The sequence below is a fragment of the Lycium barbarum genome, chromosome 7, assembly GCF_019175385.1.
Source record: "Lycium barbarum isolate Lr01 chromosome 7, ASM1917538v2, whole genome shotgun sequence".
In the NCBI taxonomy this organism is placed as follows: Eukaryota; Viridiplantae; Streptophyta; class Magnoliopsida; order Solanales; family Solanaceae; genus Lycium; species Lycium barbarum.
In genome coordinates, this window is record NC_083343.1 from 102389969 (window position 1) to 102462057 (window position 72089).

Below are 72089 nucleotides of genomic sequence, written 5' to 3' on the forward strand. Positions count from 1 at the left end.
AGAAGGGACGTCAGTATGAATAATGTACTGAGTATGTAAGACATGAATAACAACATAATATAGATATGAAAGGTAACATGGAGTAAGAGAGATAACCTGTACATCTGAATGCCTCATAAGGCAGATGTCATGCATGCTTATCCTTTTTAAAAAAAAATGTTTCTATACATATACATAATACCATGCCCGGCCATTAAGGCTCGGTGTCATATATATAGTATCATGCCCGGCCATTAAGGCTCGGTGTTATCATCATTAGCCCGCGTCCGGGCCTCCCACGTCTGGGACAATATCATAACATGCCCACTGCAGTGGTGTGCACATCTACGTGCCATGCCCGGCCGACTATAGCGTGGCACGGTGTGAGAAACTACATACATATATATATATATATATATATATATATATATATATATATATATATATATATATATATATATATATATATATATATATATATATATATATATATATATATATATATATATATATATATAAAGCATGCATGAGAGCCAAATAAGAGCTATAAATACATCGGACTGACGTAAGGTCGGTAACCTCCGATTATATTATGGAATAATCATCGTCGCTTTGTCTCACCTTGAAGGAACAATTATTATAAGGTGAGACCAACAACAATGAATAAAATTAAGAAAGGTCAAAAGATAGCTCAATATTCTCATATCGTCGTTGAAATCATAAACTTGGGACCTTTGAACATAAAATCGTTCTCATCATAGTCATCATAATAATATAAAGCTCATGTACATGGAAATCTCTATGAATAAAAATTATCTCATAATAACATGAAATATGTATGCCTTGGAGCTTGGATAAATAAATCCCTCATAATCATCATCATGGTTATCATAAAAGAAATTATTCATCTTTACCATCATAAAAACTTTAAGGGTCATGAATCTCTAACATTCTTGGAAATGAAAATTTCCATGGAATTCATGCACGGTTTGGTAGGAAAAGAATCATGCCTTTAGAGGCTCAATAACATCATAAGGATCACGAAATTCGTGGACTTCTAGCATTTGTGAAACCAATGATATTATGGGTACGAGCGAACTCTACCTCAACATTCGAGGACGAATGTTTTGAAGGGGGGGGGGGGGGGGGAATGTTACACCCCGTACCTCGGAGAAGCACTGGATAAATTTGAATGTAAGTATGTCGAGTTACGGCTAGGTAAAAAAACTTTGGAGTATGAGGAACGAGGCATTATTAAGTATATTGTTTAAGTAAAGGATGATTACGATCTCGTAAGTCGTAATCGGGAAAGTCTATTTTGAAACACAAGAACATGGCCATTATCATGTATAATAAATGATAAATATCATGTATGGAGAGTTTCGGAAGATTTCGAGATCAAGCAAATTGAAGAAAATAAGTTTGACGAAAATTTGAGAAATGTTGGGCAGATTTTTTAGTCACCTTTGGAGGGGCATATCTCCTAGTATATTAGGAGTATTAAGGTAAAACAAAAGCCTAAAATGAAGTTCGTCGAGCCTAGTTTATAATGCAACAAACCGCTCGTCGATAGGACATCAGAGTAGATAATTATGGGCGTTACAAACTGAGCTGACAAAGTAGAAACAGGGCCGCTACAGCACTGCCGACCCAACCCACTATAAAAGGGATAAAAACCCCCTTTTTCGTCATCATAATTCTCCAAATTGTTCCATAAATTTCAGCATACAAAAAGGATCTCTTACATCACAAAAGTGAGAATTTTGAGCAAAATTCAAGCTACGGAATACTAATCGAAGTCCGGGCAACGTGTAGACGAGATTATGATTTCATTTTTGTGTTGGAGTATCTTGGGAACAAGTAAATATTGAAGATCTTGTTACTTTAGTAAATACAAGGTATGAATCATTGAATTTCTTTCTTTATCAACTTTGATTAAGGAATATTTGCAAGAATAAAGGTTATAGTTTGTTGTGTTGATGTTGTTAATTTATGGATTGAGGTTTGAAGAGAATTTTTGATGCAAATACATATATTTATCTTGTATAATGTTGAGTATGTTTTTGTTGAATAGTTATTGATATTATGATTTCGGGCTAGTCATATAAACAGGGGAGATACTGCCCGAATTTCGACAGAATCTAAAAGGATTTTAATTAAGGGCTTAAGACGAGCGTATGATGATGATTCTAAAAATATCATGAATGGTTGTATATGTAGATTACGAGGCTACGAATCATCTTAAGTGAATTGCAAGACAGGAAGTAAGTTGGGAGTCGAGAAATTATCTTCCAGGTATGTTAAGGCTAGTCCCCTTCTTTCTAAAGGTATGATCCTTTCGTTACAAACCAGTTCGCTCGTACCCATAATATCATTGGTTTCACAAATGCTAGAATTCCACGAATTTCGCGATCCTTATGATATTATTGAGCCTCTAAAGGCATGATTCTTTTCCTACCAAACCGTGCATGAATTCCATGGAAATTTTCATTTCCAAGAATGTTAGAGATTCATGACCCTTAAAGTTTTTATGATGGTAAAGATGAATAATTTCTTTTATGATAACCATGATGATGATTATGAGGGATTTATTTATCCAAGCTCCAAGGCATACGGATTTCATGTTATTATGAGATAATTTTTATTCATAGAGATTTCCATGTACATGAGCTTTATATTATTATGATGACTATGATGAGAACGATTTTATGTTCAAAGGTTCCAAGTTTATGATTTCAACGACGATATGAGAATATTGAGCTATCTTTTGACCTTTCTTAATTTTATTCATTGTTGTTGGTCTCACCTTATAATAATTGTTCCTTCAAGGTGAGACAAAGCGACGATGATTATTCCATAATATAATCGGAGGTTACCGACCTTACGTCACTCCGATGTATTTATAGCTCTGATTTGGCTCGCATGCATGCTTTATATATATATATATATATATGTATGTAGTTTCTCACACCGCGCCGCACTATAGTCGGCCGGGCATGGCACGTAGATGTGCACACCACTGCAGTGGGCATATTATGATATTGCCCCAGACGCGGGAGGCCCGGACGCGAGCTAATGATGATAACACCGAGCCTTAATGGCCGGGCATGATACTATATATATATATATGACACCGAGCCTTAATGGCCGGGCATGATACTATATATATATATGACACCGAGCCTTAATGGCGGGGCATGGTACTATGTATATGTATAGAAACACTTTTTTTTAAAAGGCTAAGCATGCATGACATCCGCCTTATGAGGCATTCAAATGTACATGTTATCTTCCTTACTCCATGTTACCTGTCATATCTATATTATGTTGTTATTCATGCTTTACAAATCAAAGGAAATAAGTTTTGTCAATGCAATACGTGGTGTCCCGGGCTATGATTCGAATAGCTCGTACCAGAGAAATATTTTTTTACAACTAAATATGCAGCAAACGTACCCCAAAAAGGTAACGGAGGAAGTGAGAAGGCCTATAAGTGATCAAGGATAAGTATTAGGGACAAACGGGATTACTAAAGAAAAATCGCGGCGTTGGAAGAGATGAGAGTTTTAAAAGAGGAATATTTATAGGAATCTCAATGATCGTCAAAAGAAAGAAAGACAGTATGCCTATGGATAGCACGACAGCAGTACTACCTGAGATTTGAAAATACCTCATGCGTCGTGAAATCATAAGTCACCGTTTATATTAAATCGTGAAAGGCATATGTCATAGTACCATATAAATAATCGTCCTGGTGAAACGGCTAGTAAGATGGTGTGGGGACGACAACAAATATTTGAAGAAAAAGAAAGCTAGTTAAGTCTCAATTAGCCGCTGGTATAAGAGAGCCAAGTATTTAAAGAGGGAAACACACTCGTACTGAAAGGAAGTTGTGATTAAGTAAGATTTTATTTTAGTCTCCGGCTTATGAGTTATTTTGTAATGATGTTAAGAATTGAGGAGAGGAAATTGGAGGAAAGATTCGACCATGGAATTGAAGATATTTTGAATAGTAGATTAGCTGGAGATATGATCATTAGTATGTTGTAAGTATAATCTTGTTATGAGGGTCAACAATGATGACGAGAAAATGTTGTATACGAGTGTATAAAGGATGGTGCTGAGGTTGTTGTATGGGTTGAATTGAGTCCCATTTGAATATAAATTCCTTGGCTATGGTATTTTGACGCATTGAATGAATAATCTAAAGTAAAGTAAATAATGAGAATAATAAGCCCTTAGCAAGGAAATGCTATTGCAAACCATCTGGGAACTACCATAGGTGGAACTATGATGACAATACAAGGAATTAAGCAGTCAGATTAAGGAATTAAAAAGGAGATGAGATGGTGTGTATGTAAAATTGATTAGTACTAAGAGGAATAATCTAAAGTAGCACTAGAGAAACAAACAAGAAAAAGTGCCACAGCTAAATAAGAAAGTCGTCCACTAGTAGAGAAATAGAGGGCTGCGAAACAAGAGGGACTAAGTCAACGGAAGGTGAAGTCATAGAAGTAGACGAAGATAAGATCGCAGGAAAGGAATTCAAGGATATAAATAAAGGAGATGGACATTTAAGGAATTAAGAGATCTGCTTGATTGGTAAATCGAAATGACAAATAATTACGTCAAACTATGAGAAAGACTTATTAAGTGATAATCGGGCAAAGGTTAAAAGTAAAAGGAGAAACCCAAAGGAAGTGATCAAAGGATATTGCGTTTGATTAGATCAATTGGGTGACAATGAAACCTCGTAGAACAAGAAACATGATGAATCTTATTGGAAAAGGAACAAATGAAGGTTACAGACAAAATAAAGAATGAAAGTATTTGAATTCGCTGCATGACTAGAATTTTGGTTATTTTTCGGCAAACTTCTAAATTCACCCCTAATTTATTAGCTGAACTAAGAATCAGGAACTTTAAGAGTAAATTGAAGGAAATGAATCATTAAAGAAGAGGTTTGAGATGCTTTTGATATAAGTACAAGAATTATCGTTAGTTAGCCAACTGCCAGAAGTCCAATTGAAGGAAAGAGAAATTGAGCGAGACATTTTGGTGTTAAACTAGTTGAAAGATAAAGTACTACAAAGATAAATTCGACTGCTATAGAAAGCAAAGGATGTTAAAATGTGATCAGTCTTGAGGTTATCTTTAAGGAAGGAAGAATAAGAATAAGTAAACAAGAAGACAAATGCCTGGAACATCTGTGAAACGTAAGAAAAATACGGGGGATCAAAGAGAACAAGACTTTCTAAATAAAAAGAAGATGGCATCAAAATTGGATAAAAGTATGTGGTAAGTACTGGATGATAGGGCATAGAAGAATGTAAACAACGAAGGCTGAAGAGACAATGAGAATGATAAAGCATAAAGAGTTAGTAGACAGACAGATAATAAGAAAAGAAACGACCTTGAGTACGGGCGTAAATTTTGGCCACAAAAGAAGAATAATAGACTGCGTAATTTGGATAAATTCAGTTTCAAACGAGAAAGTAAGTAAAGTAATTACTGACAAATACAGGTAAGAACATTGATATCTACCTCGGAGCGAACTCTACCTCAACATTCAAGGACGAATGTTTTTGAAGGGGGGGGGGGGGGAGAATGTTACACCCCGCGCTTTCATAGCATGAGCATGACACGTACATCACCGTAGTAATGGAGTATCGGAGACGTCCCATGATACTTTGGAAGGTACAAGCCATGGGAAGTACGTAACAATGAAGTAAAGGATGAATTACGATCTCGTAAGTCGTAATCGGGAAAGACTATTTTGAAACACAAGAACATGGCCATTATCAAGTATAATAAATGATAAATATCATGTATGGAGAGTTTCGGAAGATTTCGAGATCAAGCAAATCGAAGAAAATAAGTTTGAAAAATAAAATTGGCAGGATTTTGGGCAGATTTTTAGTCACCTTTGGAGGGGCATATCTCCTAGTATATTAGGAGTTTTAAGGTGTTTCAAAAGCCTAAAATGAAGTTCGCCGAGTCTAGTTTCTAACTCAAAAAACCACTCATCAATAGGACATCGGAGTAGAGAGTTATAGACGTTACAAGTTTGGCTGACAAAGCAGAAACGACTGCTACAGTGATGCCGACTTTGTCCACCTATAAAAGGGTCAAGACCCCATTTTTCAGCTCCAAAACAGATCCTAAATCCCAGCACACATATAGGAGCAAATATGTCATAACAAGTGAGGGTTTGAAGTGATTTTTGGCTAATCAAGGCTCGGGTAACGCATAGTTACGGTTATAGCATCGTTTTGCGGTGGATTTCAGCTTGGATGCAAGGTGGATATTGGAGATATTATTGTTCTAGTAAGGAAAAGGTATGAATCTCTCCTTATTGGTATTAATTTCGGCTTCTGTACGGAAATAAAGTTATTAAATAGTCGTATCACAAGTTGGTTAGTTGAGAAATTTAGAAAACATCGTGTGGGATGTTTCAGGAAATATATTGGTATGGATAATGGTGTTGATGATGTTGGTGTTGTTGTTGTTGATTGGTTGTTGATATTATGATCTCGGGCTAGGCATATAAACATGGGAGATGCTGCCCGAATTTCGACAGAATCTAAAAGGATTTTAATTAAGTTTTGAGACAAGTGCATGATGACGAGCCTAACAATAGTATGAATGGTTGTATATGTAGATTACGAGGCTACGAATGATCTTAAGTGAATTGCAAGGCAGGAAGTAAGTTGGAAGTCGAGAAATTATCTTCCAGGTATGTTAAGGCTAGTCCCTTTCTTTCTAAAGGCATGATCCTTTCGTTATAAACCTTTGTGTCATACCCATAATATCATTGGTTCCACAAATGCTAGAAGTCCACGAATTTCGCGATCCTTATGATGTTATTGAGCTTCTAAAGGCATGATTCTTTTCCTACTAAACTATAGATTCATGACTCTTAAAGTTTTTATGATGGTAAAGATGAATAATTTTTTTTTTATGCTAACCATGATGATGATTATGAGGGATTTATTTATCCAAGCTCCAAGGCATACGGATTTCATGTTATTATGAGATGATTTTTATTCATAGAGATTTCCATATACATGAGCTTTATATTATTATGAGGTGATTGAGCTTACTTTGCAATTTCTTAATTTCCTTCATTTTTGGTAATCTCACCTCATGGCCCTTGTTCCTTCAAGGTGGGATAAACGAAGATAATTGATCCATAATATAATCGGAGGCTACCGACCTTACGTCACTCCGATATAGTTGTGGCTTTTGATTGGGCTCTTATGCATGCTTTATATATATACATGTATGTATTTTCTCACACCGCGCCGCGCTATAGTCGGTCGGGCATGGCACATAGATGTGCACACCACTGCAGTGGGCATGTTATGATATTACCCCGGACGCGGGAGGCCCGGACGTGAGCTAATGATGATAACACCGAGCCTTAATGGCCGGGCATGGTACTATGTATATATATAGAAATATTTTTTTTAAAAGGCTAAGCATGCATGACATCCGCCTTATGAGGCATTCAGATATACAGGTTATCTCTCTTATTCCACGTTACCTTTCATATCTATATTATGTTGTTATTCATGCCTTACATACTCAGTACGTTATTCGTACTGACGTCCCTTCTTGTGGACGCTGCGCTCATGCCCGCAGGTAGGCAGGGAGACGGATCAGACCCGCAGGTCTTCTATCAGCGGATTCTCAGGAGCACTCCACTTTCTTCGGAGCTGCAGTCTACTTGGTATTATCCTTATGATCATTTGTATTCCATGTAGAGGCTCGTAGACGTGTGTGTACAGTTAGATGTTTCATAGATCTACCGGTTCATAATGCTGTATAATATACATATATTAGTAGCCTTGTCGGCCTTATCGTGAGCTCTTGGTACTTTACTGTTAGCCTAGCCGGCTTTATGATATATGTTATGTTGTGGCGACCTTATCGGTCCGTATATGCGCATATGTGCTGAATGAGCAGATATTTCTATTTTGGGCCTTTTCTGCGTGCAGGTGCTATTGAGTTATGGGTTATAATATTCAAAGTAACGGATAAGTCAGGTGGTTCCCGGTCTACGGGTCGGAGCCCGTCATACTCCTGGTAGGGGTGTGACAATCATCATCATCATATCGTCCTCAACCTGCATCCGAGGAGCATCATCATCTTAACATGCCCACTACAGTGGTGTGGACATCTACGTGCCTTCATGGCTGATGATAGCACGGCGCCGTGTAGTAAAATAATGAATACATATATATACAATGCATGAGGAACTAGTATAAATGACATCCGGGCCTTTCGGAGTGATGTAAGGTCGATAACCTCTGAATAACGTTATGGAAACTCATATCAACATCAAGAAACCATTTAGTGAAGGTAATTTATCATAACCAGAATCAATCAGATAATTAAGGCATTAAAATTTGAAGTACAAAGCATAGGAATGGAGTGAATTGTTATGGAACGCTCGTGTTCATGTTCTAGTTGGATTCGTACCAAAGAAAAGGAAAGAAGAAAACCTTACATACCTTGTTTGTGTTCTATTCAATCCCATCAACGTAGCTCGTCTCGCACGTTATCCTATAATAACGATAACGGTTCTCGTTAGGCCAAGGAAGTACTTGGTATATCAAGTATATCGGGGTGGTATACTTTTCTTATAATGACTCGGACAGCATTTCCCCTATTTATCTCATATTCTCCATATTCAACACAACCAACACAACCATAATCATATCAAATTCCCACAACACAACTTATAAAATTATGCATGATACTAATATTAGTCGGACTGCCTGCCTATTTCATTTTTTTTACTATGTATGCATGATACTAATCTTAGTCGGCCTATGATGCCTACCAGTACGTGTTGTTCTACTGACCTACACTTGCTACACTTTTTTTTAGTGCAGAGTTTGTGCCAGAGATGTTTTCCAGACCTCGCATCTAGTTGAGGTTATTCATTGCCAAGATCAGAGGGTAAGCTCCTATCCGTGCCATGCCGCCTGATGACCTTTCTTTATTTCAGATGTCTATTTTCATCCCAGGCATTATGTTTATTTTAGACAGTTATCTTTTCTCTTTAGACATTGTTGATTAGAGTCCTTGTACGATGACTTTCAGATTTTGGGGATGTAATAGCTAGATTTCCGCACTTGTTATTTATTTATATTACAGTTAGATTTTTATCATTTACTCATGAGTAATGTTTTATAATTGATTTAAGTAATTGAAATTGGCTTGATAATGGGTTAAGGGATTGGTTCGCCCACTATAGGACTAGTGTGGGTGCCACTCACGTCTATTGGGACGTGACAGTTGACGTCTTCCAAACTCATATCCTAGTGCCCTAACATTCACTCCACTTTTGTTCTAGTTACAAATGTATTTTTCCAATAAGATTTATCTACAAACTCCCCTGACACGTTACTAATAAAGATGGCCATAGGATTGTCATATACGATGTGTCGTCTTATATTCTTGCGCGCGTGCCTGGTGCTAGTTTCAGACTATGGGTCGAGAAATCCTATCGTACTTCCTTAACTATTCTCATGCAATTCAATTCCTTTTTGTGCGTGTTTGATACTTACAATACGGGTGCATTAATTTACCTTTGGTCCTCACATGACTTGGAACTTGCTAAGTACAATATCCCGAACACCACTCTTAGTCCGAATTCATCAATCAGTAGTATTGCGGGATAACCTGCTTATAGGAATCGAAATTAAGTCATCGAGCTTAGAACGGACTTATGCTCCTTCACCACCTGGCTAACACTTTACCTAAATTCCCCTACTAATCATCTAAGTCTCAATTGCCCAATTGTGTTTACCATTGGTTGGTACCTCCCGTCAAGTGTTGATTATCATCTTCCTTCTGACCTCCAATTCTAATTAGATAATATTTATTAATAATAGAATTTGAAATACTTAGTATATATAGATCTAAGTATCTATATCGTACACACATATGGTCATACAGTCGCGACATCCTTGTAGGGTTTGCACTACTATTGTCCTATTTACTTTTAGCCCCTAACTGCAATCCTTCCTGCTATTCCATATTAAGCTATCGTAAAATCTGTCTCGATGTTCCCGTAGGAGAATGACTAATATCTCACCCGAAAACTCTGTTCCCAGGGAGTCACATTACTACTTAATTGATTTACCCATTCTTCATGTGTCCACTACTCATTCCTTACCCTATCATAGCATGCATTTACTCATGAGAAACTGTTACATCATTTCATGCATTAGGTGCCACTCGTTTGCGACTAGCAATTCAACTTCAATGAACTGAACTTTATTTCAAAACACATGCCTAAGACGGCGGCCTTTAATATTTTTCAAGGGTTGCAGCCCTTGACATACGCTCCTTTCGCCGCCTAATTACTTTCTATCGAATGTTACAATTCCCATTAGTGCCGAAGTTTCTCGAGATCCTAATGTTACACCTTGGAAATTTCATGTCGTCGTGTAGTTAATACGCGAACTTAAGGATGACAGGAAGTTCTTGAGACTATATGCCCCGACTATGGTGGCCGCTATGGGGGATAGGGTACACAGGTTTGTGAGTGGCTTAGGGCCACATTTATTTAAGGATTGTTTGACGGCTTCGTGGCAAGAGGGGATGGATATCTCCCGCATTCAAGCCCATGCCCAGAATTTAGAAGGATAACAACATCCACAAAGGGGTGATCGTGATATTGATAGAGGGCAAAGCAAGAGGGCCAGATCTATGGGGGCAGGTAGTGATTATAGAGGGGGATCAAGGCAGACATATCCCAGACATTTAGGCCAGTCAGCGACTAGTGCGCCTCCTTGATTTGCAGGTAGGAGATTTGATCGCTCCTTTCGTTCAAGACAGGGTCAGAGTTCGAGAGCCTCATATTCTCAGTTTGGGGGAGATTATAGCCAGAGGAGACCCCCTGTACCGCGATGCAGCTAGTGCGGTAGACTACATTCCGGACAGTGTCGCCAAGGTTCAGATGCTTACTATGCCTGTGGCCAGGTTGGGCACATGATACGAGATTGACCATCGATGAGTGGTAGAGTTGGGGTTCAGCCCACAGGATCAGCGGCTGGTTCATCTTCAGTGCACCCGGTAGGGCAGACTCCCCAGATTCCAGCAGGCCGAGGTAGAGGCAGAGGGGGAGCATCTACTTCAGGTGCCACTCAGCCTCACATGTATGTTTTAGCTGGATGATAGGATCTTGAGTCCTCCCCGGATGTGGTTACAGGTACATTATCCGTATTTTCCCATGATGTGTATGTATTGATAGATCCAGGTTCTACCCTATCTTATATTACACCGTATGTTGCTGGTCATATTGGGGTGAAATCCGAACCAATTAAAACTTTTGAGGTATCTACTCCGGTTGGTGATCCTATGATAGCTAGACAAGTGTATAAAAATTGTGTAATTGTGATATGCGACCGCCAGACTAAAGCTGATTTAGTTGAATTGGAGGTGTTAGATTTCGATGTGATTATGGGTATGGATTGGTTGGCCTCATGTTATGCTAATGTTGATTTCCGAATGAAGGTAGTTCGATTTCAATTTCCGGGAGAGCCCGTGCTTGAATGGAAGGGTAATACAGCATCTCCAAAAGGTAGGTTTATTTCCTACCTTAAGGCAAGAAAAATGATAGCTAAGGGCTATATTTATCACTTAGTCCGAGTTCAGGATACTGAAGCAAAGTCACCAACTTTCCAATCCGTTCCGGTAGTGAATGAATTTCCGGATGTATTTCCAGATGAACTTCCAGGCTTTCCTCCGGAAAGAGAGATTGATTTCGCTATTGATGTGTTGCCGGACACCAAGCCTATCTCTATTCCTCCGTACCGAATGGCTCTGGCAGAATTGAAAGAATTAAAGGCACAGTTGAAAGATTTGATGGAGAAGGGATTTAATAGACCCAGTTCATCACCGTGGGGAGCGCTAGTCCTATTCGTGAGAAAGAAAGATGGTTCCCTACGAATGTGTATCGATTATAGGTAGTTGAATAAGGTGACGATAAAGAACAAATATCCTCTCCCAAGGATTGATGATTTGTTTGATCGACTACAGGGTGCCAAGTGGTTCTCCAAAATAGAATTGAGGTCAGGTTATCACCAAGTGAGAGTTAAAGAAGAAGATATTCCCAAAACAGCTTTAAAACGAGATATGGCCATTATGAATTCCGGGTGATGTCGTTTGGATTAACCAATGCTCCAGCAGTATTCATGAATTTGATGAATAATGTATTCAGGCCTCTCTTGGATCTATTCGTAATAGTGTTCATTGACGACATTCTGGTATACTCTCGAACAGAACCAGAACATGCAGATCATTTACGAATTGTTCTTGGCATTCTTCGAACCCGAGAATTGTATGCAAAATTTTCAAAATGCGAGTTTTGGCTGAATTCTGTGACATTTTTGGGTCATGTTATTTCAGATGATGGCATTCGAGTGGACACTCAGAAAATCAAAGCTGTGAAGACATGGCCAAGGCCTACGACGCCTACAGAAGTCCGTAGTTTTCTGGGATTGACAGGTTACTATAGAAGGTTCGTAGAAGGATTTTCCTCTATTTCAGCCCCATTGACGAAGCTAACCCAGAAGTCAGCTAAGTTTCAGTGGAATGATGCTTGTGAACGCAGTTTCCAAGAATTGAAGGACAAATTAACCTCAGCCCCAGTCTTGACACTCCCGAAGGGCCAGATGGCTATGTTGTATATTGTCATGCTTCCGGTGTTGGGTTAGGATGTGTGTTAATGCAGCACGGTAAAGTCATTGCTAATGCTTCGAGGCAGCTGCGGAAACATGAAAAGAACTACCCAACTCATGATCTCGAATTGGCTGCAGTTATCCATGCATTAAAGATGTGGAGACACTACTTGTATGGGGTACATGTTGATATTTATATGGATCACAAGAGTCTTCAAAACATATTTAAACAGAAGGAGTTGAATCTGCGACAGAGGCGGTAGTTAAAATTATTAAACGATTATGATGTGAGCATTTTATACCACCCCGGAAAGGCAAATGTAGTAGCTGATGCGCTCAGCCGCCGATCGATGGGTAGCCTATGTAAAGTTCCTCCGGAGAAGAAAGAAATAATTCATGAGCTCCACCAACTAGCTAATCTTGGAGTACGTCTAATTGATTCAGGTGGTGCAAGAATTGGCATTAATAATTCCACAGTTTCGTCCCTGGATATGGAAGTAAAAGAGCGTCAATATGAAGATCCTCAATTGAGCCATTACAGAGACACATTTCATGAAAAAGAGACGTCTCCATTTGAAACTTTTATGGATGGAATTCTTAGATACCGAGGCAGGCTATGTGTTCCGAATGTTGAAGAATTACGCCGTAGAATTCTAGAAGAAGCTCATTATTCTCGGTATTCTATTCACCCAGGTGCAACGAAGATGTATCATGATCTCAAGTTGATATATTGGTGGGATGGCATGAAGAGAGACATAGCAGAAATTGTAGCCCGATGTCCAAATTGCCAGCAAGTGAAAATCGAACATCAAAAGCCAAGAGGGTTATTGCAAGTAATGGAAATCCCTACTTGGAAATGGAAAGTGATCAACATGGATTTTATTGTGGGGTTACCTCATTCCCGAGGCAAGTATGATTCCATATGGGTGATTATGGAAAAACTCACGAAAGCAATTTATTTTCTTCTAGTCAGAACCACATACTCGGCAGAAGATTATGCAAGGTTATATCTCAAAGAAATTGTGCGACTCCATGGTATTCTGATATCCATTATCACAGATAGAGGAGCGCAATTTACAGCCAAGTTCTGCAAATCCTTCCAAGAAGGTCTAGGTACTCAAGTAAAGCTCAGCACGGCATTCCATCCGCAAACTGATGTGTAAGCCGAACGTACTATTCAGACCTTGGAAGATATGCTACGAGCATGTGTACTAGATTTCGATGGTAGTTGGGATGACCACTTACCTCTAATCGAGTTTGCATACAACAATAGCTACCATTCCAGTATCCAAATGGCTCCGTACGAAGATCTATATGGAAGGAAGTGCATATCCCCAATTGGATGGTTTGAAATAGGAGAAGTACAGCTAGTAGGCCCCGAGTTGATTCAGCAAGCGGTAGAAAAATTCAAGGTGATCCGAGATCGATTATTGACAGCCCAAAGTCGCCAAAAATCTTATGCGGACAACCGTCGACGAGACCTAGAATTTCAAGTTGATGATTGGGTATTCTTAAAGGTCTCACCAATGAAAGGTGTGATGAGATTTGGTAAGAAAGGGAAGCTAATTCCTCGATACATTGGACCCTATAAGATTATCTGCAAGGTGGGTCAAGTAGCTTATGAATTGGACTTGCCTCTAGAACTTGAATCAGTCCATCCAGTTTTCCATGTCTCAATGCTCCGCAAGTGTGTTGGTGATCCTACGAGAATTGTTCTAATAAATGACGTTCAAGTGACAGAAAAGCTAGTCTATGAAGAAGTGCCCATTGCCATATTAGACAGGCAAGTACGAAGACTTCGAAATAAGGAAGTAGCCTCAGTTAAAGTCTTCTGGTGGAACGACAACCGAGAGAAAATGACTTGGGAAGCAGAAGAGAGTATGAAGTCCAAGTACCCGCAATTATTCCAACCCCCAGAAGAGGTCCCAGATGAAACGTTTACATTATGAGGTATCTATTTCCTTTTTATGCATATGGGCCGTGTATGGCTAACTTATATTGCTATTGTGTTGTGGCCCTGTGAGGCAATACTACTGTGGGCTGTTGTGACAGGATGGTAGTGTCATATTACAGGGGAAACTCTGGCAAAAATTTTGTAGGATTCCCGAACATTCGAGGACGAATGTTCCAAAAAGGGGGGAAGAGTGTTACACCTTGGAAATTTCATGTCGTCATGTAGTGAATGAACCAACGCGAACTTAAGGATGACAGGAAGTTCTTGAGACTATAAGACGGATATTTAGTAGTCCTAGAATGCATACGTTAAGATTTTGAAGCCATATGAATTGATGAAATAAGGAATGATAAGGACAAGTGGAGTGTAAGTGGGAGTTAGGAAAGGTTTCGTAAATTATAGCGTTAAGAATTGTTTGGTAAGGCCTTGAGGGCGAGATATAGGGATGTTTAGATCATTGATGAAGTACTAAACAAGTGTTAAGAAGGTTGCGTAAGGATTGGAGATCAAATGAAACGACGAGGACAACTTCGGAAAAACTGTGAGTTACACGACCACTTTATACGGACCGTGAAACTTTATACGGACCATATAAGGGTCCGTATAACCCAACAGCAAGAATTTTTTCCATAGTGGTGAACCACGGACACTTATACGGGTCGTACAATATTATACGGACCGTATAAGTGGTCTGTATAATGCCCGACGGACTGGTTAAGTTGCAACTATAAATACATGTTCCCACCTTTATTTTCTCATTCTTTCCACTTCTCTCTAAACTTCTAGACTATTCCATACACTTCTTCAACATAAAATCAAGGAAAACCAAAGATCAAACACTAATATTCAAGGGGAATCAAGCATATGGAAACTTGCTAGGGTTATGGAAGTTAGAAATTTCCTTTGGAATTGAAGCAAGGGTTTTCTCCAAGTGAAGCAACCCCAACCAAAACCCGTTCCTACACATTCAAAGGTGTGTTTTATGATTATTCCATGTTGTTTAAGGTATTGAAAAATTGAAATACTTGGATTATGGAAGAAGATGGAAAATGGGTTACAAAATATGAGATTAATGGCAATTGTGAGTAGTAGATTAATATGAATCATGATTCTTGATACGTTGTGATTGTAATTACGTTATGAATGATGTTAGGAGCATGAGAGAAACATTATATGAGAATGAATGTAACGTTGTATTATGATTATGATTATGGATGACCTTGAGAGGAAATTGTGGGGATTGGATAATGATGAATTTGACTAAAGTCATTGATGATGATATTATGAATGTTATTATTGACGTTTGGGAGCTGATATATGATATGGAGAAAGTAGTAGAAACAAAGGAGATACTGCTCAATTTTCTATAGCTTTAGTTCAAACATGCTTATGTTATCGATTATCTAATATGAGTATAAACTCTCTTGAAGGTGGAAACGTGAATATTGGAGAGGAACGTTCAAGCGATAGAGTAGCTAAATGAAAAGGTATGTAAGGCTAATCCTTTCTTTCTAAGGCATGATTCATGTGACATGATATTCCCTATCTCCTCATGACTTTCCTACATCCCGAAAATTATGAGTCAATCTTAGTAAAGAGCTTCCTATGAGATAGGATAAGAGATATGTTACGAGCATGATAATGATGAGTATAAGTCTAAAGAGTCTAAGGCCCATGATACTATGTTTCTACAAAGCTAATGATTCTTATTATGATCCATTGATGTTGTTCATTGTATACACTCACCTTATATTCTAATTCCTTCAAGGTGAGGCAGAATACTTATGTATGCTCCATAACGGAATCGGGAGTTCACGACCTTATGTCACCTCGATAGTTGTACAGTTTGTCTCGAGTCTTATGCATGATTCATGATAAGTATGTGATGACGATATTACACCGTGCCTACATGGCTGGGCAGACACCGCTAAGGCGGGCAGCGTATACACCATGTCTAGATGGCATGGGCAGACACCACTAGTGGACGGCTTGAGATGGTACCCCGGACGCGGGAGGCCTAGACGCGGGCTAATGATTATCACACCGTACCTATATGGTCGGGCAGCTTTATATATATATATATATATATGCATTCATGATATGATGATGATTATGAAGTAAGTTAGCATGCATTACTTCAGTTTTAAGTGACAGTCAGTTACAAATCGCTTTTCACTCGATGTCTCCGTATTTCATTGATATATCATTATTGTTCATGCCTTACATACTCAGTACAATATTCGTACTGACGTCCGTTTTCTTTGGACGTTGTGTTCATGCCCATAGGTAGAGAGGGAGACGGTGCAGATCCATAGGAGCCATCAGCAGATTTACAGGAGCATTTCATTATTCCGGAGGTGCTATTTGGTTTATTCTTTTGTGTACATATACGTATTTTGGGCACGACGGGGTCCTGTCCCGTCCATATGTATAGTACTCTAGTAGAGGCTCGTAGATACGTATGTGTGGGCAGTATGGTCTCACGATGTTATTATTATATATATAGTATTTTGATAGCCGAAGGGCTTATGTATATAAAAGTTATTATGTTTCCAAATGAAAAATAGTTTTCCTATGGTTTGAGTATGAAATTAATGAATGAACGCTTAATGAGTATGATGAGTGATAGAATGAGTGGTGCTCGGTGGTTAGCCTCGAGTACCCGTCATGGCCCTTGGTCGGGTCGTGACACCTAACTCGCAGTCGACCTGACTCTACTCAACACTGATACCTTCTAAATGAAGAAATTAAGTCGGTCTGTCACCAACTCTTACTTGGAATAGTCAGTTCGCTTCTCATCATGAAGTTACAACCTTGTGATTTATATCCTTCCTACTCGACTTATAATTCTACCTTTATCTTTTCTTGGAGGATCCCTAGCGGACGTTCTTCACTTCCTTAATCGGGCTTGTCTGTTAGTTATTCGATATCCCCCCTTTATCGGAATACGAGTTATATCGAGAAAAGTATTTATTCCATAAGCAAGGATTCAAATACTTAGCTCTCTGTACCTTTTAAGCATCCCAATGACCGCTTCTGACTATCTTACCCCTTAATACACTAGATCTATATACTACCTAAGGTGAGCCTACCAACATGCTCATAACATTCCTTCACAATGCTGTCCATTCAAACAATTTCTCAACAATGATGGTTACTACCCTCGTTACTAAGTCCTAAATTTTTCCCCTTTTCGGGAGCCACGTTTAGTTAAAGCCTATAAGTCATAGTTAGAAGGGACACTGCTAGCTATGCTCCTACTACTGCCAAGAGCAGAATCGTAACGCTTGTGTTGCCTTTTTTATGTTCCAGCAACTCCATGATCTCCTTACTCAGGTACCTCGCTCGCTTTCCATATTTCCTCTTTACATTATCGTATTCCTAATTTTCTTCCTAAGTGGGGCATGACCTCTGTTCCTTACCGATAAGATGAATGCTCATGTTGTAGCATCCTGACATCATACTTATCCGTCTAATGTACGCCTGATCTGATGGGGCGTTACTTACATCTTTATACATGAAGCAAGATTGAGCCCTTATGGTTCCCATCATTTTACAGCGCCCCTTAACTAGTCATCTACTTCTAGTCGCGGATATCGCTATATTCGAATAAAGTTTAGGAAGGAACTTTTATGACTAAGCGCTATCGCACGGTCTAGATCAAGAAAGAAAAGAAACAATCTTAAATTCCCTGTACCCTCTTGCTTATAAGTGTAGCGCGCTACTGTAATACTCCGTAAATTTGAGTTAGGTGTGAATGTATTAAATGAGAAGTAATGTGGCAGTTTAGCCATTTGAAGTCCTATCAATATGTGTTTGGCTGGAAATAGTTGATTTAAGATCGATACCAAATAGTGAAGTTCGTAAGAGTTTCAAGCTTTATCAGCAGGTCTAACTTCTAAGCCAGTTTTGTGAAACTAGGTTGAGAAATTGGGAAAACTTCCTCAATCAAAGTTGTAGATATTTGAAATACCTTTCCAACGGTAGGTTACCCAGCTCCAACAGAACTCTGTGCTAGGCGTTACACCCATTTTACTGAGCATCGTCTATGCAGTGCGAAAATTAGGCGTGTGCGGCGACTTGGGCGGCGCCCCAGGCTGCGCCCCAGGCCAAATCTTTAGGAAACTCAAAATTTTGACACCGTCGAAATGGATACACTGTGTGCATCGCCCTGGGCGACGCCCCGGGCGGCGCACCAGGATATTTTACGCCTGAAGCAATTTTTCTCGAATTTTATAAAGGCCTAACTTTGTTATATTCATTCCCACTTCGTTTTGGCCGACTTCCTAAGAGGAAACAACCCTAAAACATCCCCAAAACACATAAGGTATGTTCTTGATAAATTCCCATCATTTCAACATCAATCTAACATCAAATTAACACTAGTTCATCTTAAAAAAAAAAACCTTAGATTCTTGAAACCCAAGAAAGAGAAGAAGAAAGGGATGTTTGGAGAAGTTAATATTCCTTCAATAAGGTAAGATCCTTGACTTTTGTTATGTTATTGAAAGGGTTTAGACTAGTGTAGGTTGTCCTATGAGAATAGAATCCATTATTGATTCATGAAGTGTTCAAGAACACGTTCTAGTAATGAAAACTCTAGCTTTTGTTTGTAAGAAGGGTTTATAGGTGGAAATAGGTTAGAGTTCTAACCTCTCCTATCTAAAAATATTGTAGAATAATTGTTGGATTGTGGGAAGTACGCTTGAGCGGGAATTAAGGTATGTCTCTTTTGAAAACCTTCTTCGAACGTATGTCTCTTTTTGGAAACTTGTTTTGGAAGTATATCTCTTTTTTAAAGGTTCTTTATTGAATAAAAAGGGTGAAATTTTCAGGCTTTTGAACTCTATTCCTTGCCTTGATTATGGTTGGTGTGCGTGAGAGGGAAAACCCACATTAAACCTTGATTATATTATCCTCTATATACGTATATGAAATCATAATCGTTTTTCCTCTATAAGAGATAATCAGTAATGATGGCTAAGGATTGGTATTAATGTTCTCATGATGAATTATGACATTGAAATCTTAGTTTAAGAAGTGTAAACGTTTTCAAGACATTCATTGAAATGATTTATCTTTACGATATGAAATAATGAACATTAATGCTAATTGATGGTGTGACATACTTTGAGACAAATTATGAATCGACTTCTATGCTATGAACTTTGTTGTTGTGTTTGGGCTACCTACTCGGGAGGAAGGGTAGCCACTATGGATCCTAGTGTGATAATGCCTAGCCATTCAGGATGAAGAGTGGCCACTTCCGGGTTCGCTACCTGGGGTGTGATTATGCCTAGCTTTTCGGGAGGAAGGATAACCGCCGTTGAATTTCATATTCCGGTGTGGTGCGCTGTGATAAGGGAACCTCTACGGTCACCCCTTCGATGTGCTTAATTCTTGGGCCTGTATTGGCATGTGTGATATTCTTATTCTTTCATGGCACTGTTGTTGACAATCTTTATCAATTTAAAAGGCATATTTGAAAGTTGTAATTGACAAGAGGCTTCCTAATCGGTTTTGATAATGCTTATTGAGATACACCAGTTGAATAATTGTTTTTACACTGATTTCATACGGTTTTCAGAACTGATTTCTTTACGTATTATTGTAATTTATTTTCGTATTACTAGTGTTCCCCGAGGCACTCACTGAGTACGAAGTACTCAGGCATACCATTGTTGTTTTTTATGGTATGTTAGGTAACGTAGAAGAGCAGGTTCTTGATACTTCAGGCGCTTATGAAGGATTTGCTATTGCTGCTGATTTGGTGAGCTCACACGTTCATTCGTAGGACACCCTATTTATTTTTTTATTCATTATTATTTTTTGGGTTGCGTCCCGACGAGTCAAACTATTATTCCTTTATCTTAGAAGCTCCATAGTATACATTCTTTTGGGTAGTTGTTGAGTTATTGATTAACTCTCGGGCACGTTATTACGTTTGTCTAAGTATTTGATGAATAAAGACTTCCACTGATTTAATTCATATATTCATGATTTCTTACATTTATTTTATAAACTGTTGGAGGCGAATATTGAACCTGGCGGGTTCAAATATTGTTATTGCATCTTTTAGGTTCTTCCGATGTTGTTCATGACGTCGGATGTCGGTCACGTCTAGGGTGGGTTTTGGGGCGTGACAGCTACACCCATAAACAAGACTCTACTAGACACGACTTATAGATATCTCTAGGACAGAACTGCTCTGATACTAAGTTTGTCACACCCCGGCGATGGGCATGACAGGCACCCGACCTTTAGGCCGGATACCACCTGGCATAACCCTTATCATAAATTTCATATAAACGTTACTCAATACAATATGGCTCGAATGTAATTCAGAAGACATCTGCACGCAGAAAAGGCCCAATCATAGAAAAAATGCAAGTGATCCAATATATATATATATATATATATATATATATAGGCGAGCCGACAAGGTTATTAGGAGAACATCAAAACCAAACAAGGCCGACGAGGCCGTACATAACATCTACATATATCCAAAATGTCTATGAGCCTCTAAGAATGAGCATACAAAAGCATAATAGTCGGGATAGGGCCCCGACGTACCCATAGCATGTGAACATATATCATGATATCATAAGTGTACCAAAAGATAGCAAGTGCGGAGTAGTGGCACTTGCTGACACCCGCTGAAGCTGGAAGTCCTACTGTGGTTGCCCTCTGGTAAAACTATCAGGACCTCTAGCACGAAATGCAGTGTCCCGCAGGATGGGACATCAGTACGGATAAAAGTACTGGGTGTGTAAGGCAGGAAACAATAACATAAGTAAGACATAGATATAAAAGAATAGAAGTAACTCGAGCCATCTGAGGACGTGCCATATGCAATGCATGAGTTAAAAAATCATATGCAAGTATATACATATAGTACATCATCATCATCATATCGTCCTCAACCCGCGTCCGAGAAACATCATCATCGTAACATGCCTACTGCAGTGGTGTGGACATCTACGTGCCTGCATGGCCGATGATAACGCGGCGCGGTGTAGTAAAATAATGAATACATATATAGACAATTCATGAGGAACTAGTAGAAATGACATACGGGCCTTTCGGAGTGATATAAGGTCAATAACCTCTGAATAACATTATGGAAACTCATATCAACATCAAGAAACCATTTAGTGAAGGTAATTTATCATAACCAGAATCAATCAGATAATTAAGGCATTAAAATTTGAAGTACAAAGCATAGGAATGGAGTGAATTGTTATGGAACGCTCGTATTCATGTTCTAGTTGGATTTGTGCCAAAGAAAAGGAAAGAAGAACACCTTACATACCTTGTTTGCCTTCTAGTCAATCCCGTCAACGTAGCTCGTCTCGCACCTTATCCTATAATAACGATAATGGTTCTCGTTAGGCCAAGGAAGTACTTGGTATATTATGTATATCGGGGCGGTATACTTGTCTTATAATTTTCTCGGGACAGTATTTCCCTTATTTATCTCATATTCTCCATATTCAACACAACTATTTATCTCATATTCTCCATATTCAACACAACAACCACAACACAACTTATAAAATTACCAAACTGTCCATACAACATCAAAATACGATTTTCCGCTATTAATTCCGTAGTTCTCATCCCACAATTTAGCTATGACCTGAACGAACTTAAGTATGTCTAGTAGAGGAGAATTCTTACCTTATATGCCAAGAACTACTCTTCTTCCACCTTACTTATCTTCAAGAAAGCCCGGATTCAACAACGCGACAAAAAACGAAACAACGAGATCAAAGTAGTGAGCAAAACTCGTATGTTGCTGCTCAAGCTTATTGTTTTCCTCAAATTAGAAATTAGGTTGCTGCTCAACTTCCTTAAGAAGCAAAATAATTATTTCAAGTGAGATTAATGGGTCTTCAATGTTGCTGCAACGTTTTTGAATCCTCAAAGTGGAATCCTCCCAAAATGAAGTGAAATGGTTGCGCCCAAGAGTTGGCTTCTTTAAGTGAACTGCTTTCAAAGTGCAAAAATAATTTATTGTTGCCTAGTTTTGGTCTTCCAGATGTATCAAAGGATATCTATATGTATATACAGCCCCTACACATTAACATTAGTTATCTACAAGGATTAAATACACTTTTAAAAGTGTACAAATATTGTACACGCAGCCACCTTATTTTCCAAACACCTATGCTTGTCCATTACAATTAATGCTCATATTTATCCACTACTAATAAGGTTAATTATTTTTATCAAATAATAATAATAATAATAATAATAATAATAATAATAATAACAATAACAATAATAATAGTGGTCATTCCCTTGGTGGGACCCACATGGTCATGTTCTCCCATCAACATTAGCTAAAAATTCCCATTTAATTTATTTCTTGATCCCAATTTACTTAAATATTAGTCACTTTATAATATACTTGATAGGTCCTAGCCTCTTTATGCAAACCCCAAAAGATTATTTACAACCGTCATCGTCCCACTTCTAAGTCTGTAATCATTTCGGGACTTCACATTCTTATTCAACGAGCTCTCTATTTGCATATATGAATATGACCAAAATTCTCCATGGCTCGGATAAATTTGCTCATGTTGGACGGTTCAATTTCCCAGTAAAAAAAAATACAAAATACTATAGCTTGGACCATATTTCATTCAAATAAATGTCGAATCTCGATGAAACTTATTTTCTTTGATTTGTTTAACTTATAATCCTTACGATATACTTACCAAACATGATCTTAACCCCTTATATCTACTGTTAACAGGTCGTACTACTTGTTGCTTCAAGAATATCCTCGTTTTACGGACTTACATCGACTAACTTACGACGAACTTATCATATGGAAGGGTGAGGTGTAACAAATTTGGATGTATTCAATTAAGTTGTATTCATTCCTAACTAATTTTATGCTATATTCAACTTATTATATTTTAAATTCGGTTGTATTCAAACATTATAAGTGCAAAAATATATAGGGATATTCAGCTGTATTCAAATTCATTGTATTTATTTGTATACAAAAAAATCTCCTTCGAAATACAGATAAAAAATACATAAAGAAACACTGTATTTTACACTAAAAATATGACGAATACAGTGAAATACACTCAGATCTGAGATACAAGAAAAAAATACACTCAAATTTGAGATACAATAAATAAAATACACCACCGGAGTTTTTTCCACCGTCAGCAACGGGGCCATCACCGGTAAGGATACACCGGTAGAGTATATCAGTAGGAGTAGCAAATTTTGTAAACTTCTTCAAGTCTGTCCACCGGAATATACATAGAAATCCAATCTCATACCACGAATTAGTCAAGTTCCTTTTTTTCTTTTAGAAGAAAACCTCGATGACAACGAAAGCAGAGCTTGTTTTCATTCCTTCACCTAGAGCTTAAATACATCAGAATGATGCCAGATCGACGATGTCCCTAACGTCGGCATTTGTTTTTTCGGCAAGGCAAACTCAGCCACGACACTAGATCTGAGAAGAACTGTGGAAGCAGTTTCTTCACCGTTAAATGTCGTTATTGGCAGCATCGATTATCGCACCGCCGTTAGGTTCTACTGATGTCGATGGCGGTTTCTTCACCATTAAAACGCAAAAAAAAAGAAGCAATTATAAAGAAGGTTTGATCTGAGAAGACGTAGCAGTGGTTTCGCCCGTGCTCCGACGGCGATGTCAATGGTGAGGAGACGGCGCCAGATCTGAGAGCAGTGGGTTACGCCGGAGCTCCGGCGACGGCGGAGGGAGAAGAACATCTCAAAGCTAGCCCTAAAATTATTAGTCAAGATAAAAATAATAAAAATAGAGTATTGTACTTTAAATATATAGTGTAGCTATGATAGGTAATTCAAATACAACTTTGAGCTATGAGAAGTAATTAATGTAAACTATAGCTACTAAATATAATTACCTACTACAGTTTGCCACACCATGTAGATTTCTCATGTAAATAAGTGCTCTATGGAGCCCACTTGGTAAATGTGGACAAGTTAAAAACGGCAAATGAAACGTGGAGAGTGAAGATTACTGATGGGCCAACAAACTTTCGGAGTAGTAGAAATCAAAGTAATATAAAGAGATAAGGCTCAAAAACACATCCCAACTATCACTTTTTTTTTAGTTTCATACCTAAACTATCAAAAGGTTAAGAAAACTACCTAAACTATCACTATCTAATGTACAAAACACACCTGAACTAAATATGTGAACTCACTCTCCAAAAGGCAAGTGAAACAAAAAGATTCTCAAAAAAGTTATCCACATGACATAAGTAATGCTATGCTGGCATCTACATGGAAATTAAAATAAAAAAACTGTATATTTTTTTAAAAAAAATCTGTATTTTAAAAACAAATATGAAAAAAATAATAATTTTTGTAAAAAAATATCAAAAATTTTAGAAAATCAGAAAAAAAAAATGGAAAAGCTGATTTTAAAAAATAAATGTGAAAACTAAATAATTAGTTTTCTTTTTTTTTTTTAAATAACTTTTCCATTTTTTAAACTATTTTTTTAATATTATTTTTGATATTGTTTTACAAAAATTATTATTTTTCAGTTTGTTTTCTAAAACAAATAGTTTTTTTTTAATTTCCATGTAGGTGTCATTATGACATTGTGTATCCACGTGGACAACACTTGGCAACATTTTTATATAAAATGGAGAGTGTAGATCACATGTCATTCAAGAATAATTTGAGGTGTGTTTTGCAAACTAGATAGTGATAGTTTAGGTAGTTTTCTCAATCTTCTGATAGTTTAGGTATGAAATTACAAAAAAAAAAAAAAAAATGATAGTTGGGGTGTGTTTTTGACCCTTATCTCAAATATAAAAGCACATATATCAAGATAGATAGATATATACAAACTTGTTTTTCACTTTTTTTTTCTACTTTTTTTACTTTTAATATATTCAAATAATCAAATATTCTTTGCAAAAGCTATAACCAAACACAACTCCATCTTCAACTCCAATTTCAACTCCAACTCCAAAATAGCAAATAAAGTGAAAAATATTTGGTTTTGATGACCAAACGCCTACTGAATATACATCCTGCGTGACTTGGGGCAATTAATTAAGGGTGACTAAAAAGTCTCAAATTTGAGTGTAGGTAACTTAAGTTTTTTTTATTGAGTGTAGGTGATAAATTTATGATTAGTGATTAAGGAGTTTTTGACTTGCCCTAAAGTTTTATTTTTAACACTTTGACCCTAAACTTTATTTTTAACACTTTGTCTTCAAGTTTTATTTTTAACACTTTGACCCAACCAATATAAACCATAAAATACACCTTGCCCCCAACCCCCTTCCTGCCCCCACCCCCACGCCCACACCCACCCCCACCAAAAAAATATTTTTAAAAAAAAAAAAATGTTTTTGGTTTTTTGCACCACCCCCACCCCCACCTCCCACCAAAAAAATGTTTATTTAAAAAAGTTTTTTTTTGCACCACGCCCCCACCCTCCCAAAAAAATTAATTTTTTTTTTAAAAAAGTATTGCAAAGTTTTTGTTTTTTGGTTTTTTGCACCACCCTCACCCCATCCACCCCGCACCCCCCCCCCCCCTCCGCAAAAAAAAATCTTGAAAAGAAATATTTTTTTTTTGTTTCTTACTCCATCCATCCACCCAAAAAAAAATGTTTTAAAAAAAAGTTTTTATTTTTTGTTTTTTTGCACCACCCACCCCCCAAAAAAAATCTTGATAAGAAGTTTTGAATTAGAGATAGAGATACCTCCTCCATATGTTGATCCTAGCAAACCCGGAAGAAGGCGGACAAAGAGGAGGCGTGGAATCGGGGAATCAGTGCGAACGGGGAAAAACAAATGTTCCTTATGCAAAACAGCTGGCACAAAAAACAACATGTCCAAGCCGAAATGCTCCATAGTTCTTAATTGCACTGTGTTGCAATAATAGTTATTTGTTGGAACTTTATGACATTTTAATGTTGTTGTTTTTTAGAATGGCAATTTATGTTCTTGGTGTTTGTGAACTTGGTTTATATGATATGTTGATCGTGTTCAAATCACAAATATGTGTATTCTTGTTAATAAATTGCTGAACAGTTTCCAACAAGCACTACAAAAAAATTTCTAATTTGCGGAGGTTGAAAGTTGCAATTTGCGGGGGTTTTATCTTCCGATCGCAAATAGTGGAGGCTAAAACCTCCGCAAATTACAACTTTCAACCTCCGCAAATTACCAAGTTTTTTTGTAGTGAAGTGATAAATCTGTTAAAACAGCTTTGTAACTTGTTGGGTTTTATCCAGTAAGTAACAAGACTTGTTGCAGCAACTAGTATCTTGTTGGGTTTTATCCAACTGCTAAAAGATTTCTAACAAGTAAGCAATCTGTTGCAACAACTGACAGGCCTTGTTGCAGCAACTAAGTTACATGTTGGGGTTTTTCCAACAAGTAGAGGGACTTGTTGCCGAAACTGGATAACTTGTTGTGTTTATCCAACAAGAGTAAGGACCTGTTCAACAACTATGTCACTTGCTGCAATAGATATACAGTTATTGCAACAGATACTACACTTGTTGCAACAGATACTACAGTTGTTACAACAAATACTACTTGATTCACCCATATTTAGTGATCAACAAAGGGGATCAATGATATTTAGTGATAAACAAAGAAAATCAACGATATGTAGTGATCAATATATAATACTTAATTAATTTGATGGTATTTTGAGTCAGGAAAGATGATCTACTAAGTCAGTATGCACTAAATCCAATGATCATTAGAGTGAATTGATGTAAACTACTTGATTCACCCATATTTAGTGATAAACAAATGAAATCAACGATATTTAGTAATCAATATATAATACTTACTCAATTTGATGGTATTTTGAGTCAGGAAAGATGATCTACTAAGTCAGGATACACTAAATTAAGTGATCATTAGAGTGAATTGATGTGAACTACTTGATTCACTCATATTTAGTGATAAACAAAGGAAATCAACGATATTTAGTGATCAATATATAATATTTAATCAATTTGATGTATTTTGAGTCAAGAAAGATGATCTACTAAGTCAGTATGCACTAAATCGAGTGATCATTAGAGTGATTTGACGTGAACTAGTTTATTCACCCATATTTAGTATTAAACAAAGGAAACAAATGGTATTTAGTGATGAATATATATATCTACTAACATCCTTAATGTATTAGATAGTAATTTCATGTAATTTCACGGATTAATTAGGCAATTCTAAGTCTATTCTTCCTAAATCGAGTGATCATTAGAGTGATTTGATGTGAAGTACGTAATTCAACCATATTTAGTGATAAACAAATGAATTCAATATTATTCAGTATAAACAAAGGATTTCAATGTGATCAATATCGTGAATATGTTGCAACAATGGAGGAGTTGTTACAACATATGTGACACCTGCTGCAACATATGAGTAAGTTGTTGCAGTAATTCAAACAAGGTGATTAATTTGTTGCAACAACTAAGCAACTTGCTTAAACATCCGATCCATCTGTTGAAACAGATTAGTAACTTGTTGCAACTTCTTCAACAAGTTTATGATCTGTTGCAACAATTAACTCATCTGCTGTGACATATGTTTTTAGTTTTTGCAATAATTTAAGCAATTGTTTGATTTTTTTCCAACAAGGTGAGTAATTTGTTGCAACAACTAAGCAACTTATTTAAAAATATTAGTAACTTGTTGAAACAGATTAGTAACTTGTTGAAATAAATTAGTAACTTGTTGCAACTTTTTCAACAACTGTATGCATCTGTTGCAATAATTAGTAAGCAAAATAAATAAGTTCATAAACAGAAATTGTTCAACAACCACCTTGGCTCCAAATACCACAACTAATCAAAATAAATAAGTTCATAAACATCATTCACAAATAACATAAATGACAAAAAAAACACATTAATTGTTAAACAACCACCTTGGCTCCAAATACCACAACTTCAGTAATAATTTGTTCAGCAACTGCCTTCTGGGGTGTAGCATATTTACTTGATCTACTCCATCTCCTTCATTTCTATCATTAGTTTCTTCATTTTATAGTTCTTCTTCAATTTCTTCATTTGTATCTACTGCTTCTTGGCTCTGTTCTTCATATTTTTCTCAGGATTAATTGTCAGTTTAGCTGTCAATTTGACTATATCTTTCCTTAACATTTGTTGATTCATAAATAGATTGTCTACTTGTTGCAACAAGTGTAGAACTTGTTGCAACAACTACAAATCTGTTGGATATATTCTACAAACAGAACCAAATAATTGAAGCTATGTCCAACAGATTTGTAGTTGCCAACAGATTGTCTACTTGTTGCAACAAGTGTAGAACTTGTTGCAACAACTACAAATCTGTAGGATATCTTCTACAAACAGAACCAAATAACTGAAGTTATGTCCAACAGATTTGCAGTTGTTGCAACAGATTATCTACTTGTTACAACAAGTGTAGAACTTGTTGCAATAACTACAAATCTATTGGATATCTTCTACAAACAGAAGCAAATAACTGAAGTTATGTCCAACAGATTAGTGAGTTGTTGCAACAGAATGTCTACTTGTTGCAAAAAGTGTAGAACTTGTTGCAACAACTACAAATCTGTTGGTTATCTTCTACAAACAGAACCAGGTAAATACCAGGATAAGAACAAAAAAATAATCTGTTGGGTATATTTTCCTAAACCATACCAGGACAACAATAGAAAAACCATCTATTTCACTACAAACACACAACAACAACAACCTGGATTTTATCCAAACTTTTCCTAAACCCCAAAAAAAATTAAAAGAGGGAGGGGTGGGAGGAGAAGGGGGGGGGTGAAAAAGAAAATAAAAAATATCAAAACTTTAAAAAAAAATTAGGGGGAGAAGAAGGGGGGCTGGTGGGTTTTTTGGGATTAAGTTGGGGTCTTTTTGTATTTTGTAAAAGATTAAGAAGTTTTAAAAAATACATTTTAAACCCAATTTCCTTAATACCAAATTTAATTGGTTTTTGAATTGAAATGATCCCCACATATCACCTAAAGTAATTTCAAGACTTATTAGTCACCACAAGCTAATTCCTCTGCGTGACTTTGTCTCTTCCGAAATAGAGTTCATAACTTTCCTTCATCCATATTAGTTTGTCTCTCTAGATTCAATTTCTCTCTTTCAACTACTTGGTTTCTCTGCAAAAAAGGATTGCCATCTGTATCTTCTTTAAGTTCCCATCTGTGATCAATTCTCTACCTTACTCTTGATCACTTCGGTTGTTGTTGTTTCTTCTTCTTTCAATTTAATTTCTTGCTCTGAATTTGTTTCTACTATTCAAACTCTTGTTCTGCAGTTCCTTTAATTCCGCTGTTTGAGTTGTTGTATTTCAAAATTTTCGAAGCGGTTGCTCTATCTTGTTTTAATTCACTCTGTTTTTGGTCCGACTTTGTTTCTACTGTTCATAGTTTTCGAAGTGGTTGCTCTATCGGGTTGTTAATTTGCTAACAAGAATACAATAGAAAGAAAACGCACAACTATATGTTTATTTTTAGGGATAAGGGTCAAAAACACATCTAAACTATCACTTTTTCTTGTGTTTCATACCTGAACTATTCGAAGTGAGTAAACACATCTAAACTATCACTATATAGTTAGAAAACACACCTGAACGCTGACTAGACTAAAATTTGGACCTCACTCACCTAAATGCGCGTGAAGCAAAATTTTATCTATATATTTGCTGACTCATTATTATTTTTATTTTTAAAAAAATTTCAATTAATTCTTTAAAAACCTAAGCTCTCCCTTTCTTCTTCATCATTTCTCAACCATTTTTCTTCATTTCTTCTTCTCTTGTGCAGATTTTTTCATTTATTTCTTCTTCATTATCAACCTTATTCTCCATTTTCTTTTTCTGTAAGGGCTAATAAGTTTTTCTCCTCCTTTCTGTTTCCCTTCATCTTCTTGGGGGAAATTGGAGCTTAATGGGGGAAAGCAAGACACCAACCATGGCAGAGACGAGACCAGTGTCGGAGAAGAAGAGAATCTCCAGTGAGATCCATTAAATTTTTATAATAACCGTGTTTTCTAATTTTACCCAAATTTATTACCCCTTAAATTTTAACCTTTATTTATCCATGTTGGATTATCTTTTGCCATGGTGGAATTATTTATTCACATGGTACTATTTTTAAACCAAAAAAGAGAGTGCAGTACACGCACCATTATATATAAGTTCATGTGTGTTTTGTTAACTACATAGTGATAGTTTAGGTGTGTTTTGCTCACTCCGAATAGTTCAGGTATGAAACACAAAAAAAGTGATAGTTCAGATGTGTTTTTTACCCTTATCTCTTATTTTTAACAAGTGAAACAATAGGTTGGTAAAAGCAATTCATGAGTACAATATGAAGCAGAGGTGTTGCGATAGTTAACCTCTTAATGTTTTTTGTCCCTTTCCGTTGTTACTGTTAATTAATGGGAGTTAATTCTCTGATCACCTAAGTTTTGAGAATTACCTCTTAAAATCACTTTTCTTTCTTTTAGGACCACAAAGTCATTCAACAATCACTTTTTTCCTCAAAAAATACAAAACATCTCAAAAGTCTCGTTCTCTCCTACTTGGCATGCCATGTCATAGTAGACCCCTATTTTTTTAATTAATAAAATTATTTAACTCATATTCATCAAACCCATTTAACTCAACCCATATCTTATACCCGATCAAAAATGACCAATTAAAAAGCAGCAAAGGAACGAACTTTAGCTCTAACTTTTTTTTTCTTCTATTTAAGTTAATATTAAGGTGACACATGTAAAATAATTAGTTTAATTTCTTTAGTGCCTTAAAAAATGAAGATGTGTTAGTTATATAGGGTTCTCATCGATCTTCACCCAGAACTGTGCGACTTTGAGCCTTGTTATAACAACATCAACCTGGGATACTTAGCTTGGTGAGGTTCGTGAGCTTTTCCAAAAATTCAGCGAGCAAGTGATTTTGTGTAATCAACCTGGGCTACTTGATAGGCAATTACATGTTAGACTCTACTGCATAATCTTTCATGACTGAAGATTGAGAACCCAAATATATAGCAAGCACCTCGATATTCATTTTTAAGGCACTATAAAAATATTATTTTACATATGTCACCTTAAGATTTACTTAAAAATTGAAAAAAATAAAAAATGTTAGAACGAAAGTTCATCCCTTTGCTACTCTTTAACTGGGTCATTTTTTATCGGGTATAGGATATGGGTTGGGTTAAATGGGTTTGATGAATATGAGTTAAATAGGTTTACTAATTAAAAAATGGGCTTTAACATGACATGGCATGCCAAGTAGGAGAGTTGAGGCTTTTGTGTTATTTTGTATTTTTTGAGGAAAATAGTGATAATTGAATGACTTTGTGGTCCTAAAAGAAAGAAAAGTGATTTTAAGAGGTTATTCCCAAAACTTGAATGACCATCTAGCGAATTAACTCTAATGGTGGTGAAATTAAAATTTACAGTTGAAAACTAAAATAAAGAAACTAAATAAAATTAGGCTAATATGAAAAGGATTGTGCATATTTAAAAATTGTTTTTTCAAAATAAATTTCAATAAGTATGAGTATTGGAAGTCTCCCTTTAATGTTTTATCTAATCTCTCATTAATAAGTGATTTATGTAATTTAAAAATATTGTTATCTTATGTCGTATATTAACACTACCAATAAACGATCTGAAGTTACACAGTAAATCAAAGAGAACGTATTGAAAGTCTCCCTTTAATAAACAATTCAAAATGAGCTACAATTATTTTCATCAAAAATTAGGAAAAGTCTATTTTTGGATGGCTGGAACCCATGATAACCGCTAGTATAATAAGCTGGACTCATTTGCCGTGTCGTGTCCATGGAAGTCACTAGCTAAATATGACCTTCAGTACCATCTGAAGTGTAACCGACCGATGCTCCACACTATGAAATGTCAATTTATAAGAGGCTGTTTGGGTGAGCTGATTGCTTATAAGCCCTAAATATTTCCTTACTTTTTGCTTATAAGCCCATGACTTTTTGAGTTACCAAACACTTACTTATGGGCTTATAAGCTACATTAAGCTAACCCAAACTGTTTCCAAGACTACGTATTCACTAGGCATTTCTTCTACATTTTTTTGCGCGGATTGCCCTTCTTTTGGGGTGGTCTTTAAATTTTGTCCCTCATATTTGTGGTCTTTAAATTATACCCCTCATATTGCTGGTTTTTAATTTTTGCCCTTCGCGTTGCAATCCTGAGCGTTCACGCAGAAATCATGAGGTTCTGGGTTCGAACCCCCGCTCAAGCATAAATTTAAAAAAAAATTGCAAGGCAAGGTTTGGGTGGCGTGTATGCCGGACCCGGCATACACTTATTAAGGAATTACCAAAGTTATGCCGGACCCGGCATACTCATGCCTTATGGGCAGACTGGGCATAAGTATGTCGGGTCCGGCATAACTTTGGTAATTCCTTAATAAGTGTATGCCGGGTCCGGCATACACGCCACCCAAACCTTGCCTTGCAATTTTTTTTTAAATTTGGGTCCGGCATAACTTTGGCAAATCCTTAACAAGTTTATGCCGGGTCCGGCATACTTATGAGCAAACTTTTAATGGGCAAACTTTTAGTTAAGCCTTAACTAAAAGTCTTTTCCTAGTTATGCCTTATGGGGCAGACTTTTAGTTAAAGCACAACTAAAAGTATGCCCCATAAGGCATAACTAAAAGTATGCCTCATAAGGCGGAACTTTTCCTTAAGGCATAACTAAAAATTTGTCTTATAAGACAAAGTCTATGTCTTAAGGAAAAGTTATGCCTTATGGGGCATATTTTTAGTTATGCCATAACTAAAAGTATGCCCCATAAGGCATAACTAGGAAAAGACTTTAGTTAAGGCTTAACTAAAAGTTTTCCCATTAAAAGTTTGTCCATAAGTATGCTGGACCCGGCATAAACTTGTGAAGAAATTACCAAAGTTATGTCGGACCCGGCATACTTATGCCAAGTCTGCCCATAAGGCATAAGTATGCCGGGTCCGGCATAACTTTGGTAATTCCTTAACAAGTGTATGCCGGTGGGGGCATAGCGAAATTTAAACACTGCGTTGCGAATTTTTTTAAAATTTTTGACTGAGTGGGGGTTCGAACCTGGAACATATGGGTTTTAGCCGAATGGCAAAATTGAAAGATTTCAAATATGAGAGGCAAAATTTAAAGACCACCCCAAAAGAAGGGCAATTCGCAGAATTGCCCTTTCTTCTAAAGCGTTACCAACCGGTGAAAGTATGAAAAGGATTGTGCGTATAGAAAAATTGTTTTTTCAAAATAAATTTCAATAAGTATGCGTATTGGAAGTCTCCCTTTAATATTTTATCTAATCTCTCATTAATACTTAGTGACGGAGCTAAAATTTTCACACAAGCGATTCAAAATATAAATTTGATCTCAATCTTTGGGTGTCTCTCTCTTCTCTTTCTCGTCTCTAACGTTCTGTAACTACAACTGTGACTAACGTTCGCCGGCGCCGGCCTCCGGCACAGGGGCGGAGCCAGGAATTTCATCAAGGGTGTTCATATTTTAGGACAGGGGATGTGTGAGGGAAAAAAAATAGCGCATGAAGAAAACACACAGCCGGGATTCGAACTCGCGTCCTCAGCAAGAATTTGCACACCCTTAGCCGCTGGGCTATCCTTGTTTTCTATGTCAAGGTTGTTCATTACTAATATATATCCACAAAGTTCTATATTTAATATAGGCATCCGATAATTTTTTCCGATGAAGGGTGTTCATATGACCACCCTTCAATGGGTGTGGCTCCGCCCATGCTCCGGCACCAAGGTAATGGTTTCCTGTCCCTCCTCTCTCTCTCTTCTCCTCTCTTTCTCCAGCTATGCCAAAGTGAAGAGTAGCATGATCAAAATACTCAATGCATGTTGTCTGAAAGCTACGTTGCTCAGACCCTCCAAAAATTATGCCGCACCCTTGTGGGATCCTCCAAAAATGCATAGCTTTTGGAGGATCCGACTCATCCAACGGTATTTTGGAAGATTCTGATCAACTTAGCTTGAAAGAGTTATGAGGGTGTTTAAGGTGTTTCTTTCATGATTGAAATACCCATGCATGTTGCCTGAAAGAATTATGAGGTGCTTAGAGTGTTAGATTTCATATCGGTTAAGTGTATAGGTTGTAGTCACCTTATATATAGTTTTGGAGAATTCTCGCCACTGCGCTGCCGTAGGTTCATTTTCTTAACATGGTATCAGGGCCACAACTATCGCTAATATTAAGCTGCAAGGCGGAAATGTAAGAAGCGATATTGTCACAGGTTGGAAAGACATTAATTATCTTATCACTATGTCATTCACACAGTAGCATTTTCTATTACAAACTTTTAAATAGCGACATGAAGTTACTTAAAGAGTGTTTTCCTTGAGCAAAGACAGCATACAAGCTATGCAATTTTTGGTGCCCATCCCTGCTCTTTTGGTCATATATATGTCAATAATTGATCAATCATCTTAAAATAATTGTGCCGTGCTGTGCCTTCTATGTTCTTTTTTTCCCTATATGGTAAGCCGCCGAGTCTGTGCGTATAGGTATTAAAACAGGAATGTGTCGTGCTGTGCGCCTGTGCCTCTCTTTCTTTTTGGGCTTTGTGACTTTGACCCACTTGCATAGCCTCGTTTATCAATCTTTTAATCCATATTGATACTGGAATCTATTGGTGCTGGTAACAAGAACATGTGGAACTTGAAAAGCGGTATCGTGAATTAACTGGTATATTGGTAAGTAAAACTTTGACTAATTCATGCATGCTCTATATAGTTCCCTTTATAACTTGTCGTAAATTAATAAGCTATATTTCTTTCCTACAAGTTCAGTATTCCAAGCAAACACAGCTTGAAGCCATGGCCAGTGAAAAAGCTGCTGCTGAGTTTCAGTTGGAGAAGGAAGCAAAGCGCTTTCAGGAAGTACAGGTTTGTGCTTTAGTTTATAAGAATTTTAGCATTGCATTATATTCTAGTCCTTGTATTTATAGTTGCAGTTTGATCAAGAAGTTTAAGTTATATTTAAGAATTTCTCTTACAACAGTCAGAAGCTGAAAGAAACAGAGTTTCTCGTCGAGCATCATCCTCGAAATGCAAATGAAACATAAAGAAAGTGGGAAACATGTAGCGATAATAAAAAAGAAGGTTGGTACTTGGTACAGTGACTAGCTAACAACCATACAGAGACGCTGCAGCATAATGAGACTAATCACCACACAACTATTGCAGCATTATGAGACTAATCACCATACAAATTAACTATGCTGCAGCATAATGAGACTAATCAATGTAACTAATTCAAGTATACACTTACTGGAGAGAGGTTAGCATTACTGCTTCAAACCAAATTAAACAAAGCTCCATCAGAGGGAAATAGCACAACCCAAGTGAAAAATAGATACTCTAAACCAAAAACAAACAAAAAAAATATTGTCGGTTGGGTCTTAGCCCAAGTACTTCATTACATAGGAGGAGCAGATGACTAGAATACGAAACAAAAGAAGAGTTGGTAGCCCTATTATTATTACAAAACAAAAGTTTTCCATGCTGCATATATTAAAAACAAAGCTGCTGTAGATGTTTTTACTCTGCGCATGGAGGGTGTACCAGCTTGATACAAATGAACAAGGTACTGCTAACAGGTAATATGCAACAGCCTTCGAGAGTCGATAGCCAGCTAAAAAGAAAGCATTACTTGAGTTAAAAGAAATATCAATCAAGCACAACATTAAATGGACTTGAGGAACAACTAAAGCAGCAGCACAAAAATAGAATAATGTAGTCACATGCATACTGAAATAAAATTCACTGTCCAATGGCTAAACTATCTAAAACTGCAGAGAATAAAGGTGAATATTTCTTCTTATATTCAAAGACAAGAATGGAAGTTTGAAATACTTTGTTGGCATATAGAAAAGGTAATTACCAAAGAAGCGATAGCGCCTCAAACCAACAAGAATTCCATTCTGAACAATCTCTTCTGGACACCCTGGGGCGTTTTCCTCAAACTTGACAATCAATACATTCTCATCTCCTAAAGACTGTTGCAGATGGATTCTTTCTGCTTTCAGGTACGGACCCTGAGGAGGGGAGAAAGAAAACAAGTCAAGAAGTGGATATTAATGCTTAAAACAAGTCAAGAAGTGGATAGTAATGCTTATGCGAATATGATGCACTGTCCAAAGTGAATGAATGCTGCCCTAAATCTTGTTCAGCCAATTCAATCACAGGAGTAAATATTCACAAATCTAGATACTTACAGTGGTCAATGAAAATATTCACAAACACTTCAAAGGCTAAAGAGTTATCTTGGACATTTTTTATAATTCCAAGTTTTGAACCACAAGAAGAACAGACCTTAAAAGTATAGCTTCCATCCGAATCAACATGGCAATGGTAGAGATGAGTCTTTCCTGAATCCCAATCAAGATGCTGGAAGACACAGATATGAGGCAATTATTGGATTAGTAATTCAATAGCTTAGAGAATATAATGCGAGTACCTAGACCAAGGTATTACTAGTCTCTCATCAGGGGACACTAAATGGTAAAAACACATCAAAAGAAAAAAATGAAATGACAGATATATATATATATATATATATATATATATATATATATATATATATATATATGAGCACATGTAGAAGTCTTTAACTCTGGAAGAACAACATCAGCGGGTTGGGAACAAGACCTTACATCCGAACTAACAGATAAAAATAGATTATACAAGAGTGGTAATTGAATAGCAAAATCACCTGCACCCCGTTTATTATGTTCACAAAGATGACCATATTTATTCCAAATATCTGACTCAAAATGAGACTTAGGTTGATATATCAGATGCAAAATGTCACCAACATCATGGAGCATAAGTACATCCTCCAACTTCCTCCTGCAATGGAATCAAGCCAATACAAATTTTTGGCAATATAGAAGTCACAAAACATATTTGAATAAATGCTAATTTTACCTCCCAATGCAATTGAGAATCAAAAAGAATTTCCTGAATTCAAGCTTACTGAGCGCCAGCAACTGTTCACTTATTCCTTGTGTGTTGGCCCTGTCTATGAATTCAGATGGCCTAGGATCGTAATGATATCTTTGAAAGCTAGTTGTCACTGGACTTATTGGAGGTGATGGTATTCGTGGAGCTGATGTAGGAGAATCAAATGCATCACCTAAAATGTATGCAGGCGATGGAAGACAGTCAATGGAAAACTAGTTCTTGAAAGGTCCGGAAAATAATACATGTATTAGCTTTAGTTTAATCATTTGTTTGTTAGTGTTCTCAACCTATACATAACTAATACATGTATTAGTTATACAACATATTCTGTACTATTCTTATACATTGTAAACCTATGCATGTGTAACTAATACCAATACTATTCCTATTCTAGTACACCTTATTCATTTAATTCAACAAACCAAACAGTCAATAAAAAATAATGTCAATATAACTAATTTCAGCATTACTAATACTTCCTATTTAGTACTATTCTTATACACCCTACCCAACGATCCGCTAGAGTTGTAAGTATGCAAAAAAGAAGAAGAGATCGCAACAAATAAAAAATTTGAACAAGTTCTTCATTAAGCTTAATCTAATGTCCAGAAAAGTGTGCTACATGGAGGATTTTAGAGTTTGAAAAGTGGAGGAAGCATCCAAGAAGCACATACTAAAAGATAGAGGATATGTACTGGTAGGGAAAAAAATTCAGAACTTCAGAAACCAAAACTAAATGGTGAGCTAGAAACAGAGAAATGGGAAGTCTTTAGAGAGAAAGTAACAACTTGATGAGTTCTAAAGGCCAACCTAGCCCTTTTTTATTATTTGTAAATCAAAAAACTTACCACCTTGGTGATGAATAATTCACATTTGCACATGCTTACAATCCAAATGTTTCTAAAGCAGCAAAGATGAAATTCACATACTATGCTTATTAGCTTATTTGTAGTCCCTCTTGTTTAACCGGTCGTCTACTTTCTAACAAAGTTCCAAATGTCAAATTAACGAATGGATCGGCCCGCTTAATTACATATCCTTTTTTACTAAATGGAAACTTTACAGCTCATTACAGAAAGGGAGACAGGAGGCTACGAAACTGGACATATGGCCCAGATCCCAACCAGTAGCATCTATCCATCAAGGCACCTAAAAATAAAACCAAACACCAACATCTCGGGTACCAATTTAGCTCCTGCAGCCTCCCAGAAACTCTTGGTTTCAAAATACTGTTGAAGAACACATCCTAAATGATCCTCTTAACAATAACAGCTACAACAATTCTCTTTTTTCCTTGAAACACAATTAGATATCTCTCTTAAAAAATGGAACCTGAATGGGACATCCTGTAAATGGTTGCATTACAAGAATTAGTACTTCAGTGAGTTTCAAGCCACTGGCACTCCTCTGACCACTCCAATGCCTGCCTAATTACTCCTTGCAACACCCGGATTTTGTTCCGCAGAATTTTCTTCTCTTTTCATTCTTTTATAGTTCTTTGCTCTGTTCAAGTTAATGTATAGTGCTACTCAAGTTCTTTGCTCTGATTCTTTCTTTTGCAGTGAAAACGATGAAACAAACTGTGGATTCTCTTCAAAATGTTGTGACATGGAAGCTTGACAATAGAGTAAAGGATGCGGTCCAAGATTGTTGTCTACATAAGTTTGCTTCTTCTCTGACTTGTACTAATATTAGATGAGCTTTGTGGGTGAATTTATTGGAAAATATAATGAACATAAAAAATCCTTTATAATAGGTGACCAAAGTTTAGCTCTAGCATTAGACGATGTTTATATGTTAACAGGACTACCGCTTAATGGTGATCCAGTAGTTGGTGGAAATATGGAAGACCCTGAAAAAATATGCATTGACTTGTTAGGAAAAAAAACCGATAAGGGAAAAAAAAAAAAAAAAAAGAGTCAGGGTCTCTTTATGTAAAAGCAAACTGTTTGCGGGAAAAAATTGAATCTGTCCCTGAAGATGAAGAAAATATAGATTTTTATATCAGGGCATATTACCTTAATATTATAGGTTGTATAGTTTGCCCTGGAGGGTCAAGATTTGCAGTGTCATTAAATTTTTTATACATGTTGGAAACACATATACGAACATCATAAATAGTTTTGTGTGGGGATCAGTTGTTTGGGCCCACACACAGTGGGCTCTGCATATGCATGACGGAGTCAAATTCCGTGCAAGTTCTCTTCTTATTAGGTAAATCTTTCAGGGTAGAATTAAGATGATTCCTTAGATATTATGTGGAGGCTCCAATAACAAAGGAGGGATTATTTTGGGTGTTTCCTCCTTTATATTGTATGTGTCTATTTTATTGTATATTTAACTTTTCCTTTTTCTTTTTGCTTTTCTTTATAGCTATTTGCGGTGGATCACCTCCCCGAAATGACAAAGTCTTTGCTCGGCGATGATTTTCAGTTGCCAAGCAGGGTTCCCCTTGCTAGGGGGTGGACTAAGCTTATGGAACCTTTCAACCACAACACTATATCAGCTGAACTTAAATTGGAAGAGAAATTTAAGGTTACTACTAAACTTTTTTGTATTTTTTTTTTCCTTGGTTCACATTAATGCTAAACATTTTCTGATGTGAAACAAGAATATTATAGCAAGATAGGAATTGATAGAAAGAAATTAAAGAGAGATATATACAAAGAAATTCAAACAATTAAAAGATGTAATGCTAATAGTAACCAAAACACCACTTAATTGGGAAAATAAGTGCATCTAATCTATTAGAATCCGCAAGAAGGTAGTAACCTACTTGCAAATTCTAGGACAAATGTTGAAATATGCAACAAAGGGTTTTCAAGCTCTCCAAAGAGATACAATTTTTCATATATCATAAACTAACTAGAACACCCTAATTACTTACTATTTATACTAAGGGCTAAAAGTCATAGAAAGACATGATTGCCCCTCATTAAAATTACAAGCCTAAAGGGATAAAGTCTTTAACACATTGAATATCTTTAAGTCCTCAATGTTGGAGCCTTCCAAATATTCCATATTCATCCATAAAGCTTTAAGATCACTAGCTTGACTCCTTGTGAAAGGCCTCCTTGGTATGTGTCTTGATATGCACTTACAGAATTAGAAAGAGAACAAGCTTAGCCTAAGGAACAAATGGACTGAATTGCTCCTGAATAGCTTGAGCTAATGCGCGATGAACAAAGAAAAACAGAGATTGAAAAAGATAGGATTCTATCGATTTCAATTGTCCAAATGTTACAGCTGGGATTACATCTATATAAAGGAAACAGTTGAATGAAAGAAGGTTCCAGAAGTCAGTTATAACTAACCTTCTAACAGCCCTAAACTAACTTCTTAACAACCTAACAACTAACAGCCGCAGTCATGTGCACTGCTTATATTTGATACTACTTAGATTAGAATTGTAACTAAAATACAGAAATGAAAATCCAGTTCGATCAATATTGTTGGACTCATATCATTTCTTGAAGTAGGGACACCTTGATCTAAATCATGTTCTGATCTCTTTGTAGGTTGAGCATACTCCTTATAAACGGTTCCAAGATAATGAAGGGTTTAAGAGGGCTCATCCTGCAACTTGGAAGAACCTAGAGCTCTGTGCTGGTACTTTCAATTGCATATGTTTAGATAGAAAGTAACTCTATGACTACCGAAGGTACAGTGTCCAGCTCAGTCTTCCATTGATTAAAGTTCCAGATGAAAATGAAATCAAAAGAAAGTGGAGGAGTGGAACAACTACTTATATTAATTTTAAAGATAAGTATGCAGAGGATATAAAAAAATGGATGGAAAAAGAAAAAAAACATTTAGCAGCGAGATTCCATATATCTCTTCATTTAAACTCTGTGGTGATCAGCAGGATGAGGGTGCTCAGAGCAAGCCAGCTTGTACTTCCACACATAGTTATGAGCTTGATTTATCTTCACTTCCTACCACTTCCCACTCTTCCCCTCATACTCCAGTTGATCCTGAGGATGGACATCATGGTGATGATGACAGTTTTCTCGGTGATGATGTCGGAGGAGTAGGGTGTGATATTCAAGATGATCAAGAGGTTGTAGCATATGATGATGCTGGAAGAGGAGATCAGCATTATGATGATCTTCAAGACGACACACCTACCACTGCCTACTCTTCCCCTCATACTCCAGTTGATCCTTAGGATGGTCATCATGGTGATGATGACAGTTTTCTTGGTGATGATGTCGGAGGAGTAGGGTGTGATTTTCAAGATAATCAAGAGGTTGTAGCAGATGATGATGCTGGAAGAGGAGATCAGCATTATGGTGATCTTCAGAACGACACACCTACCACTGCCCACACTTCCCCTCATACTCCAGTTGATCCTGAGGATGGTCGTCACACCCTACTCCTCCAACATCACTGAGAAAACTATCATCATCTCCATAATGACCATCCTCAGGATCAACAGGAGTATGAGGGGAAGTGTGGGCAGTGGTAGGTGTGTCGTCCTGAAGATTATCAAAATGTTAATCTCCTCTTCCAGCATCATTATCAGCAATAACCTCTGGATCATCTTGAAAATCACACCCTACTCCTCCAACAACATCACCGAGAAAACTATCATCATCACCATGATGACCATCCTCAGGATCAACTAGAGTATAAGGGGAAGAGTGGGCAGTGGTAGGTGTGTCGTCCTGGAGATCATCATAATGCTGATCTCCTCTTCCAGCATCATCATTAGCAACAACCTCTTAATCATCTTGAAAATCACATTCCACTCCTCCGACATCATCACCAAGAAAACTGCTGTCATTGCCATGATGACCATCCTCGGGATCAACTGGAGTATGAGGAAAAGAGTGGGCAGTGGTAGGAAGTGAAGATAAATCAAGCTCATAACTATGTGTGGAATTACCAACTGGCTTGCTCTAAGCACCCTCATCCCGCTGATCACCACAGCGTTTGAATGAAGAGATATATGGAATCTCGCTACTAAATGGTTTTTTCTTTTTCCTTCCAATTTTTTATATCCTCTGCATACTTATCTTTAAAATTAATATAAGCAGTTGTTCCACTCCTTCACTTTCTTTTGATTTCATTTTCATCTGGAACTTTAATCAATGGAAGATCGAGTTGGACACTGTTTCGGTAGTCATAGAGTGCCTTTCTATCTAAACATATGCAACTGAAATTGCCAGCACAGAGCTCTAGGTTCTTCCAAGTTGCAGGATGAGCCCTCTTAAACTCTTCATTATCTTGGAACCGTTTATAAGGAGTATGCTCAACCTACAAAGAGATCAGAACATGATATAGATCAAGGTGTCCCTACTTCAAGAAATGATATGAGTCCAACAATATTGATCGAGCTGGATTTTCATTTTTGTATTTTAGTTACAATTCTAATCAAGTAGTATCAAATATAAGCAATGCACATGACTGTGGCTGTTAGTTGTTAGGTTGTTAAGAAGTTAGTTAGGGTTGTTAGGAGGTTAGTTATAACTAAATTCTGGAACCTTCTTTCATTCAACTGTTTCCTTTATATAGATGTAATCCCAGCTGTAACATTTAGACAATTGAAATCGATAGAATTCTATCTTCTTCTCTCTCTGTTTTTCTTTGTTCATCACGCATTAGCTCAAGTTGTTCAGGAGCAATTCAATACATTTATTCCTTAGGCTAAGCTTGTTCTCTTTCTAATTCTGTGAGTGTGTATCAAGAAACATACCAAGGAAGCCTTTCACAAGGAGTCGAGATAGTGATCTTAAAGCTTTACAAGCTTTATAGATGAATATGGAATATTTGGAAGGCTCCAACATGGAGGACTTAAAGATATTCAATGTGTTAAAGACTTTATCCCTTTAGGCTTGTAATTTTAATGAAGGGCAATCATGTCTTTCTGCGATTTTTAGCCCTTAGTATAAATAGTAAGTAATTAGGGTGTTCTAGTTAGTTTATTATATACGAAAAATTATATCTCTTTGGAGAGGTTGAAAACCCTTTGTTGCATTTCAACATTTGTCCTAGAATTTGCAAGTAGGTTACTACCTTCTTGAGCATTCTAATAGATTAGATGTACTTAATTTCTCAATTAAGTGGTGTTTTGGTTAGTATTACCATTACATCTTTTAATTGTTTGAATTACTTTGTGTATATCTCTCTTTAATTTCTTTCGATCAATCCTATCTTGCTATAATATTCTTGTTTCACACCAGAAAATGTTTAGCATTAATGTGAACTAAGGAAAAAAAAACTACAAAAAAGTTTAGCATTAACCTTAAATTTCTCTTCCAATTAAGTTCAGCTGATATAGTGTTGTGGTTGAAAGGTTCCACAAGCTTCGTCCACCCCCCAGTAAGGGGGGACCCTGCTTGGTAACTGAAAATCATCGCCGAGCAAAGATTTTGTCATTTTGGGGAGCTGCTCCATCGCAAATAGCTACAAAGAAAAGCAAAAAGAAAAAGGAAAAGTTAAATATACAATAAAATAGACACATACAATATAAAGGAGGAAACACCCAAAATAATCCCTCCTTTGTTATTGGAGCCTCCACATAATATCTAAGGAATCATCTTAATTCTACCCTGAAAGATATTTTTTTACCTGGATAAGAAGAGAACTTGCACGGAATTTGACTCCGTCATGCATATGCAGAGCCCACTGCGTGTGGGCCCAAACAGTTGATCCCTACGCAAAACTATTTATGATGTTCGTATTCGTGTTTCCAACATGTATAAAACATCTAATGACACTTCAAATCTTTGACCCTCCAGGGCAAACTATACAACCTATAATATTAAGGTAATATGCCCCGATGCAAAAATTTATAGTTTCTTCATCTTCAGGGACAGATTCATTTTTTTTTCCCGCAAACACTTTGCTTTTACATAAAGAGAACCTGACTCTTTCTTTCCTTTTTCCCCTTATCTGTTTTTTTTTTTTTCCTAACAAGCAATGCATATTTTTTCAGGGTCTTCCATATTTCCACCAACTACTGGATCACCATTAAGCGGTAGTCCAGTCAACATATAAACATCGTCTAATCCCAGAGCTAAACTTTGGCCCTCTATTATAAAGGCTTTTTTATGTTCATTATATTTTCGGGAAAATTTCATAAATGACTGCATTTTAAGGGTTAAAAATCTGGCATAGCAACATTTTGCTTATTTACAGCTCGTAGCTACTTTTTTGTTTGTTGTATTCATTTTTTTCGCTGTATTCAATTTTTGTTTTCGCTGTATTCATGACTAAAATAATTTTTTTCGCACTGTATTCATGAAATAATTATCTGTATTCATAAATTGGCTTATTTTATTCATGAATACAACAAGTAAAAAACTGAATACATATACACCAATAATTACACAAATACATCATATTTTCCGATATGTATACAACATATACAGGCGAAAAATACTGTATACAACATAGATACACCAAACAATTAACAAATACAAGCGAAAAACATTGTATACACGGTAAATATACAACAAATACAACGAAAACATTAATGAATACAATGAATTGTATGCTAAAAAATTAATGAATACACTGAAAAAGAAACGTGATTTTTCATATCCGGTACCGGAATTTGACCGGAAAAGCCACCGTCGGCTAGACTCCGACAAAGCAACACTTGTCGACGGTGAAGATCTGATGTATATCCGGTCAGATCCGACAAAGATTTGACCAGATCTGACCGTCAAAGTTCGCCGGAGAAGGATGGAAGGCCAATCGGTGAAGATCTGATTTATATCCGGTCAGATCCGGCCAAGATCTGCCCGTCAAAGTTCGCTGGAGAAGGACGAGAGGCCAATCGGTAAAGATCTGATGTATATCCGGTCAGATCCGGCCAAGATCTGACCGGATTTGACCGTAAAAGTTTGCTAGAGAAAGGTCACGGTGGCCGGCGGCAGAGCAGGGGTGGGGGAGAGGGGAGAGAGAGATGGGAGGATTGGGTTGGAAGTGAATAATGTGATGATGGGGTATTTTACTTTGTATATATATATAGCTATAAGTTGTATTTAACATATAATTATTAGCTATGGAATGTAATTATTTTAAACTATAGCTACTAAATATAAATATATAGTAATGTTAATTATGCTATGTAATTATCCTATATTTTCCAATAAATTCACCCACAAAGCTCATCTTAATATTAGTACAAGTCAGAGAAGAAGCAAACTTATGTAGACAACAATCTTGGACCGCATCCTTTACTCTATTGTCAAGCTTCCATGTCACAACATTTTGAAGAGAATCCTCAGTTTGTTTCATCGTTTTCACTGCAAAAGAAAGAATCAGAGCAAAGAACTTGAGTAGCACTATAAATTAACTTGGAAAGAGCAAAGAACTATAAAAGAATGAAAAGAGAAGAAAATTCTCTTGAAAATTATGTGGAACAAAATTCGGGTGTCAAGGAGTAATTAGGCAGGCATTGGAGTGGTCAGAGGAGTGCCAGTGGCTTGAAACACATTGCAATACTAATTCTAGTAATGCAACCATTTATAGGATGTCCCATTCAGGTGCCATTTTTCACTTGTAGCAAGAGAGATATCTAATTGTGTTTCAAGGAAAAAAGAGAATTGTTGTAGCTGTTATTGTTAAGAGGATCATTTAGGATGCAGTGGCGGACCTAGTAAGAGCCCAGGGGGTTCAACCCCCTTCGGCGAAAAATTACACTGTATATACAAGGTAAAAATTATTTTTTATGTATATATAGTAGACGTTGAACCTCCTTAGCTTTTTCATTTATGACTTCTTTATATTTTTGAACCTCCTTGGCATAAATTCTGATTCCGCCACTGTTAGGATGTGTTCTTCAACAGTAGTTTGAAACCAAGACTTTCTAGGAGGCTGCAGGAGCTAAATTGGTACCCCAGCTAATGGTGTTTGGTTTTATTTTTAGGTGCCTTGATGTATAGATGCTACTGGTTGGGATCTAGGCCATCTGTCCAGTTTTGTAGTCTCCAGTCCCCCTTTCTGTAATGAGCTGTACAGTTTCCATTTAGCAAAAAAGGATATATAATTAAGCGGGCCGATTCATTCGTTAATTTGACATTTGGAACTTTGTTAGAAAGTAGACGACCTGTCGTCAAAAGTGTAAGGAAAAGTAAAAAAGAAGGTAAGTTGGGGTTCGGGCTGTTTGGGGCTACTCTTTTGCGAATTCTTCTTTTCCAGTCGAGTACCATAACTACTACTTGTCTTCCTGCCCTGCTTTAGCTAATACTAGTCCCATGTCAGGTAGTACATACAATGTTTTAAAGTAATGTAATTATGATTAAAACTAGAATGTAATCATGAGTAACAAAAATTTTAAAGTAGAAAGTATAAACCCGGCATCAATGGTTTGAAATCCATAACAATGTAATATTAATGTCAAAAGGATGGATAGTAACATCCGAAATCAATCCAAGTTTTAATTGTAAAAGGCTCATAACTTAACTATTACTGAAACCTAGTAAAGAACGTTACTACAGAAATTGACAAACATTCTCTATTATTGCAATTACATACATCAACTCACATTATCTTGATCACACCAATATTCTTATCTGACCCTTTTTTATTTTCTACAGTTATATATCGTTCAATAAATTAGAATATATTAGTAGTCTTCAATAGCAAAACACACACACAAAAAAAAAAAAAAAAAAAACAAACAAACGAATCAGTAAAATCAAATACGACCAATCTAATATTTTCAAATTTGTCTAAGAGAATAAAACAAAGATATGTTCGTCTGTTTATCCCATGTCCTCGACAAAATATATTGAATAACTCCCCAACTACTTCGGGTTAATAAGATGTGAAATCGCGTTTATCTCTATAAGTAGGGTGCGTTCCGAGGTGCAAAGTGTAAGAAAAGGGATGTCACAATTGGGGTTTTGAATAAAACGACCTTTTGATTTTTGATTTTTTTTTTCATTTTCATATTGAAAAAGTAATAAGAATGACTACCTTTTCTTGATGTTCTTAAATTCCATTTATTACTTTTTTTTTGTTAAAAATCATATCTAAATAATTATCGGCAATTAAGAAATATGAAATTACAAAGTGCATGAAAATATTAGACAGAAACTATTTCCTCTGAATTATTTTAAGAGAGTATCAAGTTCAATCTAGTATAAGGGAGACCATCAATCATTTCTATAGGACTTACACAGCTCTCTTGCTTTGGATATATAGATGATTTAATCTCTGGTTGCCTCATATACTCTTTTTCTATAAGTTCTTCAAAAAGCTAAAAATAAATGTCAACAGAGAGTATTTTTGTTGCATAAGAGAGAACAAAAATACACTAAACAACAAAGAACTTTAATTTCAAATATGCAGATTTTTTTAACATCTCATATATAGCTTTACTATAACAATTGTGTGAAAAAAGAATCGTGTTAGTTATAAGAGAACAAAAAGTTCATCAAAAATTTAAATTTAAAATTACAAAAGAAATAAAATAAAATAAAAGAGACCTGTTTGAAGACAAAAAAAGACTTCTTAAACGGATTTATCTTGAGAGCTTGAGGACTCTTCACTATTGTGTATTGCTTTTAGTATTCTTTGCATTCTTGTAGTCTGAAAAAATGAATATATAAGAGGAACTTTGATAATGAAAAGTGTCTTTTCAATTTTTTCAATGTCTTGAAAGAGCACATAAATAAATATTAATATATCTATTAAAGAAACAATTATGGGGAAGAGGAAAAGTTGATGAATTGTATTTAGAGACTTTGTTGGCTATTAAAAATAATATAAAAGAAAAAATAGATACATGAATTTCAACATTGTAACTCCCATTCGAAGAGCCACGTTGGGATTTTTATCATCTTCTATATCTATATCTATATATCTATATTCTATATATATCTATTAAAAAGAGGATAGTTTGCCTTAGGATTGTGACAAGTGGCAGCGTAGGATTATGACAAGTGGTAGTTTGAAAACAAAAAATAGTTAATTAGTTAATAATTAGCTATTAGTTATTGTCTTTGAATTTGAATTTAAAAACAATTAATATTTATATACATCTCTATATTCTATTTTAAGTTGGGAAGTTACCAATTTAAAATAGAATATTTAAAAAAAAAAAAACTGCCGGATCAAGTGATACAACTTTTCCACGTTTAAGTTTTAAAAATTTGTAATTCATTTTCTTTTAAATTCTACTTAGGAAAAGGAAAAATGAAGGGGGAAAAGAAAAAAAGAAAAAAAAGAGAAGGTGGTTTAAGAAGGAAATAGGACAGAAAGGAAGTGGCAAGAAAGACGGAACCGATGCCACTCAATTTTAGGACGATATAGAATTTTCAAATTGTTTTGAAAGAGTAAAAAAATTAAATTGAGATAATAAAAAATAAAAAAACCTAACCTAACTCAACCCATTTGCATGCCCTCATTCCCTATTTTCTCGCCACGCTCTCACCAAACACTCACCCCACAAAACACAAACTTTAACACACGATATACACTGCATAAAAATGCACAGATATAATCGCATACATCTCTTGGTACCTTCTCGATTAATCCGTGTTTTGATATTATTGCTTATGTCGCATGTTATTTTAAGAAATGCTGAGGCCCGAAATGTTTTATGTTATTAGTGACATTCAGTTTCCTGCTTTTACTTGCTAATTACATGCGTTATCAGTTTATATTCTTCAGTAATTAAGATGATATGCATTTGGCATGAGTTATCAGTTTATATTCCTCTATGTGTTACTGCCTCGTCTTTTTTGGCATCCAACAACCTACAAAGTATTAGCTAAAGTATAAATACGGAATTATGATGCAACAAAAAAAAGGCTAAATAATATGTCCAAAATATAATATAATATAATATGAATCTCCAATAACAAATAAAAATAAAACTTTCCCAAAAAATTAAAACGAACCTAGAGATAATTAACTATTAGCTTGAGCTTCTTCAGTGAAATGAACTCATCCCAATCCTGCAATTTCTTATGCAAGTTAAGCAATATCCCACAAGAAAATAAAACAAAAAGACAATAAAAACGAAAAAGAGCAATAAAAGAAGAAAGAGCTTCACTATGACATATATAGGCACGAAACCTAAAATGCAAAGCTTGTTTTGAAGTGAAAAATGGGTGTGTGAGTGATGCCAATATTTAAAGGCCGCTGAATATGTGACTGTTAAGCTGCTGCTAACTAATGTACGCAAGTTAGAGTTCTAGGCATAATTGGGATTAAATAAAACAGAATGTGATACATAAAAATTGGAAAAATAAATGAGTAATTACTCACAAGTCACAAGGAAGATAACGGTAAGTTTACATTTATTAGATTGATATGATGTATTAAGTGCTTTTTAATTTGAAATGGGATTAATGATCAGATTTAAATGAAAATCAGTTATGGCCTAAGCAGACTAAATGAAAGTGTATCATCAAATGCTAAGCATGTGTATATATACTGGGGCTCAACATTTGGTGAAGAACCCTTCAAGTTCTTCGATTTGGTTATGGCCATTTATTTTAAGTTTTCAAGACTCTTACATGCATAATTTAATGCAGAATTTAATTTAATATTGTAACTGTACACTGTATTCAGCGTAGTTTGAGTTTTCAATTAGGAAAGGCAGATGGGCAAGGTATATAGGCTGCATTAGTATTTCGTTAGGTGGATAGACTTTATTGCCAATTATATTAAAATTGAGGAAATGCCCCTTGCAAAATATAACAGATCGCCATGTATACTGAGGGTCATATACCTCTATTCATATTGTAATGACCCTCTTTAACTAATTTCCTCTAAAAATAATTGAGGTGTAATTAATAAAATTCAAGAGTGATTTTTAGCTTTTGAATATATAGCACATTAATTTTGAAATGAGGAAAAAATTCAAAAAAAGGAGAAAAAAATAAATGGATATATGGCATAGGAAGTTGCCACATACATCACCTTATTTATGCTTAACTTTAATATATATATGATTGTTATTATTATTTTGTAAGAACATATTTTTTGGTACCAAAATTATTTTGAGAATTCTTTAAATTAAATGTTATAACCTATAAACAATATTGCTAATTATTTTAGTAATCACGCATCTCATAAATATAAGTACGTATATTTCAAAAGAAAAAAAGAAGAAGAAGAGATTAATAACCAAATCTACGTCCAGTGGAATTTTAACACGTTAGCTCTCATATTCTGAATTCCCAACACAATGGACAGTAGTACACAAATTTATTTGAATAACCAGCCCTCAGAAAAAAAAAAGAAAAAAAGAAGAAGAAGAAAATAACAGAGTCCCAAAAACTGTAATGAAAATGAATACCTCAAATACCTGTATTTAGACTGTAATGAAATGAATACCTCAAATAGTTACTTGTACCACCAATAGTTACGCGGGTTTATGGAGATGGAGTTTTATTGACTTTATTAACTCGACTAAGTTCTATTTTTTATTTTGGAACGAACAAGTAGGAAAGTTTTCGGTATGCCCTATTAGAGAAAATTGTCTCGATAAGTGGAATTGTATTAAACTTATATCAAATTTAGTTTGTTTATTTCATTATTATAAGTGTTTATGTGGATGTCATTTTGTAAAGATCTTAACACAAGTATAAACTAAAAATTACACAACTTAGTGTGCAAATATTTTGTGTAGCAGAGAGTGTTATTAACGAGTTACCTGAATTATTCATTAGAACAATAAATGTTGTGTTTCGCCAGGAGCTTTTTAATTTTATTAAAAGTTACTCCTATATGACAGTGTACGGCTACGTGCCAGCTTACAGAATCTCTACCTTTAGAAACTCTTGATCTGTTATAAATTATTGATAGATTTTATAATAACAAATGAATTTTCTGTAGATGTTTCACTATAAAATATATAAAGATAAGACTTAATTATTTGACTTTGACATGAACGTGAGTAAATTTTTTAACATGAATTGAAAGATAACTTTTTCTTGAATTTTAATTAAAGATAATAGTTTTCACAGATAAAAACTATTTTTGCTATCTTAACCAATTAAAGTTAAAAATTATGTCCTTTGCTGTTCATATATATATATATATATATATATATGAATTGATTATTATTTCGAATTTCAGTATAAAATTCAGAATTAGGTTTTACTTCAACGATGTCGCTAAAATTTTATTATATAGATAATTAATTTTCATAGTTCATATTTATCCCTTTAAATATATTAAGAGGTACGACAAAAATTATTATTAGATTTAAATAAAATAATAATTTTTTATAATTTGTTTTCTTTAATATATAATATAAATAATTGGTAACTTATATATATTTGGTAACCTTCAGGAATTCATTTAAATTACATATAGAAAATCAATAAAATAATATATTGTTTGATAATCTTAGCCTGGAATCTATGAGTAACTTATGAACCAATTATTAAAAAATTATAATGATTCATTAATAAACCTATAAATGTTATTGCACATAACACAAGATTACTACATAATTTAAGTTGGGGGAAAAAGAAGTTTGCTTTGCTGTTAGCCTTCTTATCAGAGTTCGCAGATCAAATAGTTTAACTTTCCAGTTAATCTAATAATAGAAATTAAATCTGAAAACTTTGGATATATTGTATCCACTTTTGTGATTGCACTTTCAAACCTTTGAACATTCAATAATTTAAACAATGTGCAGGTTGATAAGTATTCGATTAGAAGAGAGAAAGTAAGCAAGTAGGGCTACCTTTCTTCATAGACATTATATTAATTGAATGTTCTTTTTTTCTTGTGCGATAAAAGTGAAATGTTGCAATAAATATTGTTAAGGAGTACAAAATGATTATTTATATTATATTAAAAGAGGCGTGATGGGCAAGGACATAAGGGAAAACGTAATAAATAATCGTATGATAAAGTAATTAAAAATGAAAACACAATAAATATGGAACGAGAAAAATAAAAAGTATTTAAAAAAATTTATAGTATTGTTAACAAATTGTAAGTATTAACTATTGTAACATGTCGAGGTGCTAAATATGTTAACATTCTCTCAAGTGAGCTTTATAACATTATTTTACAACAAACTGAATCTTAAAAATGTTCAATAAACCTATATATTCATGATTACACGTACCAACTGACCGCGCATTGTGCGGGCACGTATACTAGTTAAATTAAAAGCAAGCAACTAAGTACATCATCTATACATAATATATTATGAATGTACTTTAAATTTATCTAGTATTATAAAAAAAATTCAATCAATTTTTATGGGCTTTTTCGTAATTCAACTTTTAGCTTTAAGACTTTTCACTTTTAGTATATTATGATGATGTATATATGTCGCTCAGCTGCCCTCGGTACTCTGAATTCGCCGGCAATTGAAACTCAATCGCAACAATTTTACCTCGCTTCTCACATAGTTGCACACTTGAATTACCCTCCCATAATTGCTCCAATAACGGGAATCGTACTTTGTCATCGTCACACACATCAAGAATCAACATATCAGACCAACCAACTTCAAAAAATTTTAAGACATTCGTTCACGAGTCTTTATTCACTTAAACCTAGCCTAGGGGAATTGGGAGGTGTTCTTTCACGGCCAGACAGAAGAGAGGAGAGAGAAAGAGAGGAGAGAGAAAGAAAGGAGAAAGGAGAAAAAGAGAAAACGACGACTTACCTGAGCTGCTCGCGTACGGTGAGGGACTGGTGGTGCGTGACAGCGGTGGGAGGTGAAGAGAAGAGGTATCGTGTGTTTGGAGAAGTGTAGTGTCCAGTTTTTTTTTTTTTTTTTTTTTTGAAAAATTGTTGATATGGACGCAATGCGTCATACGGGTCAAAAACGGGTTGGGTCAAATATGGGTTGGGTTCTAAAGCTACACTTATTACATGACGGAGGGATTATTGAGCTTATTGCACGTACAATGATGATTCATCTGCCTCCTCAATCCTGAGTTATGTCAATCCCTATATTAATGACCATAATATGTTATTATTAAGCATTTAAGAAACAAGGAAACTAACATATAGAGCTGCCATAATATCCTGTTAAACAAACAAAGATCAGTTATGGCAACCGAGAAGAGTGATGGAGGCTTTTCTTCTTCCTTTTGGAATTCTTCTACTTAACATTCATCCACAACCAAAGTTCTACAAAATTATATCTCCGTTACATAACTCAGCCTGTATCATATGTACTCTGCAGAAAGGGTTGGGTTGGGCCGGCCTCACAGGCCAAACCCATATTGACGGCTCTAATTTTTAGCTCTTGAACCATGCAAGGCAATTTGCACACTGCACAGATTCAGCTCAACACTTGACACTCACTTTAATTATACCTCCAACTCCAAAGATGCATCACTATACTTGCACTCCATATACTCTGTTTTAGTCCTGCTCAACCTGAAACCCTTAGACTCTAATGTCTGTCTCCAAACCTTCAACTTATCGTTAACTCCGTCTCGCGTCTCATCAATCAATACTATGTCATCTGTAAATAACATGCACCAAGGTATCTTCCTTTGAAAATAATGCTTATTGTCTTGGGATGGTACAGAAATTTTTACATATTTTTTATCGTATTGTGATATATTATTTTTATACTATATCCAATATATATTTCGTCATACTACATTTCAATGTAAAATTCCGAACTGACCAATATATATATATATATATATATATATATAACTGGTTTTCTTTGGTACTACTTAATTTAATATATTCTGGGTATAGGTTACTTAATTCTTGTTTGACTTCTAAATAATGATCTTGCATCTATTAACCTAAAGGCATACACTTTACTTTTTGTTCTAGCTGTCTAATATAGTCTTCAGTTCTAAATATCTCGTCGTCGGTAAAATGAATTTCCCAAAGGAGATTATCTCGAAAACTTAATACTGCTGTATTATTATTCAGTTCTCCTCTATAAGCTGTGTCTAAATAGTTAATGTGTTCGGTAAGGATCCTTCTTGAGCTTCTAAGGTTTACTAGTCTTGTTCGAGTAATGTAGATCATGCGATAGTGAAAACTTATATGTTTAGCAAAACGGTAGTAAATTTTTCAATAAGTTCTTTCAATAAGAAAAGTTCAAAGGACAAAGCAGGAAATTAATGTTGTTTCAAATAAATTTTTAACAATCCTACTCGGTACTTCCTCACTCCTATATTTCTTCTTATCATGTAGTTATATTTCTAATTAATTTTATGTCTATCTCCCAAAATTTTCATTTTTTTTTTAATCTGAACTCTGTCCAGTCACGAATCTTGTTATACTGTTCATCTCTTTCTCTTAACCTTTGTTCTTAATAACAGTCTTCTTTAACCACACCCCGGTAACCACGGTCAACATTGTCCTTTATCATTTGGACATTAAAACGGCCTCTTTAAAACCTAGGAATTTACAGGTTAATCCATCGAGGTTATTAAGAAGTTAAGAGAATAACCATATACTAAGAATAACAAATTCATGATGACAAGGAAATTACTTAAACATAATATTCATATAATCACAAAATAATTTATATAAAAGGGAGATTAGTACAGAAAACATAGTAAATAAACTTACATGGTTTGAAGAAGGAGAGAGGTTTCCCTTTCGGGGAACTCCAAAAACTATTTCACACTAGGGGGTAGGTATTAAAAAACTTAATACTATTTTACAATAAGAGTTTATATTACAAAGGTTTTTGACTGGGCAAAGGATTGGAGTATTTGATGAAAGAGAAGGGGAATATGGAAGTTTTCTAGAGAGAGGTGGTTGGTGTTCTTGTTCGTGATGTCTTTGCTTCTCCACAAATGCTGCTATTTATAGGCGTCTGGCGGACTTTAACTTCGGATTTCAAAATGTTGAAGAATCTTTTGAGTTCAGCCGGGTGCTCTTTGGGCACGTGAACTTTTTCAAAAGAAAACTTTATTTACTTGTCTGTTAGCTGATCTGTCCATTTACTGTGGCTGCTTTATTAAAGCTACTTTTAATAAAGCTCTCTTTTTCTGCAAATATCTTCTAGCCGTTGCATTTGTTCAACGAATCTTTCAGTCTTCTATCTTATCATAATTATTTCCTCCACTACCTCTGTCTGATTATTTCCTTTACATATATATATATATATATATATATATATATATATATATATATATATATATATATATGTGTGTGTGTGTGTGTGTGTGTGTGTGTGTGTGTGTGTGTGTGTGTGTGTGTGTGTGTGTGTGTGTGTGTGTGTGTGTGTGTGTGTGTGTGTGTCTAAATTATGTAGTGCAATAGAATCAAAACTCATTCCCGAATCATCGTCGTTTGGGTCTTGTGAATCTTGAAATGCACTATTTTGGAAGTTTACCATATCTCCTTCTTCTGAACTATGGACTGGTGACATCCTTGGACTTGGAGATAATTCTAGACTAGGGTTCTTGATTATATGCTTGTCTTGTTCTGCTTTTGTTTGGAAAAATCTTTCCAAAGTCTCTTTAACTATACTTTCTATGTTGTCATTTTTTTTTCTTTTTTGCAAGTATGCTTTTCTTGGTAGAAGTAGCTCTTTGCGTCAGTGTCTTTGGTAGTCTTCGTCTTGTCTGGAGAAATGAACATCCCTCATCTTCACTTTTTGGCAAAGTGACAGCCATCAACGGATTTGATGAGTCTTTACCAGCTTCAGTTTGAACCGGACTAGCTGTATCTTTATCCGATATAGTGGATCTATTTGCATTCATTGAGGAATGCACACCCGTCTCATCCATTTTTGTCTGAGATGGAGAACTTTGGGATTGTACTAATTCGAACGTAACTGCTTGTAGTCTTTGTTCTAACAGTCTTACTTGTTCCAAGAGTTTCATTTTTTCTTGGATGAGTGTCTCTTTCTGCTGGTTAAGTCTTCTGACAGTCTCAGTCATAGTAGAGCAGTGATCGCAAAAAATCACCTTGTCTGTGTCTTTTTGTATATTGTACTGAGGGGTTCTATCGGGATTTTGTCTGAGAGCTGGAGAAATATAGTAGTTTGGACCCAACACTCATCTAGCATAGTCTAATGCCTCAGTGAAATCGTTAAAGCCTTTAAAAAGAGGTTTTCTTATATCTTTAATAGAATCCAAAACTTCTATCCAGGTCTGGAAAATACCATTAGTTCTACCATGGATTACAACATAAAATTTAAATTTCTTATCTAGATTTTGTCTGTAAAATACTGACAAAGTGCATTTAGAGTGGCTACAAAATGACTAGAGTTTTTTTGGTTATGTGATATCCACAAATTGTCTACTAAACATATCTGTTGTTTGTCTATTACATATTCTGGTAATACCTTAAAAGTTAAATTAGATGACGGAAAAAATACTAAATTATTGGTTCCAAAATGTATTCTTTCTAAGGCGTTTTTGTCTAATGCAGATGTAGGTCTAAAATGAAGATTACCTAGTACCTTTTGTCTGTAAATGTCTTGGGTTGAGGCTATGCCTTTTCCCCTGTCTGCTGTCTGAGAACTTAATGGTCTCATGCATTCGAAATGTCCTTCAGGACAGGTAAATGCAGTTCATTCTATACTTTCTTCATGCATTCACACCTGCCAATATCCTGATTTACAATCAAATTTACTAAATATTTTCTTTCCTGGTATTCTATTTATTAATTCTTTTTTGTCTGGTAACTTATATCTATCTGTCCTAATATTATCATTAAGTCTTTTATAGTTTATTACCATTCTCGCTTTTCCTCTTACTATTTCGCTATGATTTCTTACCATAAATGTTGTAAGTCTATATTTAGAAGTAGATCTTCTTATTACTCCTAAATTTAATAATTATTTTATTTGTACTTTAAAGTCTTCCACATCTTGGTTAGTTGCTTCTATTGAGGCTATTTTAATTATATATTCTGGATTTATTATGTCTAATTTACATACAATTTTGTTATTTTTCCAATGTTTTAATGGTTTTTCTCCTATAATTTCTACCTCATCTAGTATTCTTATTATATTATCTAAATCTTTTTGGTTTTTTATTACTCCTATCCTTTCTATCCCCGTTTTGAAATTATATAATTTTGTTTCTATGTCTATTAAAGTATAATTTTTTCCTATTAGATTATCGTCGTCTAGTATTTCTTCTTCTTCTAGAATTAAACTCTTTATTTCTCTTTTGCTTTTACAGCATGTATTGTTGTCTTGACAATCCTTACAACAACTCTCTTTTTTCTTTTGCAGGTTTATTTGGTCTGGAGTAGAGATCTTCTTATGTCTGATTCTAGTTTCAGTTTTATGAGCTTGTACTGGTGTATGAGTAATATGTTTTAGAAAAATTACTCCATCTCTTGTAATCATGCAACTTCCATTTTTATGTAACATAAAGTCTAATCCGATGACAAAGTCTATATTTATATTCAAGTCTCTTACCCATATTTTATTCATTTTATAACTAGGTTTATAAAATTCTGAACAAGTGTTAATAAAGCTAATGTATGCCTTATGAACATAATGTTTATATATATTATGAGTTCCATCCATTTGCATGGCTGCAACTGGTTTGTCTAGAACTTTTATTAAATTTGGTGGAACTATTCGTTTATTTATTATACATTTAATACATCCCGAATCTACTAATGCTAATGTCTCTATTTCATAGTCATCTATTTTAATTCTTGCAAGTATTTTTATTGTTCCTAATTTTTTATCTTCATTACATACTAGGGCTCCATGGTCTTCTATACTCATTAGTTCAGCTGTTGAATCTTCTGGTATTGTTCTTAGCGATTGTATATTAGATAAACCTATTTCTTCATCTTTGCTATCTGCTTCTTTTTGTTTTCCTTTTTCTGATTTATATAACCTGGTTTCTAATTCGTTCATTCTAGTTTCTAATGTCATTATTCTTATACTAATAGTAGGGTCTTCTATTTTTTTTTATGTCTTTCTTCTTTGTGTATATTTGTCTTAAATTCTTTTTCTATACACATGATACATCCTTCTATAAAACAATTTTTACATTTTGCTCTTTTATCTCTACTAGGAAACCATTTACAAGAGAAACATGCATTACTATCTAAACCTTTATTTCTTTCGAAGTCGTGACTACAGTCTTCTGATATATTTGCTAAATTATCCATTTGAATTGGTTCTAGGTCTAGTTTTTCTAATCCTATCTCATTAATTAATTCTTATGTTTCTGAGTCTGATGAGTCTGTTTTAATTTTTTTCTTCAGTATCTACACTTACAATGGAGTATATACTTTCTGTGTCTGACATATATTCATCTACATTTATTAAGGTTTCTTGAAAGTCTTCAATTAGCTGTGAATTTCGTGTCTTATTATTTATTCTTTTTGGACATGTATTTGCTAAGTGTTCTACACTTCCACAAGTAAAACATTCCAGTTTATTTTTATAATTTCTACCTGTTCTGTATTTTCTTATATGTCTATTTCTGTCTAAATAGGGTTTTCTGGCTGATGATTTTCTAGGATAGTATTTCTTTCTATTGTATTGAGGGTAGTTTCTATTATATTGGGTTATGTATTTCTTATACTTTTTCTTTTTATAATTGTCTTTATCATAACTCTGAGTAGTGTATACCACGCTTTTACAAAAATTCATCTCATTTTGGTTTAATTGTTTTTGTATTTGTATATGCGTGCATGTTTCTTGTAGTATATTCATTATATGTTGTATTCTATGTCCTATTGACCATTTTAAATTAGGATTTTGTACTACTTCGTCTCTTTTATTCCATCTGTCTTCTATTTCTCTTCCTAGAGCTCCTGGTAATTTATTAAATAATTTCTTTCCTAATTCTTGGTCAAAAGCGTTTCCACTAATTATGAAATAATAAAAATAATCATTTAATTTTTTTTTTAATATGAAACCAGCTACTTATACTTAACTGCTCTAATTTAATTAAAGCATTTCTTTGTAGTATTACTAATCCACTATTTGGATCTTCTCCTGTAATTAAAGTATGTATTTTATTAGTAAAATTGCATGGATTTGCTCCCATGGATACTAAGTATTGAAATTTCATCGGAAAATCTTCCTTATATGCTTCCCATAGAGCTTTAGCTGATTCTCCTAAAAATGTCTCTAAGTATTTATACATAGTTTCAGCATCTGTATTATTATAAGTTTTTATATAGTCTGCTACTACTATTCCTTTCCAAAGGTCTATTACTGAATTCCATCTTTGTGGATCATGAGTTGCTATATTTAATATTTTTCCTTTATTACCTCCTTCTTGGAGAATAATAGGTTCTTCTATAGGCATTCTTTTCCCTGATGGTTTTATATTGTCTATAGGTTCTCCTGTTGTTCTAAAAACTCTTCTTCTAGGTACATTTTCTGTGCTCGTGTCTACTGTGTATTGTTCTCCTGTTGTTCTTTGAAATGGACTAGAACTAAACGCACTAGATTCCATTAATTCTTTTTGACTTATTATCGAGTCTATCTCTATTTCGTCATCACTCTATTGCATATCTTCTAATATTTTATCGAATTCGTCTGATTTCTTTTGGTATATATGTTCTACTCTATATCCCCAGTTATCAGTTCGAGCTTCACATAATTTAAAGTGACTTATGGTTTCTTCTATTGTTAATTCTCCTAACTTACATCCTTTACATCTAAAAAGTATATTTTTGTTATCTTTATGGAGTCTTTTTGCTTCTTCTATAGCTATGTCTACTTCAAATTCTTCTTGTATTAATTCTATGTCCATAAGGGTTGACTCAGTAGTTTCATTTTCATCTAGAGTATTTTCTTCTTCTATGTCTCTTTGTGATGTATAATTATAATTGGTAAATCTTATAGATGTCTCTCATCTAGAATTAGTGTACATTAGGTGTGACTCTGGCTGTAGAATCTTCTTCCTACTAAAGTCTTCTAATTTCCATTCTAACCCTGCATATTCTTCAGGATTTATTTTTATAGGTTTAATTAAATTTATTCCTCTATTTCCCATTAATTCTACGACATCTTCTACTTTAATTTTAAACTTAGTATTACTATTATTCGTCATTTTTCCTAAAAATCCTATGCACATTAATAAATTATTACCATTACACATTTCTTCGTATCCTTTAGTCTGTATTCCTATTTTTATATGTTTTCCAAATTCTGCTAAATTCATTATAAAGTCTGGACTAATATAAAAAATTCCTCCATTATTTGTCATATCTACCTCTGTTATTCCGACTATTGACTTCTTCATGTCTGACCATCTATCATCGTAAATTACTATTAAGACTTTAGTTCCTAAATTTTTTCTAGTTAATCCTATTATTATTAATCCCATATGCATTAGCGTCCTTCCAGTATTTTTTATTTGTCTTAAAACTTCTGGATTTATTAGATTTATATTAGTAACTTTAGTTCCTATGGCTGACAACTGTTCTTCTCTATAATGTCTATATAATTGTGTTGTTCTTGAAAACTGTCCTATGTTGTATAAAGTCTTTGGATTTAATAGTTTTAATTGATTTTGTTGGAAAATCTTTATGTCTCGGTCTACATCTATTACCTCACTTAACTATTGGTTGTTTTCCTCTGGTGTTCTTCTACTTAAAATTCTTGATAAGAAATTATTACCTATTCTATTATCTGAAAAACTTACTCTTGGTCTTTCTTGCCTTTCTGATCCTCTTTCGTTTCTTGATCTAATTTAAAGAAGGTCCATTTTTGTTCTTTTCTAGTTATTTTGACTTTTTCTTTTTGAGGTGTTATTTCTATCTTTTTTAATTGGTCTATTAGTTCTTCAACTTCTTTATTTTTAGAGGTCTCTTTATTTTTCTCTTTTTGTTGTTCACTTAACAACCGAACGCGCTCACTTATTAATTCTAACCTTGGTACTATTATTTCTATTTTCTTTATTATTTCTAATATTAATGAAATTATAGTAATATTTTGTTGTAGTGTTATTTGATTCGATTTAGCGTTAGGTATATAATCTTTATAGTCTGTTGGTAAATGTATAGCCTTTTCTATTAATTTTGAGGCTTCTTCTTGAGCTAAGGTTGGTCTACTCATGAAAGAGTGATTTCTTTTAGTTCTTCTACTGTCTTTTTTAATTCTTTAATATCACTAGTTAAAACTTCTACCTGTTGCGTTATTTTAGAGACTATTTGGGCTGTCTTTAGTTCTATCTCTTTTGGTCTTTCTGTAATAACTTTAACTAACTTTTCTATTTCCGTCTTTGTAGGTAATTTTTCTAGATTAAATTTGTTAACTAGAGTCTGGACTTTCTTTTCTAATTCTAATTCTTGTGTTTTTAAGTAATCGAGGTTTTATTCTAATTTTTTGAAAGTTTTCTTTTGCTTAGTCTAGGATGCTTCTACCACCTCTAATATTCTAGTAATGTCTTTATTATTTTCTTGTATTTTTTCACTAAAATTTATGACTAAATCTACTAATGTGTTCTACTGTTTGTCTTTACTATGTAATATATGATCTCAGTTACTGAAATTACACTTTATAAAACTATGATCTTTTAATGCTTTATATTTTCTTTCTGAGTATATTCTTAAGTCTAAGTATTCTAGATTTTGTAATGTATCTATTTTTCTAGCCTTTATTACCCTAACGGAATTTTTATTTTACAAACTTCCTTCTGGTACTCTATACTAGTTGTAAGTCTTTCTATATCTTCTCTTATACCTTGTAATTCCCATGTTATAGAAGAGATTGTCTCTTCATTAATCTGACTTTGTAAGAGTCTATTGTTTAATAGTGATGATAATGTTTCTGAATTTATTATCTCTAAATACGCACTTAAGGCTTTTTCTACTTGTCTATATTCTCGTCTTTTCTCTATATCTCTATATAAATACCAATGAATGATAGCTATTTGTCTAACAAAGGGTTGTGTTCTCATACAATTAATATGGTCTAAATCGCTCTTGATTCTTTGAGGTCTTTCTAGATTTTATATATCCTAGTAACTTATATTCCAATTCTGATATTATATCTATTAATTCTTGTAATCTTAACTGGTTTTATTTGATACTACTTAATTTAATATATTTTGGGTATAGGTTATTTAATTCTTGTTTGACTTCTAAATAATGATCTTGCATCTATTAACCTAAAGGCATACACTTTATTTTTTATTCTAGCTGTCAAATATAGTCTTCAGTTCTAAATATCTCGTCGTTGGTAAAATGAATTTCCCAAAGGAGATTATTTCGAAAACTTAATACTGCTGTATTATTATTCAGTTCTTATCTATAAGTTGTGTCTAAATAGTTAATGTGTTCGGTAAGGATCTTTCTTGAGCTTCTAAGGTTTACTAGTCTTGTTCGAGTAATGTAGGTCATGCGATAGTGAAAACTTATATGTTTAGCAAAACGGTGTTGTCTCATTAACTCTTGTCTAACAGTAGGTACAGGTGCTTGCTTTCTTCTTCTAGCAGAAAAAGGTCTTCTCATATAGTCTTAGATGAGTCTTAGGTTCCAAAAATCTGCTCGCTCTGAGACCAAACTTAGAGGGGAGGGTAGTAAATTTTTCAATAAGTTATTTCAATAAGAAAAGTTCAAAGGACAAAGCAGGAAATTAATGTTGTTTTCAAATAAATTTTTAACAATTCTACTCGATACTTCCTCACTCCTATATTTCTTCTTATCATATAGTTATATTTCTAATTAATTTTCTGTCTATCTCCCAAAATTTTCATTTTTTTTAATCTGGACTCTGTCCAGTCACGAATCTTGTTATATTGTTCATCTCTTTCTCTTAATCTTTATTCTTAATAACACTCTTCTTTAACCACACCCCGGTAACCACGGCCAACATTGTCCTTTATCATTTGGACATTAAAACGACGACTTTAAAACCTAGGAATTTACAGGTTAATCCATCAAGGTTATTAAGAAGTTAAGAGAATAACTATATACTAAGAATAAAAAATTCATGATGACAAGGAAATTACTTAAACATAATATTCATATAATCACAAAATAATTTACATAATAGGGAGATTAGTACAGAAAACATAATAAATAAACTTATATGGTTTGAAGAAGGAGAGAGGTTTCCCTTTCGGGGAACCCCAAAAACTATATCACACTAGGGGGTAGGTATTAAAAACTTAATACTATTTTACAATAGGAGCTTATATTACAAAGTTTCTGACTGGGCAAAGGATTGGAGTATTTGATGAAAGAGAAGGGGAATATGGAAGTTTTCTAGAGAGAGGTGGTTGGTGCTCTTGTTCGTGATGTCTTTGCTTCTCTATAAATGCTACCATTTATTGGCGTCTGGCGGACTTTAACTTCGGATTTCAAAATGTTGAAGAATCTTTTGAGTTCAGCCGGGTGCTCTTTGGGCACATGAACTTTTTCAAAAGAAAACTTTATTTACTTGTCTGTTAACTGATCTGTCCATTTACTGTGGCTGCTTTATTAAAGCTACTTTTAATAAAGCTCTCTTTTTCTGCAAATGTCTTCTAGCGTTTGGAAAAATCTTTCTAAAGTCTCTTTAACTATACTTTCTATGTTGTCATTTTTTTTCTTTTTTGCAAGTATGCTTTTCTTGGTAGAAATAGCTCCTTGCGTCAGTGTCTTTGGTAGTCTTCGTCTTGTCTGGAGAGATGAACATCCCTCATCTTCACTTTTTGGCAAAGTGACAACCATCAACGGATTTGATGAGTCTTTACCGGCTACCGTTTGAACCGGACTAGCTGTATCTTTATCCGATACAGTGGATCTATTTGCATTCATTGGGGAATGCACACCCGTCTCATTCATTTTTGTCTGAGATGGAGAACTCTGGGATTGTACTAATTCGAACGTAACTGCTTGTAGTCTTTGTTCTAACAGTCTTGCTTGTTCCAAGAGTTTCATTTTTTCTTGGATGAGTGTCTCTTTCTGCTGGTTAAGTCTTTTGACGGTCTCAGTCATAGTAGAGCAGTGATCGCAAAAAATCACCTTGTTTGTGTCTTTTTGTATATTGTACTGAGGGGTTCTATCTGGATTTTGTCTGAGAGCTGGAGAAATGTAGTAGTTTGGACCCAACACTCCTCTAGCATTGTCTAATGCCTCAGTGAAATCATAAAAGCCTTTAAAAAGAGGCTTTCTTATATCTTTAATAGAATCCAAAACTTCTATCCAGGTCTGGAAAATACCATTAGTTCTACCATGGATTACAACATAAAATTTAAATTTCTTATCTATATTTTTGTCTGTGAAATACTGAAAAAGTGCATTTAGAGTGGCTACAAAATGACTAGAGTCTTTTTTGTTATGTGATATCCACAAATTGTCTACTAAACATGTCTGTTGTTTGTCTATTACATATTCTGCTAATACCTTAAAAGTTAAATTAGATGGCGGAAAAAAATACTAAATTATTGGTTCCAAAATGTATTCTTTCTAAGGCGTTTTTGTCTAATGCAGATGTAGGTCTAAAATGAAGTTTACTTAGTACCTTCTGTTTGTAAATGTCTTGGGTTGAGGCTATGCCTTTTCCCTTGTCTGCTGTCTGAGAACTTGATGGTCTCATGCTGTTCAAATAAAAAATCAGTTAGATGTGATTTTTAATCTACTTAATTGGTCTGCTAGGTTCTTATCTTTTCCTTTTATATGTTCGAACGTTAAATTATAAATTGAAATAGTATCCATAAAGTTTAACCATCTTCGTCTACTGCTACTTTTATCATTAATTTTTTGATAGAATTTGACTAATAGCTTCACTGTCTGTTCTTACCAATATCTCTGGTTTATTTAGTATATATAGTCTAAAACCATTTAAGCCATATATTACAGCTAAAATTTCGGCTTTTATACTACTCATATTTCCTTTTTCTCGGTACCTACCACTTTGATAAGCACATATTTTTTCTTCACTTTTATTGCTATATTTATTTGGTTTTTCCTTTAATACTGCTCCCCATCCTTCGAAGCTTCCATCTGTTTCTAGGGGCATATTTAAGTCTGAAATATTTTTTATTTTTTCTTTAATTTTTTTGTACTAATCTAATATCTTCTGTATTTGTGTTTTTGACCATTTGATCCCGTTTTTTAATACAATGGCCCTGCTATTTTTCCTAAGTCTTTTATAAAACTTCTAGCATAATTTACTATTCCTAAGAATTTTTGTAATTCTTTAACATTATCTGGCATTTCTAAGGCCTTTTTAGTTATATGAGGTTGCAATTTTATTTTGCCATCTCCTAGCACTACTCCTAAAAAGTTTATATGGCTTTTACATAATTCCATCTTTTTCTTGCTAATTATTATTCCATTTTCTACGAATAATCTAAATACTGTCTGTAGGTGTCCTAAATGTTCTTTCATGTCTTTACTAAATACTAATATACCATCTACATATACTAGGACAAATCTTTTATAGTCTCCAAATATACTATCCATTTTTCTTTGAAAAATTAGTGGAGCTGTCTTTAATCCAAATGACATTACTAACCATTCGAAATGTCCTTCAGGACAGGTAAATGCAGCTCATTCTATACTTTCTTCATGCATTCGTACCTGCCAATATCCTGATTTATAATCAAAGTTATTAAATATTTTCTTTCCTTGTATTCTATTTATTAATTCTGTTTTGTCTGATAACTTATATCCATCTGTCCTAGTATTATCATTAAGTTTTTTATAGTTTATTACCATTCTCGCTTTTTCTCTTACTATTTCGCTATGATTTCTTACCATAAGTAATAAAGGAAAAATATTAAATATAGCAGCTCATGATCCACAAATATGGAATTCAGTAATAGACCTTTGGAAAGGAATAATAGTAACAGACTATATAAAAACTTATAATGATACAGATGCTGAAACTATGTATAAATACTTAGAGACATTTTTAAGAGAATCAGCTAAAGCTCTATGGGAAGCATATAAGGAAGATTTTCCGATAAAATTTCAATACTTAGTATCCATGGGAGCAAATCCATACAATTTTACTAATAAAATACATACTTTAATTACAAGAGAAGATCCAAATAGTAGATTAGTAATACTACAAAGAAATGCTTTAATTAAATTAGAGCAGTTAAGTATAAGTAGTTGGTTTCATATTAAAAAAAATTTAAATGATTATTTTTATTATTGTACAATTAGTGAAAACGCTTTTGACCAAGAACTAGGAAAGAAATTATTTAATAAATTACCAGGAGCTCTAGAAAGAGAAATAGAAGACAGATGGAATAAAAGAGACGGAGTAGTACAAAATCCTAATTTAAAATGGTCAATAGGACATAGAATACAACATATAATGGATATACTACAAGAAAAATGCACGCATATACAAATACAAAAACAATTAAAACAAAATGAGATGAATTTTTGTAAAAGCGTGGTATACACTACTCAGAGTTACGATAAAGACAATTATAAAAAGAAAAAGTATAAGAAATACAGAACCCAATATAATAGAAACTACCCTCAATACAATAGAAAGAAATATTATCTTAGAAAATCATCAGCCAGAAAACCCTATATATATATATATATATATATATATATATATATATATATATATATATATATAGTTTTAAGTAGATTTTATTTATAGTTAAACCTAACATATATTTTAAAAAATATTCTGTACGTATTCATTTTTAGTTCAATGAATCAAATATCTTTTTATACAGATGTATTCATTAAATAATACCGTAAATATTTTTTGTCATATTCTAATTTTTGACATTAAAAAGCACATCATTACTTAAGCTCAAACTATATTTTGATTATTTTGAGATTGATGACTTTTTGCAAAAGCTGGGGCAATAGTTATGTTGTAGTGGTTTCTGGAATTGAGCGACGAAAAACAAATAATTTCTGTTGGAATTTGGAATTTATGATATTGTCAAAAAATTCTTCACTTATCAAACTGCAATTTTCCCTAAAAATAAAATACAAGAAGAGAACCATAAAGTTCTTTTTATGAACACTAGAAAATATATATATTGTTATTATAACTAAAATTAAGTAGTTGAACATAGGGGCAAGCTTGTTATAACAAAAGATAAACATCATCCGTCCTCCAACCACAAGATAGACCTCTTGTAGTTCCGTCAGCAAATTATAATATTCTTGCGCATTCTTTTCAAGATTCCTGTTAACGTCTCTTCGAACCCAATTTGGATTATAATCGAGGAAAATCTTGAGTCCGTCTAACTCATCCTCGCTTCCCACCCTAAACATTTTCTGGGATAGGACTAAGTGAGATATCTACTCCTTCATAATTGGCCATTTATGTTCTTTCTTTAATTGAACATCTATGAGTTAAGTATTTCATGAACACTTATATATTAAACTAATTAAAATGGAACGTGAAATTAGTAAATTAGTTAGAACGCAATACAAAATTAGTGATTTCATAAAAAATTAAACAGTAAGTTAGAGATTTAGTTTAATTTGAACATCAATGATGTTATACTGGGGCAAACAAGACGGCAGTGTGTCTTTTTGGAGTAAACAGGATGGCGGTGTTGCGTCCAAATGCACACGCAAGTGTACATTGTCGTACAAGTAATATAGTGATTATATAAAATCGGATGTCGAACCCACAGAGACTTATGACCAATATTAATAAGAGTTTTGTTTGTTTTGTAACTTAATGTTGAAAACTAAATAACTAACAATGTAAACTAGAATTGTGCTATGAGCGTCTTTGAGAGTTGCTTTTATCAAGATTTTAGAGATATTCCAGGGTCGTGGCTAGTTCACCAATCCTATTGAGTCATTCAAGCATTCTACCTTAGTAATTTTGTTCACAATTGCTAATTAACCGGATTATTAATCTCACAGACGAATCACTACTCACCGATTCAAGATAATTCGCCTCCTATATTCCTATGGTCTTGTCTTATCAAGAATGCAATAAAAGCACGGGAGGTAATTGATTGTGGTAACTAAGTATATTCCTATCCTAGTCACAAATCCTAGCCCAAATTTAGGGATAATCAGATCACAATCTCTTTACTCCTTCTCTAAACTAACAACGTCTTTCCCAAGCACGTATATCAGTTAGTAAATAGAGCTCAACTGTTGCGCAGACAATCAAGCACTTAAGCATATAAGTAAAGAAACAATTGCATACGAACAAGCTACTAAGATTAAAATACTTGTCAAACGTCAATATTCATGGCTAAACCACAACCCCAGAATTTAGGTGTTTAGTTACACATGATTCGAGAATAGAAGCTAGAATTCATGAATAACATAGGGTTCCAATGTAAAGAAAATTAATAGAAGAGGAATAAAACCTAGAAAGAGCTTCACAAGTCTCAAAAATCGTCTAAGCCGTCTTTCTAATGTTAAAAATGACTATTTATAAGCCAGGGCAAAATATGAAAAGTTGGTCCAATCCCGATCAAATTAAGACAACTGACACCGCTTGTGCGCTGGCTATGCGTCGCATGGCCAGCGCATGACATCCTTCTTGCATCCTTCATGCGGCGCACGATCAGCGCATGGTCTGTCTAAGATTCAGGAATGGGGTTTTTGTCCGCTGGCTGTGCGACGCATGGCCAGCGCATGAGACCCTTCAGTGGTCAGATTCTGCCTTCAAGTGCTGGAACTTCCTTCCCTTCAACCAACATGCACAGCCTCGGATTCAATCAAAAACTGCTCGGAATACCCTCCATTGGTCCTTGTTGTACCTATTCATACAAACATACCAACATAAGCTCATATACAACAATTTTCATTAAAAACTACGATTAAAGTGCTAAGAAGTGAAGTGCAACTGACACTAAATATAGATATTTGTGCCAAATATCAACACCCCCCACTTAGACTTTGCTCGCCCTCGAGCAACCACTTATCCAACATTCCTTAGTACTTCTCACAGCCATGCCACTCAAACAGGTCTACTTCAGGATTCGGCGGATATGAAAGTTTCGAAAGCACATTAAAACATACACATTGAGCCAATTCTCTCAAAAGTCATGCCAACTGCTTCAAAACAAACATTTTCTCACATTTCCAAATATTCGCAACCAGACCTCTCAAGAACCGATACGTTCAAAAACATGCATATGACTCCAGACACCACTCAAGACACAACTAGTCTGCTACTTGACCGAGTAGGATTACTTCACCCATCTCCTATCAATTATGTGTCCTCACCCAAAAGAGAGTTGTCCATATTTCATACAAAGTTAATGACTTTATTTCAACGGACATAAGATGAAAACAATATCGCTCACTCTCACAAAGAACATCCAATGCTCAAACATGACAAACCATAGGCTTGCCCTTAGTGTAATCATTCAGCAAATTAGAGTGAGATGAAATTAGGATCACTTAGGACTTGTATGGTTGTAACGTAGGCTAAGGGACGGGTAGGACATATTTTGAAAAATAGTGACTAACCACCCTAAGCACTTTTAATACCTTACAACATAATTCATTTTGCACCATCCTTCATCAACCATAGCTTTCATCCACAAGCTATTCATTCTATCCCATCAACGCCCATTTATTTTCTCAATTTTAAGCACCATCCTATTTTCGACTAGCTAGTGGGAAACAAAATTAAGAAAGCAACTACTAACTAGAAAGTTTCTCTTTTCTGTTTTTCAGTTTTTTTTTTTAATTTATATTTCCCACTACTAGCATTCAAAAACACTCAAGCACACCCCTAGCCTTGCTTTCAACTTCATTCAACAAACCCTCCCTTAATTTCACATCCCAAACTCCAATTCCACAATTTGCTATTAAAAGTGCCTAAGGAGTAAACATGGATCAAAATTTGGTCAATAAGAACAAAACGGGGGTAGGCTAATTGGTTGTTGTCAAAAGAAAAAGCTAAAGGCTATATATATACAAAGGGTAGGCAAGCGACGTTTTCGAAATTCGGCTAACAAAGAAATGCCTAGATCACTTCCTAAACTTCTCACTTAGGTTCACTTCACGAACGCACCGGGAAAGTTCTAGTCATCAATATCAAGCATGGATCATACAAGAGTTTCCTCACATCACACACAACACGTAATCAATACAAAACAGATTCGTACAACCCTCCAATCAAGCAACTATCACAAATTATGCCAAGTGGGTCATACATGAGTCAATGCAATTCACTACAAAAGTGTTTCGAGAGAGGTTGCTTATTTTCATGCATGCTATTAAAAATCATCAACAACAGCTCATAGTTTTCACATTCCACCTCACCTGAGCACCTAGCATTCGACTGGTCTAACAGGCTTGACTCCTACGACTCTATTTACCAAAACTAAAAAATCTAACCCAGTTCAAAGGTCTCCCCTTAGGAAAGAACTGAGGCCATAAGAAAATCCAAGGGGGTGGATGGTGTGTTCCACTAATGAGGGGATCAAGAAGCTACAGAGAAAATCTAAAACGACAAAACTAATTTTTTTTTTCTGACTCTAAGACTCAAGAGCTACCAAAAAGAAACCTACGGCAACTTGATCACCATCCTCAACCTCAAAAATGTTGATACAAGGGACGTATTTACCACCCTACACTTAAATCATGATTTTCCCTCGAAGCATATAGATGAACAAATTTAAAAGCAAAGCAAGGGAAGAAATACTCCCTGAGGCCCACTAGGGCCTAGTCATCCTCTTCATCATCCTCAGCCTCGCCATCAGACGACTCAGCATCTTCTTCCTCATCATCCTATGCGTGGGATTATTCTTCACTCCCTTCCTCCATCTCGGCTGCTAGGAGGTCTGCGGAGCACAAGTCCTCATCAGTTGGCAGCTTGCCCTCCTCCCCAACGAGAACTCGTGAGTAATTGGTGTGAGGGCACTTCGCAAACACACTAGAGAGGTCTAACTCAAATTGCTCACTCGCGATCATCGCAATTTTATAGATTTGTGCCAGCACAGTAGACTGAGCCGATCTTTCTTTGGCTGGAGTCAAATTAAGTTTAGTGCACTGTTCAGGAGACTTGACATTAGAGATGTCAATCATATTGTCCGGGCACTCGAGCACCCTGTCATGCGGACTCTCCAAGTGAGGTGCCAACTTCTTTAAGTAGGCAGTGAGGGTATTCCCAAAGCTCAGCCTGAGGGACTTGCCCTCCCTAATATGCTACATCTCCCTTAGAATCCAATAGCCAATGTTGACAGGTTGCCCCGTCAAGAAGAAGTATACAATGGCTACTCTCTCCTTCAGCACAATAGTGAAATAATCAAGTGGCATGATACGGTAGTTGAGCAGCCTGAGCCACAGTCGGGCCTCCTTCAGAAAATCACCCATCAGCATAGACTTGTGCAACCTTGGGTCCTCTCTATATCTGGCCCACTTGGCCTTGGAATCAGGCCCACATAAAGTCTCCCGAATGACCTTGTAGTCAAGCCTTTTGATGAAATCAAGCAGTGGTCCAATGGGACAATCAGGGACCCATGTGCACATAAGGTGGAGGTTGTTAATGGCACATACTCACCCCTTACGTTTACCGACGGTTGCATCTCACTGCCCTCTGTTCTGGCCAACTCTAGATTGGCATACATCTCCAACACCATGTCAATGTTCACAGGCCCCGGATTCTCAAAGACACCCTGCCAACCCGTTTCCATTAT

General features: G+C 35.1%; 1 protein-coding gene across 1 annotated transcript; it reads right to left on the minus strand.

Moving 5' to 3' along the window:
• Positions 1 to 35937: 35937 nt before the first annotated feature.
• Positions 35938 to 37564, minus strand: LOC132602363 (probable RNA-dependent RNA polymerase 4). The gene is made up of 4 exons (XM_060315242.1): positions 37433 to 37564; positions 37033 to 37107; positions 36602 to 36755; positions 35938 to 36352 (listed from the first exon to the last, which is right to left on the minus strand). Exons 1-4 carry the CDS (start codon positions 37466 to 37468, stop codon positions 36120 to 36122), a joined length of 498 nt encoding a protein of 165 aa, XP_060171225.1. The 5' UTR covers positions 37469 to 37564; the 3' UTR covers positions 35938 to 36119.
• Positions 37565 to 72089: the final 34525 nt, after the last annotated feature.

Bases quoted from the DNA above. Each gene is read 5' to 3' on its own strand.
- LOC132602363 (XM_060315242.1), bottom strand. From the start codon at position 37,468: ATGGTCATCTTTGTGAACATAATAAACGGGGTGCAG. The intron at 37,108-37,432 runs GTGATTTTGCTA...TGTGTCTTCCAG, and splicing joins ACATAATAAACGGGGTGCAG to CATCTTGATTGGGATTCAGG. The intron at 36,353-36,601 runs GTAATTACCTTT...CTTTCTTTTTAG, and splicing joins GAGGCGCTATCGCTTCTTTG to CTGGCTATCGACTCTCGAAG.